The 72,089-nt window shown below is 36.6% G+C and overlaps 3 protein-coding genes across 3 annotated transcripts; all 3 read right to left on the bottom strand.

Annotated features, from left to right (window-relative positions):
* Positions 1-20,270: 20,270 nt before the first annotated feature.
* LOC127098337 (protein PHOX1) lies at positions 20,271-23,297 on the bottom strand. The gene is made up of 3 exons (XM_051036898.1): positions 21,314-23,297; positions 20,975-21,211; positions 20,271-20,576 (listed from the first exon to the last, which is right to left on the bottom strand). The coding sequence occupies exons 1-2, from the start codon at positions 23,295-23,297 to the stop codon at positions 21,075-21,077; spliced, it is 2,121 nt and encodes a 706-aa protein (XP_050892855.1). The 3' UTR covers positions 20,271-20,576; positions 20,975-21,074.
* A 600-nt stretch (positions 23,298-23,897) lies between these two features.
* LOC127098338 (calcium uptake protein, mitochondrial) lies at positions 23,898-28,547 on the bottom strand. The gene is made up of 7 exons (XM_051036900.1): positions 28,152-28,547; positions 27,972-28,039; positions 26,604-26,827; positions 26,177-26,260; positions 25,402-25,615; positions 24,468-24,764; positions 23,898-24,373 (listed from the first exon to the last, which is right to left on the bottom strand). The coding sequence occupies exons 1-7, from the start codon at positions 28,480-28,482 to the stop codon at positions 24,155-24,157; spliced, it is 1,437 nt and encodes a 478-aa protein (XP_050892857.1). The 5' UTR covers positions 28,483-28,547; the 3' UTR covers positions 23,898-24,154.
* A 9,462-nt stretch (positions 28,548-38,009) lies between these two features.
* Positions 38,010-41,349, bottom strand: LOC127097939 (probable LRR receptor-like serine/threonine-protein kinase At3g47570). The gene is made up of 2 exons (XM_051036436.1): positions 38,562-41,349; positions 38,010-38,477 (listed from the first exon to the last, which is right to left on the bottom strand). Exons 1-2 carry the CDS (start codon positions 41,203-41,205, stop codon positions 38,131-38,133), a joined length of 2,991 nt encoding a protein of 996 aa, XP_050892393.1. The 5' UTR covers positions 41,206-41,349; the 3' UTR covers positions 38,010-38,130.
* Between the last annotated feature and the right edge of the window lie 30,740 nt (positions 41,350-72,089).

The raw sequence follows: 72,089 nt of genomic DNA, 5'->3' as shown, positions 1-72,089 counted from the left end.
AAGCACACACTATAACCAATCAAGTGAGGCTCAAACAATGGGTTTGACTGCCGAAGCAAGTCATCTGTACAAGGGTATATTCGCTCTTAACCTTGCCATTACGAGGCTAAGGTGAAGCAGATGAAAGGTGAGTGAAGATCAGACTTCACAGCTCTTATCCCTAACCAGGGAGAGCTTCAGACAAAGGAGCGTGGGTCCAGAATGGAGGGACCCTTCTACGCTCAAAGACTCTGACTCGATTGTGCAACAGCACAAGATCTTGGGTTTGTGTCCCAATGCATCAACACACGGTCGTGTGAGCAGAGGGACGACTCACAGAATAGTGGGGGATAAATTGCATATCCCTTTGATCCACCAATTGCCTCATAGAGGTCTTTACCTGCTTGGCACAAATGTAAACAACCACAAACATCGCCTCTTAAGGAGGACTTCAGACATTTGCCCGGCCAAGTAACAGGCCGGGTCTCCCAGACTACATGAAGAATAGAAGTCCTACCTCAAGTGGTTTAAAAACCAAGCAGCAGCAAGCAAGTTCTTAAAGAACTGTAAGCGACTAAATGTACCTGAAATCAATCAAGTATCATCAGTACTCAGACAGACAAACAATAAACAGCAAATGTTAATCTATACAGACAATACAAGTTAATGCACACAAATGCAAGCTATAAGCTCAAGCTCAAGCATCACAACCTACAAAACAAAGACATGTTAGTAGACAACATCAAACAAACTCAATTTTCACTTTTCAATTTCCTTCTTAAGCCTTTTGCACTTTTAATCTGAAAAGTCAAACCAAATATGAGAAACTAGACCACTAGGCCAAGCCTAGGGTCCAAAAGGGAGAAAAATTTCTAAACAGCAAGGAATGTTCAACCAAAATCAAATTAAAACAAATCAAAAGCAAATGCAATTGGTCCCATGCTCATACCATTCACCAATATCATTTCATGCACAATTTGGCATCAAACATGCAATTTGCAACTTCAATTAACCAAACAGAACTATCTCACTCAAAAGCATACCAAAACAATTCCAAAAATCCTCAAATAATTCACATCTAAACAGGACACAATCAACAAGTAGCATGTCAATTTTCAGCTCAATTGGACAAAAGGAACTAGGTCAATAAAAATCAAGAAATCCAGACACAATTATTCAAGCCAATTCATAGCACCAACACATGCATTCACTTCAAAAATTCACAAAACAGTGAGAACAATTAAGAAACGAATGGGACCAAAAGCATGATGTCCTACAATGTGTCTACAATCAGCACACCAAATTTCACATTTATCCAAAACCATATGAGAATTTCACAAACAATATACAAACATGTGTCACACAATGTTGCAAAATGAGCATACAGTGAAGAAAATTATCAATTAATTGGAAAATGCCATAGAAAAATCCAGAACAATTCACATGTTATCTTGATATACCAATGATCATTCATGCAAAATTTCAATCCAATCCAACAATCATAGGTCATGCAAATAAATTCAGAAAGTTGACCTAGCTAGGTGTGACACAAATTGTCACACCTAGATTCAAAAAATCATATCTCAATCATCAAGTATCCAAAAATCACAAACTTTACATGGAAATCACCATCAACATGTCCAGAACGAGCACAAAAAATTTCAGGAATTTCTTTTAATGTATGAGCATTTCACAATGAAAATGGCAACATGTATACAATTGTGTCACATTCTACAAACCCTAGCCATTTTATTTCTCCATCCATGCAAAAAATTCCAAAAAAATGTCCATTAAATTCTACACAATTTCATGAGTGTGGCACAAAAAGTTTCACTCAAATTGGATCAAAAATGAAGGAGTTATCAATTTTTGAAGTTTATGTAATTAAATGGAAAACAAGAAAAAATGAAATAGAATAATGAAATAAATAAATGGCGCCAGTGGCATTTTTGAAAATAACTTGGACTTCCTCAAAACGACGCCGTTTTGAGCTTAGGAACGAAATGTTTCTATTGGTCCACACAGGCGGTAAACACGAATTCAAACTGGCATTGCAAACATGAAGATCAAACGCTCAAAATTTCCAGAAATCTTCATCATTTTTCCAGAAATGGCAAGAACATCAAGAACAATGAATCTCAACAAAAATCATCATGCGTATAACCAATGGAAAGGTCTAAACAAGAGGATCACGAATATGTACATGATTTATCCTAATTCTAACTACATCTCATGGATCGACCAAATTAGGTTTTAACATCAACTCTTCAAATCGAAATATCTCTCTCTACAATCAACCATTCCAAAAACTAAAGGCATCATGATCATCTATGTTGAACACACTACAAACGCATACAACAATTAAAGGAATCATGAGGTTCGATTTGGCACCTTAATTCGAAGACAGTGAGGAATCTCGATGTTACAAGGCGTGGCTGGCAAAACAGATGAAGCACGAAGCTCAGGAAGATGACTGGAGTGTTTAGCTTGATCCAATGTAGCTTCTAGTGGAAGAAAATTCAATTCACCATGGATGAGTTCTTCACGAACAGTCACGGATTTGGTGTTGTTAGCAATGAATTTGTCCAAACAGATGAAGATCCATGTTCATAGAGCACGAAGCAAGAAGAAATTCACAAAATGATGAAGAATTGGAAGAGTTTTGTTGAATTTTGTGGATGAATGTTCTTGATGAATTTGGAGAATTGGAGGGAAAAACAGTTGCAATTTCTTGTGAAATGTGATTATGATCAAGAGTTAGTTATGATTAAGTATTTATACTTCCATTTAATCACATCCTTAATCATGAATTAGCAAAATGCAATGTGATTAGCAAAATGCATTTTACTAAGCAAGGGCAAAATGGACTTTTCACATAGGCCCTGTGACAGCTGTATGACAGCTCACACACTCTCAAAATGCCATTTGTGATGAGTTGGCATAGGTCCCACATCCATTGGCATTGTAATTTTCATTTTCACTATGCTATGCCACTTTGTGCAATTTCAAATGCAATTCAAAAATGACTTGGTCAAATATTGAACCTTAACATGTTATGACAGTTGAAACAATTTCTAATTTGCATTTGTGAGGTGTTGCAAAAATCCCCATTCCAAAATTCCCATTATTTCTCAACTTGGACCATTTTGCCCTTGGATTTTTAACTGTACACTTGAAAATTGACTTTTTGCATTGACCATTTTTGATGAATTCCAATTATGCACCATGAAAGTACATGTCAAATGGAGTTTGCACATAAAAAGATCACCCAATTTGGACACTCCATGTGGAAATTATGCCCCTCTGATTATGGGTCATTTTTGAAATTGAATGGACCATAACTTGTCAACCATACATGGGAAATTCAAGTTCTTGGACTTTTTGGAAAGGTGAGACCAAGATCTACAACTTTCATGTTGAACAAATCTTCATTTGAAGCTTCCTTGGACATGTAAATTTGAGGTCAAAAACTTTCCATTTTGGGAAACTTCCATTACAAGTCACTTTCTATTTTTGGCAATTTTTGTCTTGACTTGATTTTCTCCATTCTTGAGCTTTGACATGTCAAATAACACTTGTTCCAACATGAACGAAGTATATCCCACGCATTTCCACCTCCAAATCCATTAAATCATGCACAGTTGACCACAGTTGTCTTTTTCAACTGATAGATGAATTTGGCAATGCATAGATCAAACTGAGTACCAATCCTCTGATGAAATGGCTCAAGGGTGAAACCCTAGCCTTAATAATCTCCATAAAACCAAATAATGATCCCCATATCCATCATAGACCCCATCTCCTTGTTATGCCCTGATTGGCCCAATGCAACTGATTAGGGTTGACCAGTGGTCAAAGCCCTAATCTCAAGGTATCTGATCAATCTTCTTGAGAATCAAAAACCCTAATTTGGACCTCCACATCCTCAGATGATTAATGACCAGTCCAATGAAACCCTAGGCTTGCATCATGAACTCTTCATCTTCTGATCAAGACTTATGAGGATGATTTGCACAATGTAACCACATGATATGCAATATGCAATGCCTAATGACCTAAAAATGATATGCAATATGTTATGCTAGTCCCAAGAGAGGAGGGCAAATTTTGAGGTGTTACAGCTGCCCCTATTCAATCCACTGTGAACCTGTCGATATGAATAGCCTCGGCTTTCAGATGATCAGGATGAAGAGTGATTGAATACCAAGAACAGACGAACAATTTGCACTCTGATGGGAAAATAATTAACAACGCCTGTCAGAATCGGCGAAGCAACAACCTCTGAACCAAAATCCGTCTGGTGCGGAGAAAACTCGGCTTGAACCCCAAAACGGAAACGTCGACCTGAATACCAAAATAAATGGTAACGCAAGGACAACCACAGCCTGAACGCCACATCCGCTCGGGATTATTATTCTTTTTCTTTTTATGCTTTTCTTGAACCCCGAAGTTTTCTCTTGCGCAAATGATCCTCAGATCACTGCATTTGAACCCCGTTCTCTTGTTTGCCACATAATGAACCCCATTCTCCAGTTTGAACCCCAGAATCGCGCTGATCGCGTAACGCCCTCTGATTTTATTTCCATCTCTGCTCGATAGAAAAATTTCCTCCAATATCGCACTATTGGGGAACATTGCTGATCTGACGCCATGATGCTAAACTCCTCAGAGTAACATCTTCACCATCTGGTGAAACCAAACCTTCAAGCGGTAACCACGACTTGAGTCGCGCTGATCGCGTCATGACGTTGAACTTATCCAAGTAACATCTTCACCATCCGGCGAAACCAAATATCAAGCGGTATCCACGGCTTGAATCGCGCTGAACGCGTCATGATGTTGAACTTATCCAAGTAACATCTTCACCATCCGGCGAAACCAAATATCAAGCGGTATCCACGGCTTGAATCGCGCTGAACGCGTCATGATGTTGAACTTATCCAAGTAACATCTTCACCATCCGGCGAAACCAAATATCAAGCGGTATCCACGGCTTGAATCGCGCTGAACGCGTCATGATGTTGAACTTATCCAAGTAACATCTTCACCATCCGGTGAAACCAAATATCAAGCGGTAGCCACGGCTCGAGTCGCGCTGAACGCGTCATGATGTTGAACTTATCCAAGTAACATCTTCACCATCCGGCGAAACCAAATATCAAGCGGTATCCACGGCTTGAATCGCGCTGAACGCGTCATGATGTTGAACTTATCCAAGTAACATCTTCACCATCCGGTGAAACCAAATATTAAGCGGTATCCACGGCTTGAATCGCGCTGAACGCGTCACATCTCCATCTCTGTCCGACGGAAAAAAATCTCCTCCAGTATCGCACTACTGGAGAACATCAAAGCTCAAGCGGTAATCACGGCCCGAGTAACTGATACTTGCAATACTGATGATTTTCCAACTAGTGAAACCACTCCTCAAACGGTAATCACGGCTCGAGTAGCATCTTCACCCACTGGCAGAACCATATCTCAAACGGTAACCACGGCTTGAGACTAGCCTATGCTTGCAATGATGCATGATTGATTTTTCTGCGTAATGCTCCATAATTATGGAAATGCTACGCGATTATTTATTTTTTCTATGCAATATGCTATGCTTATTTACATGATGAATGCATAAAAAATATCCCCCTCAAGGGACTCTTCTGGGAAGCACGAGACACTCTGCTGAGGAACTCGCCATTGCTCCGATTCCACCCTGCTGGGGAATAGCACTACTGCTGGGAAAATGCAACCCTTGCTGAGGAAACCTCCTTTGCACCCAATCCGCTCGGGAATTGCCGGGGATAAGAACCACCACCACTCTGTGGGGATACACCAGTCTTTGACTTGCTGAGGATATCAATCCCAACTCTGCTTTGGGAACCCTCACAGATACCTGACGACTTCACTGGGGAAATGCTCACAGATACTCTGCTGGGGAAACAGCAACCTCCAAGCCTGTCGACTGGGGAAGCATCAATCTGAAACCCGCTGGGGATAACCATCCTGACCCTGCTAGGGAAACGAATGTCACTCCGCTGGGGACAACCCATGCAATCCATGGGTAGAATCAACTCAGCTGAGGATGCAGATATCAGTCCGCTATGGAAACTCATCCAATCCACTGGTAGGATGAACACTGCTGGAGATATATTTCATTGAAACCCGCTCCACTCGGGGAATAGCAACCTTCAGGCCTGGCTGCTGAGGAAACACTGTTTAAACCTGCCGGGGATAACCATCCTGACTCGGCTAGGGAAACGATAGACCTTGGATCTGCTAGGGAGTTGGTCCTCTAATCTCTGCTTGGGGACCTCGCTGGGGCAATGAGAAAAGTTGATATAGAACACCCGTCGACCTGTCGAACCACGGTATCCACCTCCCAATCTCGTATCAGCTTTCCACTTTTGAGAATTTCCAAACTCGTCTGGACCTTTTCTGCTCCATCATCTTGTATTCCCAATCGCTCCGCGCTCGACGAAGATCGAACTCCTGGGATTTATACAGAAATTTCAATTTTCCGACTTTGAAGAGTCTTCTTGATTAATTCCAAAGGTCGTCGGACGTCTCTGGTCGCCTCTTCACCGTTCTCTAACTGGCTTGTCCCTGGTCGGACTCCGCGGGGAATTTCTACATACTTTCCAATCTTCCTATTTTGAAGAGTCTTCCTGATTATCATTCAAGGATCGGCGTACGTCTCAACGTCTCTTCGTCGTTCTTCTATTCATTCGTCCCTGATCGGACTCCCTGGGGATTTGTTTTTTGTCAGCTTCCACATCACAACCTGCAAGTGAGTGAAAAATATCTAACAGTTCCTGCAAAAGAGATCGTTAGATAAAACCGTGCCCCAGGCGTGTCAAGATTTCAACACTTGGGTCACTCAACCTTCCGAATAAGATTTCAAGCTTTCAATCTTATAAACATGCATTGGAAGGGACCTGTATGTCTTAAAATGCAGAATTCGTTATCAAAAATATCTGGATGTTTTTGCAATCAAAGCGGTAATGAAAAACAAAAACAAAATTATTTGACTGAATATGCATTTTATTGATGGAAAAAGTGTGTGGCTCAAATGGAGCAATACAAAGGAAGCAATTCCTGAAAAGAGGTAATTGCGCACAAAAGGAAAAATCTATCCTAATGGCAATGTGAAACCCGTGATCTCATCGAGTTCCAACTCGGTTACACCCCCTATGTCCTCAGACTCTCCGTGCTTTCTGCCTTCTGAACAAGACAATTCCAACTGATCCCTACCGGGTATTATCCATGATGCTTTAATCAAAGCACAAACGATCATGCTGGACGCAGTTGTTCGTTTCAATCCCTCTTTTGCCTGGACCGCCCTTTCGGGTTTTCAGTCCACCGGGATACCCTTTTTTGCCCAAGTCGCCTTTTCAGGTTCTCGACTTGCCGGGTGTACATTTTTTCATTTTATCCCTAATTTTTGCCCGAACCTTTTCTTTTTGTTTTTTTGGTTCGCCGGGATGCCCATTTTTGCCTGGACTATTTTGTTCTTTTCGTCCAGCGGGTCTCTTCATACGAAGTATTTTTTAACTGCGTCCGCATTCACAGGGGATGGAAAATCCTCGCCATCCATGGTCGTTAGCAACAAGGCTCTGTCGGAGAAAACCTTCTTGACCACGAATGGACCTTCATAATTAGGTGTCCACTTGCCCCTTCGATCGTTTTGAGGAGGAAGGATCCTTTTCAGCACCATATCACCCACGTGATATACCCGAGGTCGCACCTTTCTGTCAAAAGCACGCTTCATCCTTTGCTGGTATAACTGCCCATGACAGATGGCTGCTAGCCTCTTTTCCTCTATCAGGCTTAATTCTTCGTACCGGGTCCTTACCTATTCAGCCTCTTGCAACTCCACGTCCATCAGGACTCTCAAAGAGGGCATCTGAACCTCAACCGGCAGCACGGTCTCCATTCCATATACCAATGAGAAAGGAGTTGCCCTAGTAGATGTACGCACCGACATTCGATACCCGTGCAATGTGAACGGCAACATCTCATGCCAATCTTTATAGGTTACCACCATTTTCTGCACAATCACACCGTCAGTGCATTCAAATGTTATCCGGGCAACAAAAGCTTATTCACCTTAACCTCCCCATCAGACATCAGAATCCATTCGGATTCAGGGTCAGGCCCCTCCTCCGGGATCGGTTACTCTCAATCTTTCGATTGGAGCACCTCGAGATGTCCTCATCAGGGAACTCAAACTTCATCGGTTGATAATTCTCCACGGGTTGTTGGGCGAGGTAATCAGACAATACACTCCCCTTGATTGTTTTCTGAGCGGGGTACTGAATATCACATTCAATCAAAATCATTGGCCCTTTCGCAACCCGTCCGGTCAATGTTGGATTCTTATGCCCATACTTGATCGGATCCATCTCGGAAATCCACAAAGTGACATGAACCAGCATACACTGTCTCAGTCGGCGAGCAGCCTATGCCAAAGTACAACAAGTTTTCTCGAACAGTGAATGTATTGTTTCACAGTCGGTAAACTTTTTGCTAAGGTAAATTGCATGCTCTTTTCGACAAGACGCGTCATGCTGACCCAATACACCTCGTAGACCCCTCGAAGGCCGTCAAGCACAGATTAACAATTGCTCCTTCCACAGGAGACATCGGAATCAGAGGTTCCTGCAACTTAATCTTTCATTTTTTCAATGCCCCTTGGCAATCATTATTTCATCTGACCGTTCGATTTTTCTTTCTCAGCTTAAATGGGTTCCCACGTGGCTGTTAGGTGAGATGTGAACCATGACATGTAGTTCAATCTACCCAGGAGACCACGAACCTCTCTTTTTATTCTCGGTTCAGGCATTCCTTGTTTCTCTTATTGTTCTTTCTTTTCTTTTCTTTTTTTTTTTTTTTTTTTTTTTTTGCAGGATGAACCTCGATTCCTCCCTTACAATGAACCCCAACATCTTACCGGACCGCACTCTGATAGTGCACTTATCTGAATTCAACCTCAGTTTGAATTATCTAGACCAGTCAAACGACTTGCCCCGGTCTGCCAGATGCCCCTCTTCTGCCCGGGACTTTGCTATCATGTCATCAACATAGCAATTGATTTCATGATGAATCATATCATGAAACAAAGTCACCATGGCTCTCTGATACAGGCACTGGCGCTCTGCTTCTCCAGAGGACAGTCTTCTCTCCATGGTAGCTTGTGCGCAACGACATCGGTATCCGACCCTGGCATATCCTGACATGACCAGGCGAAGGTATCCACATGTCCCTTCAACAGGACTACCATTCTGCTCTCGACCCGCCTCTGAAGCGGCTCCAATTTCTTTCCTTCTTGACCTCGGCGGTGCTTGGAATAACAATCTCAACTCGCTCCTCAAGCGGCTGAATCACCTTCTCCTCTTGTTTCAACAACCTGGCTAATACTCTAGCAGATCACAATCTTCTTCGCCTTCTTCTTCAGCAAGATAGATCGAATTGTCGAAGTCATATGAGGTGTAACCAAATCGTTATCAACGAGATCCGGAGAATTATTTTTGAATTCGGAACGAGACAAAAATGAAAAAGGAAAAATGAAAATAAACATTGCCATTTTTATTCGTTTTTAAAACTGCAAAAATAAATGAAAAACAGGGAACACCGCTTTTTGACTGAAAAACATCCATTTATTAATGATGCAGAAAATGCAAATTTAAACATGAGGTGGCCCTTACAATGGACCATTACGTGTCGGGAAACACGTATGGCTTTCATGCAAATAAACTGAAAACAAGAAAATATTACTCTTCAGGATGAGCAACCGTGATGATCTGTTAAGCCTTCCAGCTTCCTGGTACGCACGACTTTATCCAACTATCAAACTTGCAGTCACTGTCGTTCTCTCCACCCATTGCACAGGCGTGATCCGAATCTTCAGCAATTGCACTCACCATCGCCTGACCATGCGCCGACATGGGATTAGCATTGACATTCGGTGATGGCGCAAAATTGATGGCCTTGGAGTCTACCAGATCCTGGACAATATGCTTAAAAGCTTTGCAATCCTCAATGTGATGTCCGGGTGCCCCAGCATGGAACTCACACCTGACATTCTCATCATAGCTGGCAGGCCTCTGATCAGGTTTCAATGGAGTCAACACCCTTGGCCGTACCAATCCAAGATCCATCAACTTTTTAAACAGAGAAGCGTAAGTCACGGGCAGTTTATCGAACTGACGATCTGTCGTCCTCCTTCTCACTTGGCCCACTGCTCTTTGTGTCCTCTGTTGAGGTGGTGGTTGCCGCTGTTGTGCAGATCGATTACTAGTAGGGATCATTACCGTATCAGCATATGGGTGATAACGATCCTTACCGCGTTCTCTTTTGGCCTGCACACCACCTGATTCAACTTCCTTCTCAAGATGACCATTGACAGAGGGCTTCTTTGCTACAGAGCCAGAGGGATTTGTTACTTCGGATGACAGAGTCTTTCCCTGAACTTTCTCCTCAATCATCCAGCCCTCAATCCTTTCCAATCTCTCGGCCATGGCTTTCTGCCCCAAGGTAAGCCCTTGCACAACACTGAACAAATCCCTCACCATCTCTTTCAGTTCGAGGATGTCGGCGTTGGGAGAATCCATCAGTTTGGATTTGTGTCTGGTGAAGTATCTGTGAGGACGGGTTGAGTGCAAAGGTACAGTTCTACGAGCACGAGCAATGATTCCTGCAAAACAGCAAACAGGTTAATATGCATGAATGCAACGTCTATCCATATGAGGAAGATTCTGTCCTTTGATTCTGGTTTCATCGAGACAGATAACATTTTGATATCCATATTCTGAAATTCAAGATGTCTCTCAACCAGATTCTCAATCAATAATGCTCCCCATATGGCCAGACATAGGTTTGGTGCAGATGAATGCAAAATGAGAATGATGTATGAATGCAATGCACTGTGCCATCCTCCAAGTCATCTGATCATCTGTTGCTCTGAATCACAGCCCTGATCTCTGAACCGATCACAACCATCTGAGGGAACATGTAACCACAAATCCAACTCAAGGGTTCCGAAATAAACGGAAGACAGACACATCATCATCATCATCAGTCTCTGAGCAGATACCCACAATCATCTGAATCGGCCCGGGGAATCCTGAAATAAACGGATCCCCACTGATAAATAACTCGGACAACACTCCGGCGTCTCGGCAATAAATGACCATAAATCCGACTGATAAATATGACTCTGATCCACGGAACAATTAGTCACCATCAAAGTCACCATCTGAACATGCATCTGAAAGAATCACCCTCCCCTCACAGGTAAATTCTAAACAGGTCATCCTAAGGCGGATAATAGTCTCGACAATCGGGCAGAGATACTCAATGGGTTTGCCCTTTCGGGTGTGCCATTGTAGCTCCCTTAAGATCGTCTAAACCAAAGATCCGGGAAATGATCGGTCACCAGAGTCAACAGTTCAGATGAAGTAACTCAACCAAAGTGGAATACCCACAGAGGAAAGCACTATCAAATGAACCTCGTCCGGCTTGTGGTACATCACGCCGCCAGGCACATATTGACCTAACATGAAGGAGGCGACATGAGACCACACTAATCCTAGGTGTACACTCGGGCCTGGGTTTTAGCCCCACTCAGAACACCCACCCCCAAACAGAGGAACCACCTGCACAGAGGACGACAACATGATAGTATGATGCATGCAAGTATTTATGCAAATATATACACTGTTAGAATAATAAATGCAATAAATAAAACAAAACAAGCAACCTAAACTATTCTAGAACGCTAGGAAGGACTCGCTTAGGGAAGATGGACCAGCACAGGTCAACATCTTGTGAATTCCCCAGCAGAGTCGCCAGCTGTCGCATCCGCGAAAAACAACCGGCGGGCTGAAACAAAAAAACAACACAGAGCCGCCACTGCGCGTTATTTATCCCAAGATAGGGAAAGGAAACGCTCAGAGAAACCTGGAAAAAGCATGGTCTCGCGACCAAAGAGAAAGGGTAAGGGAGTCGGTTACGCAAGGGGAAGGTATTAGCACCCCTCACGTCCGTCGTACTCGACGGGATCCACGTTCTAAGAAAAGAAAAGGTTGCTAAAACATCACACACACACGCGCCGAAGACAACACAGGTGGGGTTAGGAAGAAGAGAGCTCGATAAGACGTCGCATCCTATGCCTACGTATCTCGTTTGGAACGAGAATCAGAGCTGTCGTAGTTCGGCTCACGCACGCCAAACAAGCAAATAAAAACACAGGCAAACATGGAGCCTGAATGCCAATCACTGGACTTACATCAGCATCCGAACCAAAACACACGCCAGAAGATAACAAGAAAACACACACAAAAAGAAAAAAAGTGCCCGGAGAGACCTCGCACGGTCTCCTGCCTACATACCTCGTCTGGAACGAGGATCAGGGCGATGTAGTTCCCCCTCAAGGGAAAGAAAGAACATGCAAACTAGTAGGGAGTCGGGAACTCGAGCCTACAAGTCATCAAGCAAGCCAGAAGAGACGCTGAGACGTCAGAAGAAACGGCACACACAGACTAACAGGGAGTCAGGAACTCGAGCCTGATAGCTGCCAAACAAAACACACGCAAAAAAGAAAAGGGTGCCCGGAGAGACCTCGCGCGGTCTCCTGCCTACATACCTCGTCTGGAACGAGGATCAGGGCGATGTAGTTCCCCTGAAAGGGAAAGAAATTCTAGCCAGAAACCAAGGGAAGACACACTACCAGGGAGCTGTACTCGAGCCTAGTGTTGTCATGCATCATTGCCCTACGTTGAGGTTTCTACCTACTTGCACAACTGCAAGCTAATCCTATCCAGGAAGAAAGCAAGCATACAAGCAATCCAAACAATTCAAGCAAACATGTCAAACAAATATTCACAAAGCACACACTATAACCAATCAAGTGAGGCTCAAACAATGGGTTTGACTGCCGAAGCAAGTCATCTGTACAAGGGTATATTCGCTCTTAACCTTGCCATTACGAGGCTAAGGTGAAGCAGATGAAAGGTGAGTGAAGATCAGACTTCACAGCTCTTATCCCTAACCAGGGAGAGCTTCAGACAAAGGAGCGTAGGTCCAGAATGGAGGGACCCTTCTACGCTCAAAGACTCTGACTCGATTGTGCAACAGCACAAGATCTTGGGTTTGTGTCCCAATGCATCAACACACGGCCGTGTGAGCAGAGGGACGGCTAACAGAATAGTGGGGGATAAATTGCATATCCCTTTGATCCACCAATTGCCTCATAGAGGTCTTTACCTGCTTGGCACAAATGTAAACAACCACAAACATCGCCTCTTAAGGAGGACTTCAGACATTTGCCCGGCCAAGTAACAGGCCGGGTCTCCCAGACTACATGAAGAATAGAAGTCCTACCTCAAGTGGTTTAAAAACCAAGCAGCAGCAAGCAAGTTCTTAAAGAACTGTAAGCGACTAAATGTACCTGAAATCAATCAAGTATCATCAGTACTCAGACAGACAAACAATAAACAGCAAATGTTAATCTATACAGACAACACAAGTTAATGCACACAAATGCAAGCTATAAGCTCAAGCTCAAGCATCACAACCTACAAAACAAAGACATGTTAGTAGACAACATCAAACAAACTCAATTTTCACTTTTCAATTTCCTTCTTAAGCCTTTTGCACTTTTAATCTGAAAAGTCAAACCAAATGTGAGAAACTAGACCACTAGGCCAAGCCTAGGGTCCAAAAGGGAGAAAAATTTCTAAACAGCAAGGAATGTTCAACCAAAATCAAATTAAAACAAATCAAAAGCAAATGCAATTGGTCCCATGCTCATACCATTCACCAATATCATTTCATGCACAATTTGGCATCAAACATGCAATTTGCAACTTCAATTAACCAAACAGAACTATCTCACTCAAAAGCATACCAAAACAATTCCAAAAATCCTCAAATAATTCACATCTAAACAGGACACAATCAACAAGTAGCATGTCAATTTTCAGCTCAATTGGACAAAAGGAACTAGGTCAATAAAAATCAAGAAATCCAGACACAATTATTCAAGCCAATTCATAGCACCAACACATGCATTCACTTCAAAAATTCACAAAACAGTGAGAACAATTAAGAAACGAATGGGACCAAAAGCATGATGTCCTACAATGTGTCTACAATCAGCACACCAAATTTCACATTTATCCAAAACCATATGAGAATTTCACAAACAATATACAAACATGTGTCACACAATGTTGCAAAATGAGCATACAGTGAAGAAAATTATCAATTAATTGGAAAATGCCATAGAAAAATCCAGAACAATTCACATGTTATCTTGATATACCAATGATCATTCGTGCAAAATTTCAATCCAATCCAACAATCATAGGTCATGCAAATAAATTCAGAAAGTTGACCTAGCTAGGTGTGACACAAATTGTCACACCTAGATTCAAAAAATCATATCTCAATCATCAAGTATCCAAAAATCACAAACTTTACATGGAAATCACCATCAACATGTCCAGAACGAGCACAAAAAATTTCAGGAATTTCTTTTAATGTATGAGCATTTCACAATGAAAATGGCAACATGTATACAATTGTGTCACATTCTACAAACCCTAGCCATTTTATTTCTCCATCCATGCAAAAAATTCCAAAAAAATGTCCATTAAATTCTACACAATTTCATGAGTGTGGCACAAAAAGTTTCACTCAAATTGGATAAAAAATGAAGGAGTTATCAATTTTTGAAGTTTATGTAATTAAATGGAAAACAAGAAAAAATGAAATAGAATAATGAAATAAATAAATGGCGCCAGTGGCATTTTTGAAAATAACTTGGACTTCCTCAAAACGACGCCGTTTTGAGCTTAGGAACGAAATGTTTCTATTGGTCCACACAGGCGGTAAACACGAATTCAAACTGGCATTGCAAACATGAAGATCAAACGCTCAAAATTTCCAGAAATCTTCATCATTTTTCCAGAAATGGCAAGAACATCAAGAACAATGAATCTCAACAAAAATCATCATGCGTATAACCAATGGAAAGGTCTAAACAAGAGGATCACGAATATGTACATGATTTATCCTAATTCTAACTACATCTCATGGATCGACCAAATTAGGTTTTAACATCAACTCTTCAAATCGAAATATCTCTCTCTACAATCAACCATTCCAAAAACTAAAGGCATCATGATCATCTATGTTGAACACACTACAAAACGCATACAACAATTAAAGGAATCATGAGGTTCGATTTGGCACCTTAATTCGAAGACAGTGAGGAATCTCGATGTTACAAGGCGTGGCTGGCAAAACAGATGAAGCACGAAGCTCAGGAAGATGACTGGAGTGTTTAGCTTGATCCAATGTAGCTTCTAGTGGAAGAAAATTCAATTCACCATGGATGAGTTCTTCACGAACAGTCACGGATTTGGTGTTGTTAGCAATGAATTTGTCCAAACAGATGAAGATCCATGTTCATAGAGCACGAAGCAAGAAGAAATTCACAAAATGATGAAGAATTGGAAGAGTTTTGTTGAATTTTGTGGATGAATGTTCTTGATGAATTTGGAGAATTGGAGGGAAAAACAGTTGCAATTTCTTGTGAAATGTGATTATGATCAAGAGTTAGTTATGATTAAGTATTTATACTTCCATTTAATCACATCCTTAATCATGAATTAGCAAAATGCAATGTGATTAGCAAAATGCATTTTACTAAGCAAGGGCAAAATGGACTTTTCACATAGGCCCTGTGACAGCTGTATGACAGCTCACACACTCTCAAAATGCCATTTGTGATGAGTTGGCATAGGTCCCACATCCATTGGCATTGTAATTTTCATTTTCACTATGCTATGCCACTTTGTGCAATTTCAAATGCAATTCAAAAATGACTTGGTCAAATATTGAACCTTAACATGTTATGACAGTTGAAACAATTTCTAATTTGCATTTGTGAGGTGTTGCAAAAATCCCCATTCCAAAATTCCCATTATTTCTCAACTTGGACCATTTTGCCCTTGGATTTTTAACTGTACACTTGAAAATTGACTTTTTGCATTGACCATTTTTGATGAATTCCAATTATGCACCATGAAAGTACATGTCAAATGGAGTTTGCACATAAAAAGATCACCCAATTTGGACACTCCATGTGGAAATTATGCCCCTCTGATTATGGGTCATTTTTGAAATTGAATGGACCATAACTTGTCAACCATACATGGGAAATTCAAGTTCTTGGACTTTTTGGAAAGGTGAGACCAAGATCTACAACTTTCATGTTGAACAAATCTTCATTTGAAGCTTCCTTGGACATGTAAATTTGAGGTCAAAAACTTTCCATTTTGGGAAACTTCCATTACAAGTCACTTTCTATTTTTGGCAATTTTTGTCTTGACTTGATTTTCTCCATTCTTGAGCTTTGACATGTCAAATAACACTTGTTCCAACATGAACGAAGTATATCCCACTCATTTCCACCTCCAAATCCATTAAATCATGCATAGTTGACCACAGTTGTCTTTTTCAACTGATAGATGAATTTGGCAATGCATAGATCAAACTGAGTACCAATCCTCTGATGAAATGGCTCAAGGGTGAAACCCTAGCCTTAATAATCTCCATAAAACCAAATAATGATCCCCATATCCATCATAGACCCCATCTCCTTGTTATGCCCTGATTGGCCCAATGCAACTGATTAGGGTTGACCAGTGGTCAAAACCCTAATCTCAAGGTATCTGATCAATCTTCTTGAGAATCAAAAACCCTAATTTGGACCTCCACATCCTCAGATGATTAATGACCAGTCCAATGAAACCCTAGGCTTGCATCATGAACTCTTCATCTTCTGATCAAGACTTATGAGGATGATTTGCACAATGTAACCACATGATATGCAATATGCAATGCCTAATGACCTAAAAATGATATGCAATATGTTATGCTAGTCCCAAGAGAGGAGGGCAAATTTTGAGGTGTTACAATGCCAGACTTTCATAGGAAGATCTTTGTCGCCTCTTAAGGCAATGTGAATATGTTAAACTTTCACTGGAAGATCTTTATCGCCTCTTAAGGAAATGTGAATATGTTGGACTTACATGTGAAGATTCTTGCCGCCTTAAAAGGATATTTGTAAATGTTGAACTTCCATGCGAAGATCTTTGCCGCCTTAAAAGGTTATTTGAACATGTTAGGCTTCCACAAGAAGATTCTTGCTTCCTCTTAAGGCAATACGAATATGCTGGACTTCCACGAGAAGAGGTTTGTCGCCTTTGAAGGCAATATGATCGAACTATCCATCAGGGGCATGACCGAAGTTTAGCTTAAAAGACTTAACTTAAAGTATTGTCTGAGGGCTTAATAGAAGTCCTGTCTGGGAGGTCTAACGTATCGCCTGAGGGACTTGAAGTCTCATCAACCAGGCTCAACATATAAACTCGCCTGAGGGACTAAGAGTCTCATCGAACAGACTTATCTAAACTCCCCGCCTGAGTGGCCTAAAGTTTCCTCAGGCGGAATCCAACATAAAGTATCGTCTGCATGACTCAAAGTATAGTCTCCCTTGAGAGAGATTCAACTTAAAGTCCCACATGAGGGACTCGACATAAAGTCTCTCTTGAGACACTCACCATAAAGTCTTGCCTGAGATACTCAACTTAAAGTCCTACTTAAGGGACTCGACTATTAAGTCTTGTCTAGGGGGATTAACTTATAGTCTTGCCTGAGGGACTCGACTATTAAGTCTCGGCTAAGGGACATGACCGAAGTTTGGCCTAAGAGACTTAGCTTAAAGTCTTGTCTGATGGCTTGATAAAAGTTTTGCCCGAGAGGTCGAACTTCTAGCCTAAGGGACATGAAGTCTCCTTGGCCAGGCTCAATATATAACCTTGTTTGAATGACTTTGAGTCTATCGATCACGCTTATCTAGCTTATCTAAACGCCTTGCTGAAGGGACTTGGAATTTCCTCGGGCGGGATCCAGCTTAAAGTCTCGCCTAATGGACATGACCGGAGGCTGTCCCGAGAGACTTAACTTAAAGTCTGTCTAAGGGCTTGCTAAAAGTCTCATCTGAGAGACTCAATGCCTCGCATGAGGGACTTAGTGTCCCACCAAGTAGGCCGATTTAAATGCCTCGCTTAAGGGACTTAAAGTATCCTCATATAGAGACCTAACTTAAAGTTCCGCCCGAGGGACTAGTCATAAAGTTTCTCCTGTGAGACTCAACTTAAAGTCCCAACTGAGAGACTTGACATAAAATCTCGCCTCAGAGGCTTAACTAAAAGTATTGTATGAGAGACACAACTTAAAATTCCACCTGAGGGACTCGACATAAAATCTCGTCCGAGGGATTTGGAGTCTCATTAGACAAGATCAACATTTAATCTCGCTTGAGGGATTGTGAGTCCCTTCAAACAGGCTCATCTAAACACTTCACCTGGAAGACTTGGAGTTTCCTCGAGCGGGATCAAGCTTAAAGTCTCACCTGAGAGACTCAACCTAAAGTCCTGGCTGAGGGACTCGACATAAAGTCTCTATTGAGAGACTCAATTTAAAGTCTCACCTGAGAGACTCAACTTAAAGTTCCGCCTGAGAGACTCGACATAATTAAAGTCTCGCTTGAGAGACTCAACTTAAAGTCTCGCCTAAGAGACTTAACTTAAAGTTTTGCTTGAGGTACTCGGAATAAAATCCCATCTGAGAGACTCAACTTAAAGTCTCACTTGAGAGACTTAGCTTAAAACCCCACCTGAGTGACTTGACATAAAGTATAGCTTGAGAAACTCAACACATTGTCTCGTTTGAGAGTCTCGGCTTAAAATCTTACCTGAGAGACTCAATTTAAACTCTCTCCTAAAGGAGTCCACCTAGAAGCTCCCATAACGCAAAGTCAAATAAACATGTCGCCCTTTACCAAACCCCCATACTTGAATGACTATGTAGTGATATATTTTTCTTGGGCCACAAGAAGAGACCGTTTACGTAAAGGTGAGGAAGGCCAACACATGGCGAGGTACGAGTTATCCAGCAAAACCACTGCCTGCCCAAAATGGGCTATGAAACCGCACGAAATGGGCCATAACGTCTGGAAATGGGCCATGAAGTCGCCCGAAATGGGCCATGAAGCCGTATGGAAATGGGTCATAAAGTCTCCTGAATCTTAGTAACAACTCACTCGATTGTTCTTAGTCCATCCAGACTCATTACATATGTCTAGTGGACGTGGAAGATGATGTGTCATATTACAGTAGACTAGAAGAATGGGTCAAAGAAAAAATAACTCATTCATCAATATGATATAGCAGTGGGGGAGTAACTTCCCGTAGGGTTAAGAGCCTTTATAAATACCTCATCCCGAGATGAGGAACGACATATCACAATTGACACATAATACCCACGACACTATGCTGATACATAAAGCCTGTCCCCTAATGTGAGCAGGTCCTCTAAAACCACCATAAAACTACCATACCTTCTCATCACTGTAAACAAGTCCTAACTCCTCTCAATTGTTATATATATACTAAGGTCTTTGCATATCCATATCTTTATAAAGACACCATGCACATATGTACTTTTTAACAAATACAACCCCAAATTGAAATTTCTTTAACATTCGAATTCACCATTCCTTATTCACCTTACAACTTAAGGCTAGGTATTTATATTTAAGAGAAATATTCTAGTTTCAAGAATTCATTCTCAAAGAACCATTTCTAATACACGGCGTGGTGTTGAGTGATTGTGGTGCATCCCAATAATATCATTCAGACGAGCTGAAATAAACAATTTAAATTTTTTTATAGAATTTAGAATAAACCAAGGATGACTTAGGCAACACAATGCTTCATTCATTGAAATATCTCTTGCATGTGCTTAAAGAGTGTCCATTCTTTTTTGTAATTGATATACGGTGTCCTCATATGAAATATCAAAATCAAGATAGTGTGAGATTCCTATTTCTATGATCCAACAAACATCTTCAAAGAATGCTATCAACATACTCTTCTCAACACACATTCCCTTCAATTGAAGGAAACTCAATGGATTTCATCCACTATTTCAAAAATAGTGTCAGAACATAAATGGCAATTGAGTTATTAAACGAGGAGTGTGCTCCAAGACACACTTGTGGTTTGTAGGAAGAGTCGCAGGCACACAGATGTTGAATTGAGAAAGAAGTCATAAGTTCAAGTCCTCCACTAACAAAACAAAACCAAATTTTCTGAAACAAACAAAAATCAAGAGATTCAAAGAGACAAATATGATGACAAAATGTAGTGTGCTATACAATATAACAGAAATAGAATGCTATAGATAACAATTTCACAACTTAAATAATCATCAAACCCCACCAAGCTGAAATTTGTTTTATTGTGTTTGCAAACTGAACAAATCCAATCACTCATTACCTCAATCAAACCAACAAATGGAATCATACAGATTTTACAACTGCAAAAACCCTCAGAACATATACCCCCTTTAATGGTAAAACAAATACTCTAACCCTAACATCCCAACATCTACAAAACTGCTATACGAAAAATAATTCAATCATAGCACCCTGCCACGGAGTTTTGACAAAAATGAAGAAAAAATACCTGCAATCAAAAGGAAAATAAATCCATTCAGACCAACCGCATAGATGTCATCATTGATAAAAATGTTTGACTGAATCAAAGAAACTAGAACGGGAAAATTATATAAAATGGAAAACTCAAATAAGATTCTCAACTTTGAGAGCCAAACAACAGAAAGACAACACCTGTTGTAAACTTGTAATTATGAGAAAGCCCAGAAATAAGCACTTAACTTTTTAACTAACAGAAAACACTTGGTATAGCATTCTATAAAACTACAGCTTCAATTAAAGATATAAGCTCAAAAAAATTTCAGAGGCTGAAAAACCTCCCTAAAACTTTCTAGCACAATTTAGAAGATCTACTGCCATATGAACATGCAGACAAAACTGTAGGATAAGTATCATAATTTTACTTACCTGTCTCGGAATGGAATGTAGAAACCTTCAAAAATATTACGGAAGAAAACAGAAGCACTAATTTTGCCTCTATAAAGAATGACAAACTCAAGAAGAAAACTTAAAATTGCTCCAGGATGTATTGGAGTCTTGGAACACGCCGACGAAACAATGGTTCAAGTCGGAAAGTTGGAAAGTCAAATTGCCACCCATCATACATCTCATTCCATGCTTGCACGATGTCGTCAATTTTAAACCCTGTAATCATGGAAATTTGTTTGTCAGTTCCCTAGAAAATTTGAAACAAGAAAAGCATCTGATAAATACACACATGATGGATAATTTTTCTCCAACCCATACCTTCCATCGCTGTCTCATTAGAACAATGGTTCTTTATCATGACACCAATGTTAGTTGTAGAAGCTCCAGCTAGTTCAAACTTTTCAACTGCAACCTCCAAACATTCCTCCCATGTTGGTAGTTCGAGCTTAAATTCCACAACAGAACGCTCGTACAATAAGGTGCCCCATAAAAGATATATCTGTATCCTCATCTTTGATGCGTGCTCGTCGGCTTCATTAGAAGAAACATCCCTGAAAAGACCAAGCAACCCCATTTTCTCTAACTGTGCATTATACTTATCTAATTTAGATAGTCCATTCAAACGCTGTTCCTCAATCTCCTCCCACATCAACATCCCTTTCTCCATACTGTCCTCTGCCTTGTTGTAGAGCTGTAGAACCTCCTCAAAAGGGTCAACTTCAAATTTCTTATCAATTGCAATTAAATAACACCAGCATAGCTTTGCTTGCTCAAACTGCTGATACCCAAGAGCAAGTAGTCCATCGTAAAAGTCCGGTTTGATTTTCACAGATTCTTCGTATCTCATTTCCGCTTCCTTGTATTCCTTCTTAGCCCACTCATATGCAGCTTTAACATGCTCAAAAGACGCTTCTCTCATCCCATCCTCCTGAAAAGGCACCTGCCTCCTCGCTTTAGACAAGTGAACATTCCCCCAATTAAACAAAGCCAAAGCAGCCATCTCTTGAAACTTATCCGCAGCAATATCAAACAACTCTTGAGCACTATCATTGGTCACTGCATCCTCCATCGCCTCTGAATACAGCTTCATCCCAACCTCATGAATATCCAAATACGAATCCGAATCAAACCCAACATGGTTCTTAAACAGCCTCGCAAACTGAACAAGCCAATCCTCCACAGTAATCATCCTATTAGCCCTGACACCCCTGTCACCTTCTCCAACCCCATTCCCCACTCTTACCTCACCACTACTCGTCTTTTCATCGTAACGTGGCTCCTGATCAAAATCCACCTGCGTAATATATAGCCGAATCGAGCCAAGCACATGACAATCCTCAGCTAACCTTAATTCAGCAGTAGTAGTAATAGTAACCAAATCACCTTCCCTATCCTTATACTTAACAAGAACACCCTTTAACCCCGGAAATCTATCCCTTATCACATCCCTCACCAACTTCATACTACAATTCATAGGCAATTGCGCCCACCTTATATCCTCTCCATATATCAACTTCACAGTCCTAGTAACCCCTTTATCTTTCTTAACAGTTTCCCTACTATCCTTATCCTTCATAGCCTTATCCTTAGGATCTTTACCCTTCACCTTAACATTCACAACATTGGCTTTCTTCTCAACAACATCCTTACTTTTACGCTCTTCCTCACCTTCCCCTTTGTGTCCCTTTTTTTTCTTAATCTTCTCATTAACAACTTTCCTAAACCGAGCAGCGGGAGACTCTTGCTGCTGTATAGCAGCCAAGGCAATCTCGGTCTCATCAACAGTAATTCCTTTCTCATCCATAGTATTTCTCAAGCTATCAAGAACCTCCAATGCCGAAAGATTATTCGGCTCAGCATTCAAAACAACCCTAACATCTCTCATAGCCAAATCCAACCGATTCAAAGCTTCATAACACTTAGCTCTCCTCAAAAGAGCTTTGCTATACCGAGGAGAAACCTGCAAAGCAAGGTTGCACTCATTGATTGCTCGAGGATACTCACCAAGACCCATTTGCATATAACACATAGCCATATTTGTATGAAGATGAGCAACATCTATGTGATTTTTGGGAAGGAGTTTGAGGGCTTTTTCGTACTTTAACATAGCACCTTCATTGTCTTTTTTCTGGTAAAAAAGTTTGTTACCTTCTTCTCTCAGCTCTTGTGACATGTTGATGAACATAGCTGTGTCATCATCTAATGCTTTTGAGGATGATGAACGCTCGTAACCCTTCTTGTTATTGTGATTGTTTGCTTTTGGTGATTCATGATCCTTCCTTTTCCCAGCCGGTTTCCCCATAGATCTCTGAATCAATCAATTTCAAATATTAACAATAGTAATAATAATAATCAATTGAAGATGAAAAAAAATGAAACAGAAAATTTTCAATCTGAAATGAATGAATTTGGAGGGAGAGAAATAGAAATATTACAATTTAGGGTTTGTTTCGATGTTTCTTTTGTTTTGAAGTCAACGTGGATGGAAGGGTGTGGAATAATAATAATGATAATAATGGAGAATAAAAGGGTGGGTGCTTTCGTTCTCGAGGAAAATTGGGGGGAAAGTACTAAACGACACACAAAAATGGGTTAATATTAATGTTAATTAATTGCGTATCATCCTTTGTTTGAACACGTGGAATTTTTCAACTATAGTTGTTTTTTTTACATTTGACATGTTCATGTTCACATTCATAGTGAGACAAACATGAATTTGTTCTTGTCCTTTTCACTGTTGTCTGCCTGAGAATATTCCTTTATTTCGGTCGTTAAAAAAATTAATCCATGGCTTCAGGATTTTTTTATTTTTTATTTTTTATTTTCATGTGATTTATTTGCTTATTATCCATGTGATAAAAATGATTGATAAATAAATAGAGTAAATCTGCTAGAATTGAAATATTCTAAAAACAAATTTCATTTAACATAAAAAAAAGCTTTATATTGGTTACAAAGCTGGAAAGGCTCCCTATCTAGTTACAACTGTCAGACATGACCACATCATTAGCATAGATTTTTTTTACAACAATACATATTTTGCTATTTCTAAGCTGTCAACAATGATTTATTTTTGTGCCCACCTTTTCTCTATTCCAAACGAGGGCTCATATTCACTGTATCATTTCTGGTTTAAAATGTCTGTGGAAGTAATTTTACCTATCCGGAAAACAACTGTGAAGGTGATATGTTTTGTTTACGGTTCCAGCAAGAAGACAACAAACCCAACATTCCTGTTTCTACAGGCTGTCCAATGTCTCTTTCTCGCTTGTGTAGCACTCTGATAAATTCGTCTGCACTTAGGTTTCCATCTTGATTTGTATCAAACAAATGAAAAACAATCTCAACCACATTGTCGGAGAGAGATATGCCACAAACCTGAAATTGAAACAAACAAAATATGAACTTGCCATCTTGGCCATATAATCTAAATCAAATTTTTTTAAACATAAAACAAGGATAAATGTCATACATGTGACGCTGCTCGCTGAAAATCATCTTTCGTCAACAGGCCGTTTACTTCTCCAAAACTGAAAAGGGCTAATGAAAATGGAAATAACTTTTTCCTTAGATTGGCAAAGTTTTTGAAGTCCTCAAATGTGATACGCATCTCCTTAAAGCATGGATTATCATTCAAATCATCAACCCGTTCAAGCAACTTGCCTAGATGACTCATGTCGGCGGAAGCAACCATGGAGAGTGCAAAGTCCTTGGCTGAAATTGTTTTTCGAGATTTGTAGTCATAGTGAGCAAACTCCAGCTTCAGCATCTACATAAATATTGTAGATTAACTGTCATAGTCTCATAGATAATCACTTGAGGCCAATATAGAAAATGATATTTATCCATATAAATTTTTTAGTAGGAATTCTAATTCATACAAGAGAAATACTATCCACAACGTTTTGAAACACAATCTTTATTATCTGTTTAGGTTATAAAAAGACAATTGAATTGCCTCTGTAAATAGATCAGTTTCTTAAGAGTATGATTACTTTTTAAAGTATGGGCCAATATTAACATATATTAGGACGGTCTTTAATAATGACTAAAATTTAAAATAGAAAACAGTGAGAGTTCTTATAACTACAGATTATATCTAGAAGCGATTACTGGTTTTCTCGGTTTGAATGCTACTATCACAAGTCACAACTACCACAACATTAATAAATATCTCAAACATATAAGTAAGGATTTTCGATATGCACAATTATCGAATTTGTGAAATTGTTGCATACAGTGCATTTCAAAGATAAGAACTCCCCCTAACATGAGAGTGAAACACTAGAAAGGGTGCAAACTTCAGTAAAGCAAAACTTCCTACTCCCTCAACAAATCCACTATCCATAATACAAAAACAATCAAACCCATAATGACATGGTGAGAATGGAACAACTAGAACTTACTTCATCATGCAAGTCTCGTAAAAATTGCACAAATTTATCAAGTTTGAGGCAACCCTTTCCGTCTTCACCAAAAAAGTATTCCAACAGCCCTCCATTTTCCACAGAATCGTTCACCTTCAGACCAGTTCGCAGTCCATCCCTGTGGTGAACACCTTGTCGATGATGAGTTCGCATCAATGCCATCACTTTCTTGAATTCTTCCTTGGTTATCTCTCTATAAATGGGGAGAAGTAATCAACCTCGTCAGATGAAGGGAACTATAGGGAATGATCAAGCTCCCACAGTACTAAAAAAAATCAATTCATAATGTAGCTACAGAGCAACAACTTATGCAGCCTTGAAGTTGATGCTACTGACAACAAACAAGTAGCAATGTCCTTGATCTATAAACATTATGAATTAATACCGTTAAGGATCCTATATTTAGTAGAAATACGAACGAGATAGTGGTTACAAGTGGGAGACGACCCTCGCCCCATGAGATAGCTTTTCGGATTGAGAAATCCATAGTTAAAATACGTAAAAAAAACAGATTATACCACACTGAGAACTAGAGTTCAGGGGCCTGAAAGCAAGATCATATGAAGCAACTAATCATAAGAACAAATTTTCCATCACAACTTTATACAAAACTTCAAGTGAATAAGTATGTAGGTCAGTTTTCTTAAAACATTTTCATTTAACTCATTCTTAAGTAAAGTGAGACTTAATCACTCAAACTTGAATTTCCAACGGTTAGTGATTACAATTTCAAAGAAGTACCATGAGCACTCACCCATTGTTGTTCACATCAAACATTTTAAATGCCACGGAAAAGCTTGATTCTGGGATGCTGAGTAGCGTTACAAAAAAGATATACCTGCTTCAGAGAAAAATAAGGGTATTATGGACACAAACAGACAAGTTATGAAGATCTAAAGGTTGAAGAGAAAGCGGAAAGGAGAACAAAATTAGCCAAGAGCCCTGGATAAAGTATCAGCAGGTCCATATATGAACTGCTCGGTCCTCAGACCAGATCCTACTTAGGCTGCTTTGCGTCCACTCTACCTTAGCCCATTTCCCACACCAGGAATAATTAACAAAAGTTGCAAGAGTAAAAAATTAAACTTCTTGGAATAAATAGATCATACCCACTACACAACAAACATGGAAAAAGTTGTTAACGGAGAACATGATAATAAGAGAGAATATAATCGACTCACTCTTTAAATGATATAAGTCCGTCATTGTTTACATCGAAAAGCATAAAAAAATCTGAAGGAGAGCAGCATAAATGGCCAGGGCTTCTTTCTCCTATCAAGTATCCATCTCTAACAAGGTGAGATTCAGATGGAGGGAAAACAGGAACTACAGCCCTCATTAGGTCTGCTGGCGTCATGAGTACTTCTCTTTGTGGTGATCGATAAGATGCAAAGTATTCAAAAACCTTAATGAAAAAGAGTAAAGATTGTCACTGTACAATTCACACTTCAAAAGGAACTAAGAAACCATTGTATTCATTCAATGTAATGAAAACGTCAGATTGCTATGGTATCGAAAACGGGGAAGAATTACATAGTTCCCTACTAGGCCAAAACATTCCCTTCATCTAAAAACATACTCGTATATAAAAAAGAGAGAATTGTCTTAGTTTCAGGAAAAATTAGTTACATCTTGTGTCCCATGTAGCCGACCCCATTTAGTGGGGTAAGGCTTGATTGTTGTTGTGTCCCATGCCTAATTAATCAACAATGTCATAACTAGCAATCGTTCCAAGTACACGGTTTTAACTAGTTACATATTCGAATGGTAGGGAAACCCTTGAGTGAGGATAGATGCTCTCCTAATCTATCCTATTTCTTAATAAAAGTGTTATTCTTTGGAATTTTATTCTTGGATTCCTAATGTTGAGAAAAACAAGTGTGAGTTTGAAGTGTTGAGAAACAAAAGTGTGGGGAAGTCCCACGTTGATTAGAAAAGTGGAGATTGAGCATTTTGGATGAATATGTGTGTGTCTCTCACTTAATGTGTGTTGCTCTTAAAGAAATACCCCAATGTCATTCTCACTTTTCAATGTAAAAATGATTGTTATTTTTCCAATTATGTCTTTTAATTATTATTACTCAGTACACTAATATGAACTTATTAATAAGGTTAATTTAGTAAAAGTGTAATATATTATGACAATATTATTGCATTCCTTAATCTAATCTATGTGCAAAAACCTTAAACAAAAGTCATTTTTAAACGCAGAGAGTACATAAATAGGGTCTCATTAAATATTTATCATTGATAAAACGTAGTTAAATAAGGCCTCTAATTGTTTTATAACCTACACGGCCTCCAAAAACAAAAACTTATGACGGCTCTAGCGCAGAGATTGTACTTACTCCATCCAAACTCAATTATAAGCAACCAAAACAATAGCGTCTAAATTTTTGTCTTAAATATAGGCAAATCCCAGCTAATCAATTCACATTTATGTTATTTATAAAGATAGATATCTATTGAAATTAGATACACAAACTTTGTAAAATCTAGTCATTATCTTAGAACTAGGTGATAATATTTGTTCACGCGTGAAAAAATACCTTTTCCGGAGGACTTCGCAACCGCATGCGCTTCTCATAGTTGAAAAAAACCTTTCTCCTGTACGCCTCTGCAATGCTTCAACCAAAAAACAAAATCACCGTTCAGCATTCTTAATTAACCAAAAAATTATTACTCGATTTTTCAAAATTTAAACAAAAATTAGCGGGAGATAAACTTGCCTCCAAAAATGAAGGTACCAGAAGTTTCAGGAAGGGAGAATTTCGTAAGGAATGAAGAAGGTGAAAAACGAGATCGGTTTTGGTCTTCGGAATTCGGTGTTGACAAGTCAACAAAGGAAGAGAGTGAAGGTTGAAAGAGAGTTGAATTAAAGTCGGTGGTGTAGAGAAGAAACCCTAAACTGGTGCCGGCGAGAATGACGGCGAAAACAGCGTTCCGAGCGTTGAAAAGCGATGGGGAAGATGAGGTTGGGTGGAGGATTTGGAAGCGTTGGATTGAAAAGTGTGGGATGAAGGGTGAGATGGATCTTCTGAGAGTGGAAATGAAAGACATGATTGAAGTGAAGTCGTGGTTGTTCAGGTGGGATTAGATGTAGGAATAGAGTTTCCTTTTTTTTTAGGCACAACGTGTTCACTTTGTACTTAGTTAGTAGTAACTTTAATTTTTTATTTAAAATATAAGAAAAAAAAGGAGTGTAAAATGCTGTCAATAACATTTGTGTATTTTTTTATATCATATTTTTATTTTATTTTTATTTTAAAAATACTATTATAATTTGATAATATAAAATATTATGATTGGATTTAATATAATATAATATATTATTTTTTATTTTTTAAAATATTAAAATTTGTTTAATTTATTTTTACATAAATATTTTTAAATGAATTTAATTGAAATATATTGACGGTGTAAAAGAATTTTACACAATCAATTAATTATAACAGTTGGATATTGAAAAAAGTTTGACTTTTATTTTTAAAATCTATAAAGTAATACAAACGGACGATGGTGATGAATTGAAACTGTAAAATTTTGTATAGTAATAAGATATATTAATTAATCTCTTTTTAAATATAAATCAATTCTACTAAAATTTAAATTTAAATTAATTCTATCAAATTTAATTCTATTAAAATCAAAATTATACTGTCAATCCAAACACATTCAATTATTATTATTCTTAGCAATTATGGGTCCGTTTGTTTTGACTTTTTTTTAAAATGATTTTTATAGTGTTATAAATTTTAGTGTAAAAAAATTTACAAAGAAACTTTTCATAAAAACATCAAATGAAAATTTGGTTTGAATAGTTATTCTTAAAATGTTATTTTAGATATTTCATCATTTTATCGAAAAAAAATTTGGATATCAAATTTTCAAAAAATCACTTAATTTTGAAGCTATTTCAAATAACTTTTCATAAAAATCATTTTTAAGATACAACTTTTTGAAAAAATTGTGATTTTGACTATGTTTTGATCTTCAATAATGTATATTTATATTATAGAATAAACAATTCAATCTTTTAATTTATAGAAAACAAATTTAGAAAAACTTATAATATTTTGAAAAACATTTTTGTAGAATTCATTTTCAAAAATACAAAAAAAAATCTATTTTTTTAAAGCTAAAACAAACTGACCCTATATCATTTTTATTTTAACTATTTCTTTGGTTGAAATTGTTTTATGTTTCGTTATTAAGATTAGTAACGTTAAAGATAACCAAAAGTAAACAACTATGGTATAACTTTTTTATAATTAAATAATTGTCACCCACTTTATTTTACTATCATTATTATTTCATTTTTTAGAACATGATTCTTTTTAAAAGACAAAAGAAAATTAACATATTATTAAAGTCAAAGCATAAGATATGGCATAAACGTTAGTACTAACCTAAACAAATCATCTCAATCAAACAACAAATAAATTTGTAACACATTTTTGCAGTTGCAGCGACTAATTAATCATATATGTTTTAGTGTTCAAAAGGTTTATAATAAAAGGTTCAAAAGCAAATTCTTAATAAAAGGTAAATAAAATATGTAGACTTTCACTTTTATGAAAAGCACATAATTTTGTTTTATGATGTATTAATCACTTTCCAACTCAATTAGACGATTGTTTATGCAGCACGCCACATTATTCGTGAATGGTTTCAATCTCTCTTAGTATATATATATAAAAGAAAACTGTGTTATTTCAAGTATTCAAATTTATTCTCACTGATACATTACTTCTGATTCTCTCATTAATTTGGACATTAGAATCCTTATAGATCCACCCCACTCTGTCTATTGCTCAAACCATAGTGAGACACAACTTCACCACTCCGTCTTCTATTTCTAGTTCCTAACCAAACAGTGGCATCATCTGAGAATCGACTTCCGACTCTTGCTAATTTTCACGAAAAGTCATCGTTTATCCATCAAAGATCCAGTTCACTGATCTCTTTTCTTGAAGTTTTCATCTCCTCCTCAAACAAGTTTATTATCAAATTCATTGAGCATAATGATATTCAAAATCACTTGATCTGCTGCCCAACAATAAATTATTGTTGCGGCTGCTGAAGCTACCAAAACTCTACCTCTTCCTTCTCCCTTTCTAGTGGAAAGTGATCCTATTCTGGTGGCATCTCCATCTGGACCTACACAATAAGATCTTGTTCCTCCAAGAGTTGGTCAAGGAGTGCTTCAAGCTCTCTCGTTCTTCATACATATACAACAACCTTGTCATAGGGAACCATCACATCGACCTCTTTCACAACCTATTAGACCTGGACAATAAATGCCCAAGCAAATTTTGGAGTATAGAGAGTCACTGACTTACTAAACAATGTATACAACCTAGTACACCAACCGACCTTAAAATTCATGGTCGATAGGATACTCAGGAATGAAGAGATATTTCAATACGCCCCACCAATGGACAACATTATAAAAAACGGTAGCCTTCTGGGGAAACTAAGCTGCAACACTAGAGCCAACCCTCGTTAGCACAACTACACCACATGGAAAGGCCTCGAGATCACTAACTTGCAATCGACATCGAGGACATAAGACTCTTCCGCCTGATCCTGAAGGAAGAAGTGGTAGCCATAACCTATCATTGGGGATACATTCAGTTGAGGGTCATCTTAGAAGAAGGGAGAGACACCGGAAAGATTGACTTACAATTTTTGGTAGTTCCCAACAGAAATGTCTTTATTTTGGATAGGCCTTTGGTAGTAATCCTATACACGGTAGTTTCCTCACTCTATCTCAAATTGGAGTATTACAATTTCCACAACAAGGTGATGACAATATCCATTGATCTCTATGGGGAATGAAGGACACACAAAGTTACAATGCGATTAAAAAGAGGATAGAGAAAAGGCAATGGAGATCAATGTGGTCTCCTTCATCCATTACTAGGAAAACTATATTTCGCCACGGTTGGAAGAAATATTTCATCATGGTTATTCGTCCATAGTAACGAAGAGTGTGATAGAAAGTGTCATACTGTCCACCATATAATTATTGTGGTAAACAACTTGATAACACATCATATTTCACCATGGTTGGAATGTCTAATCGTAGTGAAAAATAGCATGGTCATGGGTTCGATACCAACAACAACATTTTTCCATTTTATAATGGTGTGTACCAATAGATCATTGAACATATAACCTTTCAAATTGATTGAGAAAATAATAATCTGAAAAATTAAGTTATATTTGAAGAACAACTTACATTAATCAATGCTTTTTGGGCATCCTACAACTCATTATTCATCTTTCACTCTTTAACAGTTAGAATTTGGTTCGATGCTTCTAATTCTTTAATCAAAACTTCTTTCTCTACTAGTTAATTATGAAAAGCATCGAATTTGTGGAGAAATTCATCATCATCATGAATAAGAATTTCTAACAATTAAAGAGCGAGAGATGAATAATGAGTCGATGAAAGCTCGAAAAGTATTGATTATTATAAGTTGTTCATCAAATATAACTTTATTTTACAAATTATTATTTTCTAAAAAAATTGAAAGGTTATATGTTCAGTGAGGGGTTGGTGAAACAAGCAATCCACGTATGACATAATAAACTCAATTATATCTTTATCACTTTACTATGCTCTAGACATGTTGGGTTGAACGAAATGAAAATTGCATAAGGAGTCAATCAGGGGAATATATTTTGAATCGTCTAGATATCAACAAAACAACAACAACAACAACATATATAACATTCTCAACAATAACAAAAACATATAAGACTCAAAACACTGCTAAGTCACATTATAAAAACAAAATATTGCTAAGTCACAACAATAAAACATTGCTAAGCTTTGTTCATTGTTAGATTGTTTGTGGGCTAATTATGTGTAAAAACTTCAAGTGTTGTTGCAAGTTGTTTAGACCGGTCTTGTAAAAGTTCAAGGTTGATTTTATCGAAACTCTTAAGAGAAAACTCTTGAGGACAAGAGTAGGCTAAGTGGTTAGACTAGACATATATAAGTATTTGGTACAATCTCTTTATCCCTTCTCTTTTTATTTTCCATTGTTTATTTTCTTTCCACTACATATTTATCTTCTTCTTCAACTTATTTCTATCTTTATGTTGCTATCTCTCTGTTTGTTTACCTATACTAATATGAGCGTTTTCAAAAATCAAAGTTTTTTAAAATTATTTTTGAACTTCGAATATCACAATTCACTACCCTTTTGTATTTGAAGTCATTTGGCCAACACTTAGACCATTATGAAGAAGGTCTAAAACGACCTCTAAAGGTCAAGAGATATTAGACGAAGGCTAGATATCAATAAATATTATCACCGGAACACAAATGTCATCAAAATAGAATGTTTTAGAGACCCAATACCCTATATCTCGACTATAAATCCTAAAGTAGGCCTCAAAATTTAGGTACAAATTTTTAACCATAAAAATACATCCCACTTATGATAGTCACTGACTTGACCATCATAGTGTTTGCAGGTACAACCCCCCGACTTTGGACTGACACTTCAAACATTAACATTAAACCAGAGTACATAATCAAATCTGAGTTCATCTCTCCAATAATGAACACCTTAAGTCTAAATGAGATCAGAAGTCATTGTCTCTTTCGGGAATCTATACAAGTAACGCAAGAGTGTTTCCTCTATTTTGGGATACATGACGCCTCATGTTTGACTTGTTATATTCTCTTTTTGTGTGTGTTATGTTTACTTGATTTTATATGTGCAACTTTCCCAACTTGTGGTTCCATAATCTTCACATTATTTGGTTAGTGGTGTTATTAATACAAAATATAACCATAATGTTCATATTATTCAATCTTGTTATACTTTGAGAGAGTCTAGAATTTCAGTGACCACAATAGACCCAATGGACTTGAGAGAGATTCAACTAACTTATGTTTAGTTGTGACCACTCAAAATAATTTCTCAAACAAAAAGAAATTCAAATAGTTCTTCAAAGAGGATAAAAAAATTAATACTTGATAATTTCTCAACTCAAACGAGGAGAAATTAAAATAATTCTCTAGAGAGAATTCAAAAAAATACTCGAAAAAATCAACGAGTAGATTAAAAGGGGAGAAGTTAGTGTTTCAATAATTTGAATGACACCGAGTTATGAGAGTGAGGAAAGAAAAACTCAATAGAACTTTTTTGGTGTATTCTGGAATGAAACAAGTGTTTTTCTTATATATTGAAGTAAGTTGGCCAAGATATCTAATCTAAGCAATGTGAAACTAAAGATGTTTTCAACTAAAACACAAACATACGTATTTTTTATAACAATGTGGGACTTAAGGAACTTTTTCAAATTCATCTCCCTATTAAAATATTGACATGTTCCAACAATCCCACACTTGAATTTAAAAGTGTTTTATAAGTAACATCAAATGATTCTAAGATCGTGCATAAACATAAGTGCCTACGACTTGGACCTTTGCTTGGCAAGTAAGATTTTGATTCAACAAGAGTGACACAATTGTCTTGAACTCTATCTCAGACATCAAACAGACACATAACATTTTCTTTAGGTTTATTCTGATAATCATGTGCTTTAATGGCCCTGTACATCTATTCTAGTTTAGTGAAGGCTCTAGGAAATTTTGCCTCAAAATTTCATAAGAACCGACCTAAGTTCTACAATCACACAGGTGGATTTACAAATAGTACTCCTATAGTTAGGTACTCCTTCATACAAAGTATAAATTTAATTAAGAGTTTCTATCATCTCATCCTCTTTTTGCTTCAAGATTCATGTTTCTCTTATTTATACTAGCATGATCACCTCATATTACTGACAGCTTGTTATTACCCATTGAACTTATTTCTTGGGATATCCAGTCTATTAGGTCGGGTTACCATCATGAGTATTCATTTCTCTATATGCATTAGTCTAATCTTCTTGGATGTATTATGGACTTTCTCTCTAGCTAACCCTTTCATCAAAGGATCTGCTAAAATTTCACCAGTGTGTACATGATCCATTCTTACAGCTCCTTTAGAGATACATTCTCTAACAATGTCATGCTTCCTTCTTATTGATGTCTCTTACCATTATAATAAATGTTCTAAATTTTTGAAATAGTCATGGTACTATTGCAGTGGATCAACACAGTTGACATAGGTTTTTCCGTAAAGGGATCTCAGCTAGAAAGAATCTCAACCAACTTGTTTTTTCACTAGTGATCACTAATACTATCATTTCAGACTCCATTGTGAAGTTAGCCAAGATAGCCAATTTATTTGATTTCCAGGATACAACATATCCAACGTTACTGAATATATAGCCACTAGTTACTTTGGAATCATCTGATAAGGTGTTCTAATCCGCATTGTTGTATCCTTCAAGTATAGTAGGAAGTCTCTGATAATGTAAACTGAGATTCATGGTCCTCTTAAGGTATCACTTTACTCTCTCAATGTATTTCTAATGCTCATTTCTCTATCTACTTATAAACCTACACAACAATCCTATGACATATGCAATGTCGGGTCTAATAAAATCAGTGGCATGCATATGACTATCAATTATGCTTTCATACTCAGATTGTCTAACGTTATCAACAATGTTCTTAAATAGTATAAAACTAAGATCGTGTGCAACCAGGTTTACAATCAAAATAAATATATTTATCTAAGATCTTCTTCACATAGTGAGATTGATCCACAAATATTTCCTTTTCAGATCTAGAGATATAGGTTCCAAGAATCACTATGGCTACTCAGAGGTCTTTTATATCAAAATTGTTATACAACAGTGATTTCACATCATTATGAAGGTTTTGATCAAAATATAAGTAAGTCATCTACATAGAGACATATTATATTGCAAATTCTATTTTCAGATTTGTAATAAACACATTTGTCACTTTCGTTCACTCTGTACTCATTTGATATCATTAAGTTATCAAACTTTTTATGACCTTACTTGGGAGCTTGTTTTAGACCATACAAACACTTATCTAACTTGCAAGCCTTGTTTTCTTACCCATCACAAACCATTCTGGTTGGTCCGTATAGTTTTCTTCTTCTAAGTCACCATTAAAATAAACTGTTTTAAAATCCATTTGGTGTACTACTAAGTTATAATTAGAAGCAATTGAAATTAGTAACCTAATAGATGTAATTCTAGTAACCAGAGAAAAAGTATCGAATAAAAATATATTTTATCTCTTCCTAAAACCTTTGGATACAAGGAGAGTCTTTTATTTATCAACAGTGCCATCAGATTTTAGTTTCTTTTTGAAAATCCATTTACAACTGATTAGTTTGCAACTAGGGGGAAAGTCTACTAAGTATCATCATTAATAGCTTCTTGCCACAAATATGCATCTAGAGATGACACAATTTCTTGAAGATTTGTTGGATCTTCTTCTAATGTATAGGCCGCATAGTCAGACACATAGTCATTAGAAACTCTGACTCTTTTACTACGTTGAAGTTTTATTTCTACTTCTTCGTTGTTTTCGGTGCTTCTTATCACAAGAACGTGATTAGATTAAGTGTCCCCACTATTTCTCAATTTAAAAGGAAATTTATCTCCATATAATTCAACACCATTTGATTCTATGATCACTTTAGCATTTATGTCAAAAACTTATATGTCTTACTTTTGCTACATACACAATGAAACACATTCATAGGCTCTAATAAGATGTATAACTTGCCTCGGGTCCAGAATTCTGACATAAGCAACCCCAAGTTCTAAAATAAGATAAGTTTGGTTGTTTTTTCTTTGTTATCTAATAAGAGAACTTATTTTTAGACTTAAGAACTATATTCAAGACATATCAAACAAACAATGAAATTCCCCTCACCAGTGAGATGCAACACAAAAATTCAACATAATATCAACAACTAATTCAGTATGAGCTATATTGTTTCTGTATGCTTTACTATTCATTTTAGGAGAATATGGTGCAGTGGTTTCATATAAAATTCCACATTGCTTAAAAACTCTTTTGTTTTGTGGTGAAACAAAAATTTTAAAAGCTTATAAGTTGGGGGGGGGGGGGGGGGGGGAGTTTGTCAATAATAAAAATAATTGACGTTGTTTATCAAAAGACATACCTACAATGATGATCTCATGAACAATCTTTTGAAGTTTGTGACATTGAGCCTCCATATACCTTTCACATCCCATATGATACTTCAAGTAGCGACTAACAACATACTTGTTCTAGCCTCTTCGGTGTCATACTTCTTTTTCAGAGCTTCCCAAATCTGTTTTACAGTGTCACAACTAGTGTAATAATCATACGTATCATCTGCGAGTCCATTCAAAATATGATTTTGTAAAGATAATCATTCTCTTTCCACAAGAAGATTTCTTTCTTGAGTTGTAAATCGTTTGCTTTAATTTTTGCAACAGATTCAAGTTCAATATTATTAAGTGTTCTATTTGAATATACATATTTCTTACCATTAGTAAGTTTGGTTAATTCTAAAGGAGCAACATGAATGTTCTCGATCAGAATATTGACAACCTTTTTCAACGTTAAGAGAAACTTTATCTTTTATTGCCTACGTTTGAAGTGACTTCTCTCAAACTTGAATGGTTTGTCATAGACAACAGACACAAAAGTACCAGTAATCTCTTTGGTAGCCATGGTAGTTTGAAACGTCTTGAAATTGTTGTTTTACGGTTTTGAAAAATTGTCATGAAGAAATTATCGGGTAGTTTGAAATTGTTGTTTTAAGACGTTTCGCGACACTACTCAAAGTTGTGCAAAGCAGTTATTCAACTACGACACCTTCAGGATAAAAGAACACGGTTCGATATTGTTCGATTACTACTTACACGATAGATAATCGGTCTAAAAATATATCCTATGATGATACAAAGACCAATAAATATGTTAGGTATAAATATTACTCGTAGTATTTATATAAAGATCCATCGTCATAATTTCTCAAACAATGAGAAATTTAAATAATTCTTCAAAGATAACTAAGTAAGTTGTTAAAGCTATGAGAATAAAGAATGGAAAATTCAATAGAAACTTTTGGTGTGTTTGTAATGAAACAAATGATTTATTTATATGAGGAAGTAAGTTAGCCAAAACATTTAATGTGAACAACATAAGACTATTTTTTTTTAACTAAAATATAAACACACTTATTTTTTCTAACGGTATGAAATTTAACAAACTTCTTCAAATTAATTTCCCTATTAAAATATTGACATGTTCCAAAAATTTACATTCACCTAACATTGTCTATAGAATTGTTTGTGTGGCATTTCTGACTAAGAAAATTTCGGCCTACCATAAAATTGTTTGTGTGGCATTTCTGACTAACACTTGAATCAAAATCTCTTAATATATGTAACTAAGTATTTTCATGAAATTATGTTTATTAAATTATTCCTCTTTTTGAAGGTTTCTACTCTTGAGAAAATAACATTAAATCTTTGCAGATGAATACTGTGTGGTTCGAGGTGAAAAAAACAGAAGCAACGTTAATCCTTACTTTTAATCCAAAAACAGTTTCCAGCTATTTCTTTTTGTCATGCCACGCAACCTTAATGAAAAACTTAATCCATAAAGGCAAGTTAATGCGATAAAACAACACTGGTTTGCAGAACTTAATGATTTTGTATAGTATGATAATATATGTTACATGAATGATGCATATTGGTGCAGTTTAGAGTTTCTGAAACCAATCTTGTAAGTGTTACAAAAACATATAAATCTTAGTTTATCTCACCATCAAGAAAGACCTTTTTGATTATATCTAACTCTTTAGTAACATCTACTATGTTCATTCTATCTTTGGGTGATTCCATTGAACAAACAAGTCCAATCCTTAGAACTGAAACTAAGCACTTCTCTACTGTTGCCTCTTCATCTCTTGGTACAAGATTTGGATCCAAAATCTGCATAATACTACCATGAAATGAATTCTCAACAAATGTATGTAGATTCAGACCATCTTCAAACATTTCATCCGTAGGTCGTCTTCCAGTAATCATTTCCAACACGAGTATTCCAAAGCTATACATGTCACCGCAGCTCGATACTTCAGAACTCATTCCATACTCTAAAATATGCGTAAAACATTGTTACGGTTCAATATATAGGAGATTTTAATGATCAATAAATGGCTAAAGAGTTTTGGACATACCTGGAGGAGCATAACCAATGGTCCCTTTTATTCTGACAGTACTAGTTTCCTTATAAGATGCATTATCAATGGTCGAGACAAGTTTTGTTATACCAAAATCGCTCACATGAGCAACCATGTCTTCGTCGAGAAGGATGTTGCTCGGCTTTATATCACAGTGAAGGACTAATTGCTCACATTCGCGATGAAGATAATGTAATGCATAACCAATATCAATCATGATATTTAATCTTTGAACAAGGCTCAACATTCTTGGATGTTCTGAATTCGCTGTCGTTGGATGATGAAGCCAGTCTTCTAAGCTTCCATTTTTCATATAATCAAAAACTAAAGCCTTAAATTCTTCACCTCTATAATCAGTACTAGAACAACATGTTAAAATCTTGACCAAGTTTCGATGTCTGATATTTTTTAGTGCATTACATTCCGCGATAAAACTCTTATGCGCTCCTTTCTTTTTAAGGTTCAGAACCTTTATAGCAACAACTTTACCTTGTGATGCAAGATTTCCTTTGTATACAGAACCAAAACTTCCCGATCCAATCAAGTTTCTCTCTGAGAACCCGTCCGTTCCTTGATGTAGTTCTTGGTATGAAACCTTATCTAGTTGGTGAATTGTCGGTGTATCAAAAGATGGTTTTCTGTTTCTTTTCCTCATCATGTACATGGTTAGAGCAAACAATAATATAAGAAGGAAAACAATCACACTGATGATCACAGCTATCCGGTTGACATGGCATGGTGATAGATGCAACTCTGAAATTCCTCCACAAAGCTTATTATTTCCTGTCACTCCTAACCGACTTGCATTTTGAAAGACACCTTTGATTGGAACCTCTCCTTCCAACTTGTTGAAAGATACATTCAAGTATTCTAGAAGAGGAATATTCTGCAAGTCTATAGGAATCGATCCCGACAATTGATTTCTCGACAAGTCTAAATATTTAAGACTTTTGAGAGATGACAATTTGGAAGGTAAGGTTCCGCGAAAAGAGTTGCCCTGTAAACGAAGGTACTCTAAGCTTACGCATTCGCAAATGGTTATCGGTATGTCACCTGACAGACGATTTTCAGACACATCTAGCTTACCAATATTTTTCAAGAAACCGACTTCGTCAGGTAAACTACCACTCAATGAATTGCGTGATAAGTCCAATCCTTTTGTTAAAGACGAAATTCGAAAAAGTTCTAAAGGTATGGTTCCTCGAAGATTGTTTTGTGAAAGGTTTAGAAATTGCAACTTTTGACACTTCCCTATACTCAAAGGAATATTTCCTTCTAACATGTTTTCTTCCATCCACAGATCAGACAACTGACTGAGATTGCCTATGAAAAACGGTATTTCTCCCGACAACTTGTTTTCGCGCAAATCTAACAGTTGCATGTTCTTGAACTGTCCAAAACTTGTTGGAATAGTTCCTTCAAAGTGGTTATGTCCCAAGCTCAAGAGGATTAAGTTTACTAGATTTCCTAACTCTTTAGGAACTTTTCCTGATATCTCATTACCCCCAAGGTATAGTTCACTAAGGTTGTAGGATAAATTGCCTATAGAATTTGGGAGAAAACCTCCTAAATTATTAGCAGCTATACTAAGAGCTTGTAACTTACTACAATTTGTCAATGTTTTCAAAAAATCTAAATTATTACTTGAATTGTCACCTAGAATGTTGAACTCGAGGTTTAACAAATGAAGATCTCGTAGCTTCCCTAGACTTGGAACTTGTCCAACAAAATGGTTTGCACCAATGTCAAATGATGTCAAATTAGAAGCATTTGCAATGGAAGTTGGGATCGTGCCTGAGAATCGATTCACTCCAATTTTAAAAACTTGAAGATTAGGTAGTGTTTGGAACATATTCGACGGAAGAGAACCGCGGAAGTGATTCTGAGTAGCTGAGATCGATTCAAGAGATGACATATTATAAAAACAAGGCGGAAACATACCCGATAATTTGTTCGCGACAACTTCTATAGTTCTCAAGTTTCTTAGCAGACATATTTCTTGTGGAACATCTCTCTCTAAGTTGTTGAAAGCAAGACCAAGACTTATCAAGGAAGAAAGGTTACCTATGAAAGAAGGAACCTCTCCGGTTAAATGGTTTTTTCCGATGTTTACTACGAGAAGCTTTCGAAGAAAGGCAATTTCGGTTGGTATTTTACCGGTGAGATTGTTGTTAAGCAAACGCAAGACTTTAAGATTGGAGCAATTGGACAAGCTCTCAGGAATGTCTCCTGAAAACATGTTATTGCTCAAAGAGAGTTGATGTAGTCTTACCAACCGACCGAGCTCGCGTGGTATTTTTTCGATGAAACTATTGTTTTCGAGGTTGATGTTTCTTAAACGAGAGAGGTTTCCAATGTGAGGTGAAAGTGTTCCATGTAAACTGTTTCCTTGTAAGTTCAAGTTTGTGACTCTTTGATGCATGGCGTTGCATGTGACTCCATGCCAGTTGCAGAAGTGCGTGGAAGAATTCCAAGAGTCAAGGACTCCATTTGGGTCATTGTTTATTGAGTGTTTGAATTGGAGCAATGCTTGATAATCAGTTTGGTTTTGTAATGTTAAGGTTGCTGCAGAAGTTGTGTTTGGAGCATGAGAAAAGTATACATAGAGAAATATAGAAAGAAAGAAAGAAAAGTGCTTCATATGGTTAAAGAAAATGAGGGTTGTAGAATATTTGGTTTTGTTATATTGTAGAGGTAGGAACTGAAATGAGGCATGTTTGTTTTCTTGAGATTTAGTGGATTTAAATATTGGTGGCAAGGTAGTGCTAATAAAAAGTGGAGTGTAATTGATTGCACAAACACAAAGAAAGTGGGAGAAATTGTGGAAAAGATTGGAACGTGTTAATAAAATCTTAATGATTAAACTATTACTAAACTAGTATCATAAAAATATATATATATATATTGGAAGCTACTGTACATTCAGATTAAAAGCATTATAGCTATTGGAATATTGAGTGGTTGATTTTTCTATGATTTTTCTATGCTTTGATACTTCATCATTAAACACAGTATCAAAACAAATTTTAGATTGATCAAATAAAATGTAATAGGATCCAATTAAATAAGTTTACGTTCATTAATTAAATTAATATAAATATATATATAATTGAATGATGGAGAATATGATGCAATGCACTTGTCCCATTTCATTAAACTATATGTATTGGTCTAAAAAATCAAAAGTGTCAAAGATAAATAGTACGAAAGTACGTTGATTATTGGATTTTTTTTTTTTTTTATGTTTGGTGATTTTAATTCAAACGGCTTTGATGGTTCTGTCCCACGGTAAAACCTCAAGTCATTAGTCCCATGGAGAAATCCATGTCAAGTCCACACATGCATGTTTTTCTCAAATCTATTTGTACACTAGAGTATTTGTTTGCCTAAATGTCGATCTTCCCTCATCTGGATCAGTCAAGAAATTCACATGTCTCTTTCTTCATAAATACTCTAGACCGTCAAAATATATCAAATAGGACATCACTAACAAGGTCATGCCGGTATCTGAAGTCTGGAAGTTTCCTATAATAAATCGTGTGTTCCTAAATGTATCCAAAGACGCCTTGCAACAAACATGACAAACCTAATCAATAGGAAATAAGGGAATCATAAGACGATATCTTAGGATAGTATGGTACTCCACTAGTGACATACGTTGACCTAACCTATCAATAGGAATAATAAGGAGAAATTCTTAAGCATGTGCGGCTTGCAAAAATAACAAAAAAATATTTTTTGTCTTGTGGTCATATCAAACTTAATATCCATATTCTAAACACCTTTACTAAAAAGGACATTTTTGAAAACATATTGTTCTTTAGGAGGGAGGGACAGTGTGGTGTCGTTGTTAATAAACTACTAAGGTCAAAATCTGGAATCGCAACACTAAGACCAACAAAAGCGGTCAAAATCTGAAATCGCAACACTAAGACCAACAAAAGCTTTGTCGAAATTAGAGTCCATCCCATATACCCTACTGTCTCTCAATATATGATCATGTAACAATCAAGATTGGGCCATAGAAGACATCAAAGCGTATGAGACAGACTCTATTGTCGAGTACAAACCCAATCCCCAACTCTAATGAGTAATGAAGTCACCATCCATTGAAGGTTCTCGGAGAAAGGACCTCCACCAACCACGACGTCTTCAATCGCCCTTCAAACTCTTTATCAAACCAAATATTTGTTTCTTCTATATGATTAGGTTGATATGTTCTTAGGCCAAAAAATAATTTGAGAATACCCATGAATGATCGAAGTAGAAGAAACTCACTCTGAAGATCTCTTAGTTATGATAGAAGATTCATTAACTCAACAATCCTATAAACTCTTTTAATAAACAATCTCTTGATAAAGTTTTCATCTCGACTAACATCCCCTCTAAACAACTCCATCCCCCAACATCGGTCTCCCAATGTCTGAAGGAAACAAATCCTCACTAAATTTACTAATATCACACAAAAGTCAAAAAATCTCATTCTTACGAATATTCAATTCAAAATTTAAACATGAACTTATCTTTCAAATAATGTCAAGGGTTTTAACAACCACCTATAAAATACTAGTAATGTATTCTATTATAAAATATTTAAGTAATACAATAAAAAATTTATATCACACTACCTCATCAATTTCATTCTACTCCAAATATTAGTAATATTTTAAGATATCATCACATGATTTTCCGAAAAAAAATATACTTACTTCTAAACCTGAAACTTGGATGGGTGTTTTCACATTTGATGATTGGAGAAGTCTTAGCTTTAATGGAACTACAATTCCAAATCCACTTACTCAATTTCCAAGGACTTTCCATTAAAATACTAGTACTAGTCTAAATTGGTAACCCGAAAAATAAAATTCTGGTCAAAATTGAATTTTGTTTCCACGTTGGTAACTTTTTCGACCACAAATCAAAATATCTAGTCTCAAGCTACTCAGACTTTTTGTTCTTCTGATTGAATAAAGGCTTGAATATGTTTTTATTTTCTGTTAATATATTGTGTTTTGACTTTACTCTTGAATGTATACAATTTTTTTTATATTTTTGTTCATTTGTATTTTATTTAATCTGTATAAAATATATTTATATTAAAGTTAGTTTATGTAATATTTATTTGTCTTTATATTTTAAAAAAATATAATTTTAATATAAATAAATCTTGTAAGAACTAAAATAATAATTATATTCATTCTAATAAAAATCTAATAACAGTATTGGTGAATCCTCCTTTAAACTACAATAGTTTCTATTATTGCTATCAATAAAGAAGATTTTGATTTGAGTGAGCCTTTAATTTTATTTGAATCAAATTTGTTTGTGATCTGAGTTAGAGAATCTTAATTTGAATCACACTTTTAAAATTTGAGTTTTTGAAAAAATTGAAATAAAATTTAAATCTAAGGACAGAAGACACTCATTTATATATTTTTTTATTCAAATAATCAATTAATTTGATTTGAACCATTTGCAATAACTATTTATGTCATAAATTAATTTAATGCATGCAAAACACCATGAATGTATTGCACTCAATTTAAAAGATACGCACAAAACTTACATAAAGAAACTGAGAAATAATAAAATCAAAAATAATATTTTTACACTATCGACTACACCTACACCGTAAATAATATTTTTTAAATTTTTTATAATTAACTCTCCTGCCACACCTACATGTGTTTTTGTTTTTAATTTACATACTACTTTATATATATATATATATATATATATATATATATATATATATATATATATATATATATATATATATATATATATATATATATGCTACAGTTACATAAGTGTATTTGAAATATTATAGTAATAAATATTTTATTTATAAAAATATAAAAAAAATATTATTATTATTTTTAAAATTAATATGATTAATAATTTTATATTTTTATTAATCAATATTTTATATTTTATTAACCAATTTTATTTTATTATAAAAAAATATTTTTAATATCTGAATATTTATTAACCACTTTCATCACTTCATTAACCAATTTTTTACATTTCATTAACCAATTTTATTTTAGAACTAAAAATTATTTTAAACAATTGTGTTTGTTAATCAGCTTCATCACTTCATTAATAATTTTTTTATATTTTATTAATCAATTTTATTTCCTCCTTTAAAATTATTGTTCACGAATACTACTCACAAGATATTATTCATGGGGCAAATTTACCGAGATAACCCACTTTTTCGAAGAAATTCCCAAAATAACCCAGTTTTCAAAAAATTTCCCAATCTACCCCACTTTTAGGAGGAGGCGCCAATTGGATTGGCGACCCCTCTTAAAAATTACAAGGAGGCGCCAATTGGATTGGCTAGGGCACCTGCCCTAGCCAATCCAATTGGCGCCTATGTGTATTTTTTAAGAGGAGGCGCCAATCCAATTGGCGCCTCCCTTAAAAAAGCCTCAAATGAAAAAACTTCCAACATGAAAGTTGTAGATCTTTTCAAGAAAATGAATTTGGATATAAATTTTGCATCATTTGGATTTTTTATGAGAAAGTTATGGGCAGTTGAAGTTGGACTTCTGAGTTTTTCAACTGTAATCTGACCTATAATGTCTTGCATTATTTCATGTGTTTCTTTTAGAGTTATGAAATTTTGTCCAACATAACATTTGAAGTAGACATCTTAAATTTTCCAATGCACTTGATCCCACCTCAAAATAATTAAAAATGAGTGAGTTAGGTCCCTGCGAAGTTGACCTAAAATTAGGGTTTCTGTCAAAATGATCTATAATGTTTTGAAATGAATGATGAGCTTCCAAGTTTCAAATGGATTTTTGATGAACATGAAAGTTGTTCATATGGCGACTGTTGTTAAAACTTGAATGGAGGCGCCAATTGGATTGGCTAGGGCAGGTGCCCTAGGCTAGGGCAGGTGCCCTAGGCTAGGGTAGGTGCCCTAGCCAATCCAATTGGCGCCTATGTGTATGTTTTAAAAGGAGGCGCCAACTCAAATGGCGAGTCCCTCATAAAATGCCTTTTTTGTCTTATAAATAGATGCGTTGTGTGACCTATTGTTCCACAAGTCATATAATCATTTGGCTATCATGTTTGGTGTTCGTCGCCGATACAGTAAGGTGATTTATGCGAGAGACAAACCTCAATTGCTGATGCTGTTTTGGAACATCACCACGTTAGATCAACTGAAGAGGGAGCTGGTTCGATGGTTAGACGGGAAAATACCAGAAGGGGAAAAAATCAGAAGTATTGAGAGACTTGACAGTATCTTTGGTTGGGTGCGAATGAAGACGGATAAGGATGCTAGGGAAATGATGTTTGGTCGAGACGACATTAATTTGATTGTTGTAATCAGTTAGAATTATTTATGTTTTCAGATGTTTTTGTACTGATGTTGGTTATGAAACTCGTTGTAACAAGAACTTAATGATATATATTGATTGATTGTTACAGAAATACAATGTTACAAAAAGCATAAGATCAAGATAAAATGTTACAAAAAGCTTAAGGTCTAGATAAAATGTTACAAAAATCTTATAATCTAGATGATGCTCCTTGATTGGGACAGTTGTTTTTGTTGTGTCCTGGTTGACGACAGATACTACATAATCTTATCATTTTATCTGTGGAATCCATCTCTGTTCTGATACGTGTGCTGTTTGGCCTTCCTTTCTTCTTTCTACGCATCTCTTCATTGTGCCAAACAATATCTCCTTCATATGGAGGCCAGTAATCCTCCATTGGTAGTACTGAAAAGCTTTGACTATATACATTCATGATGGTGTTTGCCTTGTACACATCAGATAAATGGGTGTAAGCGTCTTGACGAGTATAAGCGCATGCTGCAATGACACGGGAGCAAGGTATGCGGAAGGCTTGAAATTTTCCACAATCGCACCAACTTCTGTGTAGTTTAACCGCGTAGGCTAAATTTGGTCTCCCCTCGCTGTTGCCCATTGTTTCCTGGACGCTGAAATTTTGTCTTTGACGGTCAAACACTGTTACAGCGTGTGTCGTAGCTTTGATGCTCTCCTCTTTCATGACCTTCATGCAACACTCACTGAATACTTGTCCAGACATTAACACTGCACTCCATCTTTCACCTCTGGTTGCGAACATAGAAGCCAACCTATAATAGGTTGATCTTACCAAGGCGGTTATCGGCAGGTTTCGAATTCCTTTGAAAACCCCGTTCATGCATTCCACAATGTTTGTTGTCATGTGGCCCCATCGACGACCACCGTCAAATGCTCTTGTCCACTGCTCTACTGGGATGTTATTTATCCATCTCCCCGCGTCTTCATTAGACAGACGAATCTCATCACGATAATATTGAAAAGACGGTTGAGTTAAAGCATACCCAGCATTCACCACCTTCTTGCGAAGATTCTTATCTTTTATAGCACGCATGAAGTTTTGTGCAATGTGTCTGATACAGTAGACATGTGTAGAAGGAGGATCATGCCATCCGTTGTCATGGTTGTTGTAGGCACTTTCGATGGCAGCATGTCTATCAGAAATCAAACATAGATTGGCTTGTGGAGCGACATGCGTTCTGAGATGTCGAAGAAAGAAACCCCATCCACCAGCCGTTTCACCTTCAACAAGAGCAAAGGCAATGGGAAATACATTGTTGTTACCGTCTTGTGCAACTGCCATGAGCAACGTACCCTTGTATTTTCCGTATAACCAAGTGCCATCAATTTGTAGGAGAGGTTTGCAGAAAGCGAAACCTTTGATGCACGGGTCAAATGCCCAAAAGAGACGGTGAAATATTCTATTACCTGTAGCACAGGTTCCGTCTGGCATCATTGCTGGCACTGTCTCCAGAATTGCCACAGTTCCTGGGACATAAGTTTTTAGTGCCCATAAAAACTGTGGTAATTCCTTGAATGAGTCCTCCCAGTTGCCGAAAACCTGCTCAACAGCCTTTGTCCTCGTAATCCATGCTTTCTTGTAAGATGGAGTATAATTATATGTTGTTCGGATATGGGATATAATTATACTCACCTTCACTGATGGGTCTTTATTTACCAATGGCAGAATGTCTCGACATATCAAAGTTGTGCTCAGTTTACGGTGATCTTGTTCAACGGTTGTTGCGACGCAACTGTGTGGTGGGTCTATTGAAGCGATCTCCCAAGAGTCATTTTTCTTGTAAAATGCAGCCAAACGAAACTTACAAAGCATGTTACGACATTCGATAACATACCTTCTAGAATCAGTGCGTTTCACCGTAAAGTCAGCAAAGTTGTTCATGTGGTATTTTTTAATTGCCAAGACACATTCCTCTTTGGTACGAAACATGTCTCCCACCTTTAATTCGCCTACTGGTCTCGGATACGGATTATAGAAGACACTGTCGGACATTTCATCGTCGTTAAGAGCCATATTTGTCATATGTTGAGGAGGAATATAGGCATGAGTAGGAGGTATTGGTGGTGGTTGAGCCTCATCTTCATCGTCGTTATTCAGGATGTGATCAACCTGTATCTCAGTCTCCTCTTCTTCTTCATCAACAACGTCGACCTCTACTTCTGCTTCTGGGTTGAGTTCATCTGACCATTGTGCATCATCTGCAGCATCTCCACCAGCTGGATCCTGATCTGTTAGTTGAGACTGTTGAGACGGTATACATGGCTGTAGAGTAATGTACAACTTGATACAATCCATGCCTGAATGTTCATGACTAAGAAACATGCTTTCAACATCTTCATCGTCTCGTATCTTTAGGGGGAAAAACTTGCATTGACCATTCTCAAAAAATATAGGATTCTGATATGTCATCTTTGACACATTACCTGATGCTATGAAGGATTGTATTCTTTTTTTGAAATGCAAAAAGGTTGCATTTCTCTTCATCGTGACTCTAATGGTATCAGTGTTTTTAAAACAAAAACCATGAAGCTCAGACTCAAAAGTTTCACCGTTGCAGTGAACGTTGATACTGTATAATGATGAAGATGACATTTTGGAGATGAAAACTATTTTGCAAGTGCAGATGAATGTGAGTGAAGATGATAAGTATTTTGCAGATGATAAGTATTAATGTGAGTGAAGATGAATGTGAGTGAAGATGAATGTGAGTGAAGATGAATGTGAGGGAAGATGCAAGTGCAGATGAATGTGATAGTAAGACACTTAAATAGATGGTATCAGTGTCTCACATTGAAGCTAGTCTGTGATACCGTGTCAAGCATGCAAGTAATTTCAGAGATGAGGTGTCTGTCATGCAAGACACGTGTCGGACACCTAAGCTGGTCAGAGATGATGTGTCAATCATGCAAGCCATCCATAAGTGTTTTGTTCAGCATGCAGGAGACAACAATGCCACGTGTCAGACATGCAGAAGGTGGCGCCAATTGGTTTGGCGCCTACCTTTAAGGCTTGTACATGGTCGCCAATTTGAATGGCGCCCCCATGGAGTCAGTCCTCGAAACCAAGCATTCAGAACTAGCCTTGCATGCATGTACCCTATGGTGTCGCCAATTTGAATGGCGCCCCCTCCTTAATATTGTACATGGTCGCCAAATGAGGTGGAGACACCATGCAAACACAATTTTTCATGCACTCCTCCATTTGCCTATAAATTGATCCACTCCTTCAACAATTCTTCCACACCAACATTCTCACTACTTCATCTACATTTCTCACTACTTCATCTACATTACTTCTTTTACAATTTCATCTTCAACAAAATCTTCCATTTTCATCTACACCAACTCCCCAACAATATGTCTTTACTCACAATGGGCGAAGCACACAGAGGAACAAATGCAAACATCGCGACATACGTAAGTTTTTTCTTATACTTCTTTTTTATGTTTCATCTCCACCAACCCCATTTTATTTTGAAATACCGACTTAGTCAAGTGTTACATTATTTCTATTATAGGATGTCTCAAGGTTTCGCACTCGAGTCCACGAATTTGTCCCAATGGACCCGATGATTCAACCTTATGTTGAACTCGTCGGTTTTGGTCACCTTAGCAAAATTATGTCTTGGTCTATAGATAACAAGTTCATTCTAGCCTTATGCGAAAGATGGAGGCCAGAGACACACACATTTTGGTTTCCAACCGGTGAGTGTACCGTGACGTTAGAAGACGTCTACATGCTTTTAGGACTACAAATTGAAGGCAAAGCTGTTAATGGTAAGACCAACTTTCCAAATTCAATTTGCATGGAGCTTTTAAACACTGATTTGTTAGATGATAATGCTAGGGGACAAGGTATACTACTTTCACGCCTAAAGTCATATTATAATAGTTTTTATTTAGATGAGCATTCTACCGAAGATGCTCGAATCATCAAAACTAGGTGTTACATTATGTTGTTACTAGGATCCTTTTTATTTCCCGAAGGTAGTGGTTCTAGCATGCATATTATGTACTTACCTTTACTTAGACATATAGATAGAATAGGTAGTTATAGTTGGGGATCCGCATGTCTAGCCTATCTCTATAGTTCTTTGTGCAAAAACTCCCACAAAGATACTTCTACATTTTTTGGATGTGCTGTTTTGCTTCAAGCATGGGGATGGTCAAGACTACCGTCTCTAGCACCGGTCAATAGCAACCCCTTCACTTTTCCATATGCAAAAAAGTAAGTTGTTTAAATTGCTATATCTTTACTTCCTTCCTTACAGTTTATTACCCATAACTAATTTATTTTAACTTTTTGGTGTAGATGGTCGGCACGCGGTATGAATTACAACAGATGTCCGAGACACTGTATTACTCAATATCGCAACCTGTTGGATCACCTTCGACCGGCAGACGTAAGCAAAATAATTACATTATTTCTTCATATTATGTTAACTTTTTCTACATTCATTTAAATCCTATTGTCTTTAACATTTCAGTTCATTTGGCGTCCATACCTTAATATGGATCATGAGCATCAGATCAACCCTGAAGACGCAGCCGTATGGACAACATGCACACCGATAATACGGTTCACAACAGTGGAGCTGCACAACACCGATCGTGTGAAGCTGCAGTTTGGTATGGTCCAGAATATCCCAGATCCCCCAGCTAGCCTAGGAGAATGGCATATGCGTAAAGTGAACGACCAATGGAACTACAACCCTTGGCAAACCTTCGCAAGATCAGAGTGTCGCAAGTGGAAGCACCGTCATGACCATGTCTTAACTGACGCAGTCATGCCAAATGAGGTAAAACCAAGTCGTACTTATATGGCTTGGTATAGATCAGTTGGATTTCAATTCATCGCCGATGATATGTACCTCTACGACCCTCGCCAGACAAGTTACACACAAGAAGGCTCAACATCTAACCCCCAACAACATTCTCAGCCCGGTTACTCACAACCACCTATCCGACAAACTTTCCGTTCCACAAACACACAAACATACAACCAAAACATGCCATTCACCCAACCCCAAAACCAAGAACATCCCCCATACCACCACCAACAAATGGACCATCAACCTTCGACCGAACATCGCTTCGCACCCACACCATCACCCTACCAAAGTCGCCTTACCCAAAACACTAACCGCCCCATCACCTACCGTAGCCAAGAACCCCAAACATCACAATACCAAAACATCCCACAACCATATCTCTTCCAAACACCCCAACAACCTTTCCAACCTTTCCTAGACCCATCATTGTCACCCATGTCCCCCTTCAACCGTCCTGGTCGCCCATCCATGAGTCAACCACACCCCAACTTCTCTGGCATGGGTCATGAGCTCAGCTACGCCGGTACACCATCATTGAATACTGAAGACTATGCTGAGTTGGCTGAATACCTCAACGGATCTTCTCCTGTAGGAGGTAATGACGCTCCTGGACCATCAGATGAACAAACACCGGTGCAGAATCGTCAACGTGGGTTAGGGTTAGGGTAGCTAGGGGATGTGGGACCGGAGGTTGGTTAGGTGATCCCGGTCATCACCATTAGGATTCATTGTGTAAAATCCAAATTTTATTAATATCAATTCGTATTATGTCAAATTTATCTTTGTGTAAACTCCAAACATTAGGTTTCTTTCATAATTCTAAAATAAACACATATCATAATACAAAAATTTATAGGTTAGAAACCCTAATTCAAGGACTTGTTATTGTTATGTTGAAGGGCTTGGATTTGGTCCCTTTTGGCAAAATTCACATACACATATTTTGACAGAAACCCTAATTTTGGGTCAAGTTCGCAAGTACCTACCTCATTCATTTTTAATTATTTTGAGGTGGGACCAAGTGCATTGGAAAATTTAAGATGTCTACTTCACTTGTTATGTTGGACAAAAATTCATAACTCTAACACAAACACATGCAATAATACAAAACATTATAGGTCAGATAACAGATAAAATGTCAAAGAGTCCAAGTTCAGGTGCCCATACCTTTCTCATAAAAATTGCAAATGATGCAAAACTTTAGTCCAAATTCATTATCTTGAAAAGATCTACAACTTTTATGTTGAAGGTTTTGTCATTTGAGGCTTTTATCATTCAAACTAAAGGGCTTGAAGTTGGTCCCTTTTGGCAAAATTCACATACACTTGTTTTGACAGAAACCCTAATTTTGGGTCAAGTTCGCAGGGACATAACTCACTCATTTTTAATTATCTTGAGGTGGGACCAAGTGCAATGGAAAATTTAAGATGTCTACTTCAAATGTTATGTTGGACAAAAATTCATATTCCTAAAAGAAACACATGCAATAATACAAAACATTATGACTCAGATAACAGTTAAAAAACTCAGAAGTCCAACTTCAACTGCCCATAACTTTCTCATAAAAATTCCAAATTATGCAAAATTTATATCCAAATTCATTGTCTTGAAAAGATATACAACTTTCATGTTGGAAGTTTTTTCATTTGAGGCTTTTTTGAGGGAGGTGCCAATTGGATTGGCGCCCCCTCTTAAAAATTACACACAGGCGCCAATTGGATTGGCTAGGGCAGGTGCCCTAGCCAATCCAATTGGCGCCTCCTTGCAATTTTTAAGAGGGGGCGCCAATCCAATTGGCGCCTCCCTCTAAAAGTGGGGTATATTGGGAATTTTTTTGAAAACTGGGTTATTTTGGGAATTTATTCGAAAAAGTGGGGTATATTGGTAAAAAATCCTATTCATGGTACTATTTATAATACTGTTTATTAAATATATTTTTTATTAAAAAATATTGTTCACCATATAAATACGATAAATAGTATATACAAATATTGATGTACAAAATCAAGGTAAAAATAACATTGCTCAAATAAAAAACTATAAATGGTAGTAATATAGAACCAGCATAAAAGAACTAAACCCTTAAAGGAATGAGCAGCCAACTTAATGACCGTCCTTAAAATTATGCTTGGTTAAAGTAGACCAACCACTTAATGACAAAAGTTATGACCCCACACATAATTGCTAATAATATCAATATTATTTCACATGAATTAAGAAATCAAAGATTTTTTATACCGGAGTAAATGTTATAATTAATTTATTTTTAGAAATTTGAAGATAAAGTTTCTTAGAAGATAATTTAGTATTTTTTTTAAATCCCACTTATATTTAAGCAAGTGAATAGTGTGAATAAATTATTTATTTTTACAGTAAATATGAAATCATTTTAAGAATAGTGAAAGTTTGTTATTATTCACTCTTCTCTCTCTTATTTCATTATTCATCTTTATCACCTTATTCACCAACTATAAATAGGCATATGTGTTGAGTCACACGATAAGCCCTACATACCAAGTTGCTTTTTCAATCAGCAAGACGACAATTAAGTACTAGTATATGTGAAAATCAATATACTTACCAAAAAATTGTATGTATATTGGAACTCTACCACGATTTCAAAATTCAAAATATTGAATTTAGAAACATTAGAAGAATGATAAAAGCTACTGTCACGACTGAAAAAATGATATAGTGGCACCATCATTTATTCGTTCCTAAGGAATAGAGAAATAATGATAAAACCTAATAGTTAACGGCGAGAAATTAGGTTCGAGAGTCGGTTAAGTAAGGGAAGGGTGTTAGACACTCCTTACCTCCGTTGTACTCAATGAGATCCTCCTCTAATTTTAGGGTTAGTGTGTCCTTGAGATGTTTGCTTTATTAATTATTATTGGTTAATTATTTACCTATTTATTGAAAATTATTTTATTATTTAAAAGAAAATTAATTAATTGAGAAAGAAAAACTTAAAAATGTTTTTGATTATTGTACTCGCTAGAGTCTTATAACTTTATGCATACGTATCTTCAAATTTATTTAAGGATCAGAGTTCCGTAGTTCCTCTTAAAAATTGGTTGGTTGATTATTTTTATCCCTTGAAAATTCTTACGCATCGGGGACAGAGAAGTAATTGATTTTGAAAAATGTCTCAAAGTACTAAGGAGTTATAGTTTGAGGTGATTTATTTTGATTTTATCCCAATTGATTATTCGTAAAAATATAATTATTAATTTATTTAAGAAAAATGATATTATATATTTATTTAATGAAAATATTAAAAGGTTAATTATATAAACTCAAATATTATATCCCTTATCCCTTATTTTTTTATCCCATAAATCCTCACATTTCCTTAGAGATTTATCTCATGATTATCCTCATTATTGATTAAAAAATAAATAAATAAAATATAATACTTAATTTATTTATGAAAATTAATATTATATATTTGAAAAAAAAATCTAACTATTTTGATTTAAGAAAGTAAACTCATAGTTATATTAAATATATATAATTATTTTAACAAACATATTAAAAATTTAATTATAAGTTTAATCTCAAAGACGATATCCTTTATCCATGATATTTGTCCTTTGATTTATCCCTTATTTTTGTCCTTTGATTTATCCCTAAAAATGTTATAGAATTTTATCCCATTTAATTATTTGCAAAAATATGATTATTAGTTTATTTAAGAAAATAAATTAAAAAGATAATTATATAAATCTAAGTATTATATCCATTTCCCCCAATTTTTTATCCTATAAATTATTGCATAAATTAGCCTTAAATCCCAAAAAACAAAATATCAAAACAATTATATAATTGAGGGAGGAGGATTTCCCTAGTTTTGCGCAAAAGAGTAGTTCTTTTATCTTTCTCTTTTCTTTGATTGTAGGGATTGTTGGATAGAAATTGGATTATAGGGAGGGTTAAGGCTTAGATGAAGGTTTTAGTGTTGTTCATCAAAGCGAAGATCAACAACTTTTGGATATGTGATTTTTGTAAACTGTGGATGATAAAAAGTGTAGAACGTATGTGTTATTTATAGATAAAATTAAGTTTAAAAAATTAAATAAAATTGAACTGTTTAGGAAAGATTTTATTTAACCTAATTCTATCTATTTTTTTAGAGTCCAAACTAATGAATTTGGATTGCTTCATGCCTTTGTGAATTAAAATAAATAAAAAATATTATTTTAAAGAAGTGAAAATAATTTAATAATTTAATAATAATAAAAGATTTTGATTTTTTTTTTGAGATTAATTACTATACACTGTCAGTGTAAAAAGTTTTACACCGTCGGTTCATCACCATCACCCGTTTGCATTACTTTATAGATTTTTAAAATAAAAGTCAAACTTCTTTTAATATCCAACGTCTATAATTAACTGATGGTGTAAAACACTTTTACACTGACAGTGTATTTCAATTAATCTTTTTTTTTGTTGATATTTTATGCATAAAATAATGATTTTAATAAAAATATAATATTTTAAAAATACATTAATAATAAATACATAACTTTTCTCTCTGTAACTCCTTGTACCTTTTTGGAACCATATAGGTCATTCCATTGACTTGAAATAAAATAGCATTAACGAGTATATAAAAATAATCTTAATAATAATTTCATGATAATATTAATATTAGTAGTAATATTAATATTAATATTATGCTATAATTAGATAATATATCAATTAATTATAATTTGATTAAAAAAATTAATTTAACCCTAATTAATCTCAATATTGATCTATTCATAAATAACAATAATATAACTTAATATTAATATGTAAAAAAATAAAAAAAATATTAATATTAATCTATCCCCATTTAACTAATAACACTATTATAATCTATTCTAGCCCTCTTATTAAAATAAATAATTTCCCTAATACTTATTATTATTTTTTATTAATATGCTTTAATAAGACAAAATGTCCTAGTTACTAATGAGAATATCCCTCTAGCATAACTCCCCAAATTATTATGTTCCAAACACCATCCCTGAATTAAAACAAATCCCTAAGAGGGACTAAAAAATCAAAATGGTCCCCTTTTGACTTTTTAAATCATTGGGATTGACCAAATGCCTTATAAAGGGTCATCAGCATATCAATGACCTAGATTATAAGTCAATAACAAGAAAGAAATAGTGGTCAAAATTTGGGGTACGACAACTACATTTTTGAATATTTATCTTTAAAACTAAAATCATACAAAAAATTGTTAATAATACTTTGAACTAACCTGAGAGGCTTTAGCCTCCGTAAACAACAAGCAATCATCAACAAATAAAAGGTGGGAGAAAGGATGACCTTATTAGATATGTGTATAGGTAACCATTTCATGGAGTTAAATTTTTTGTCTATTCAACTTTAAACAAAGAGAAGAAGAGGTCAACTCAACCAACATTAAAAAATGGTTAAGTTATGATTTGTCTTATGTTAGAAAATTAATTAGAAATTAAATGAATCAAAGCTAGAATCGTGAACGAAATCACTTTTCTTATAAGTATTTCAAGTACTCTTAAATGTTTTAGAGTTAGAACGCAGGAATACCAAGGATAATTCAGCCTATACTCGAGTTTGCACAAGACCGATGAAAACTCGAACGTATGGAAGATGAAATCCAAAATTTTGTGCGAAGAAGATAGATTTTTATAATGCATTTTTCTGAATCCGAAATGCTCAATTTATTGGTCAAACTAATGTTGTTTCATAAGGTTGTGATACTTGATGAAACACACACTTTCAGCAACACTTTTGCTAAGTGTTACATTGTTTTGCCTACAACAACACTTTTCAAGCGTTGCAATGTTTTGCCTACAACAACATTTTTATCAAATGTTACACTAGTTCGTCTACAACAACAATTTTCAAAGGTTGTATTATTTCGCATTCTGCAACACTTCACGAAGTGTTGCCTATTTTGGAATTCAAATGTACTACAACACTTTGCAAATGTTACCTATTTCTAAATTCAAAAATTAATATTCATTTCAATATTTTCTTTTTATTTTGGAACACGCTCAAGATTATTAATTGTTAATAATTTACAACAATCCCATACTTGTTCTAATAATGACAAGACCAACTCCAGGAAAAAAAAGAGGAAAAGAATGTTAATATACTTAAGTATCTTTCGATTTGAACTTAACCTTAGTAAGGATACCGCAAAGTTCAATCGGAATGTTAGGTAGCTATGCTTTGAACCATTATCCCTTGTGATTATACTGACATTACCTTACACACATTCTTTAATGGTTCTTCGCCTACATATCTCGCCTAACACTATTTATGGTCATGTACTTTTCTTGTTTTCGTTAATTTTTCATGAGAGAAACTCCAAGTCTCACTTTGAAACGACACCGTCTCAAAATTCATATAGGTGAAGTTCATTTTGTATCTATTTCTTGAGAGACATATCCTCGACATGGAACTTCATTAAGAGTTTGAAAAACTCAACCCTCAATATGTAATAGTCAAAATTGTCACATAATGTTGCACAAGCATCAAAATCAACAACTTGTTGTTACTCATTGAATCTTAGGTTAAGGTTCGTTAACTTCATATTGGATTGCTACCGTTGTCGGAACCCTTATTCAAGGAGTTTCAATCCTATACCTCTCGAGGTAGTCTTTACTAAATCTCTGGCCAATGGTTTAGTAAATGTATCAAGAAAATTATAGTTCGATCGTATATGAATGAAATGATTACATCTTTAATCAATCTTCTCACGAAAGAATGTCTAAGTCCTACTTGCCTAGACTTTTTATTATACATTTTTTGTATGCTCCAGATAAAGTGGCTTGACTAACGCAATGTATCAACACCTTTGAAACATTGCCTTTAGCCAATGGAACTTTCAACAAAAGGTCTCTCAACCATTCAGCTTCTTCACCAGCGGAAGCGAGAGCCTCGAACTTTGATTCTATGGTTGAGAGAGTGATCCACATTTATTTCTTGATCTTCCAAGAAATTGCACCCCGGCTAGTGTAAATATCCATATAAATGCAAATTTATGATATTCAACACTTGATATCAAACTCACATCATTATATCCTTATAATATGGCAAGAAATCTACCATAATAGAGACCAAGATTTTTTGTTTTCATAAGATAGCCAAAAATCCTAATGATGGCCTTCTAGTGCTCACCATTTGGGTTGCTAGTAAAATTTACTCATTTTACTAATTGCAAATGATATGTAGGGTCTAGTACATTCCATGCACTTGCATATTTCAATTGAGCCATAACTCTTCCATCATTCTTTTGAAGTTTAACACTAAGATCAAATAAAGTACTCACTTTCTTGAAATGTAACTGTTTGAACTTATCAAGTACTTTCTTAACATAATTTGTATGACTAAGTTCATAACCCCCACTATTTCTTTTTACTTTGATCCCCAAAAATGTGTCAACTAGTCCAAGATTATTCATCTTGAATGTGGAAGTTAGAAACCTCTTTGTTTCTAAAATTCCATTCATCTCGTTGCTAATGATTAATCATATAATCAACGTGGAGATAAATGAATATCACAATATTCTCACACGATTTTGTGTACAAACACTTGTAACAAGAATTAGATGAATAAGGTTTTTAGATAATCATGCATGATAATGCAAGAAGATTTTTAGATGAAATGAGAGATGAAATTATGAGCAATTTAAAGTAGTATAGTATAAATTGCAATGAGCACCTTATTTTTGTTCACCTGTCTCAAATCTTCACTTGAATTTCTATGCTTAACCTTCTTGATCAACTTCATCATTGATGTGCATGTCACTTTTGAACCTTTTCTTCTTTGGTAATCTTTGTCTTCATCAATATTGAACTAGATATAGGATGTATTTCTCACAATCTTCCCTTTTTTATGATGACAAACTCTTTGAATTCGTGTTTTGATAAGATTGAAAATTCTCCCCTTAAGTTGTGTGTCTCCCCTTTAATTGTTGAAACTTGCAATGAAAAATTCAACTTTCTAATGTCATCGTTTTAGTGCTTGTTTTTTTTTAATCCATACAAGGATTTGACAAACTTGCACGCTTTTTGTTCATTTTCACATAACCTTCTAACTGCTCCATGTAAATCTCCTCATCGAGATCTCTATTTAGGAATGTTATTTTGACATCCATTACAGGAACTATAAGGTTATGCAAATAAGCTAATGCAAATGATACTTTAATTTTCGTTGTGCTTGCTACTAGTGCATATATGTGTCAAATGATAAACACATTTTTGTTTAGAACATCCTTGGTCATAAATCCAGACTTGTGGGTGTTTAGTGTACCATCACACTATGATACTTCATTCTAAACAAGAGGAGTCTCTTGAAGCTATTAATTCCTTATAAGTCTTAGGATCATCTTCCACCCGAAGAATACAGGAATCTTACGAACAAAATTCTTATTATTTCTTTCCATTAGAAAAGAAAAACAATTTGGCTATCAATTTTGCTCAGTCCTAGATCCTTAGCCTTTCAGATTCTCTTACTTATTCTAAGTTTGAGTTGTTTTTTAATAATCCATGAAGAATCTTTATCACGAGATTCTTCATTAGTGACGAACTTTCGGTTTGTGTTTTAACAATCCGTGGAGAACCTTTCTCACGAGGTTCTTCATTTTTGAAATATCGAATTTCTTATCTTCTGTGATAAGAATCTCAAAACTCCAGATCTCGATATTCAAGAGTTATATTAGACTCCAAATTCAAAAATCTATATAAATCATAATACATTTTCAGATGATCTATATCATAATTCAATACATAATTTAAAATCACAAACTTTAATAAATTTGATAACTTTTGTGATTAACAAATTCTACTTTAATAAATAATTTCAATTTTTAAGTATAACATTTTATTTCAAATTTATTATGTAAACTAAAATATATAAACAGATTTAACTACAAATCTCTTGTTATTTATGTAGAAAATAAATCCACCATTCCATATTGTTGTAGGATCTTTGTTACAGTAATAGTATTTATTTATGATGATTCCATTAATGTGCAAAAGTATTAAAGTTTAAAATCTACATCACTGTTCATGAACCATTTCAATTATACAATCTATAAAATTAAATTTGAACAGTACTGCAATGTTTATGTATATCGTACAGTATCAATTTATATTATAATATTTACCATTCGAATCAAACAATTTAATTTCAAAATTTTCAAGCCATTTTCAAATAAACTATTATTCCAAAAAAAACTAACTTTCAAACATATATTTTCATGATTCATTATCAAAAACAATGATTATGAACAGTATGGAAAATTATGAACAGGACGGAAACATAAATCATGCATTATTTTTATTATTTATAATTATCATTACACATCCATAGCACATGCATATATATACTTAATGAATGGATTACTTCTAACAACAAAAAGGAATTAATTTTCTGAAACCGAACATGGTTATAATTGATATATTAGTTTCGTTTCTTACTAGCATTACCCAAGAAGAAAATTTTATCAATTCAATTAACACTTCTTTTGAAAACTGATGGGAGTATTATATGGCATTTTAGCATTACCGTAATAATACATAATAACAACAAATTATATTATTAAGTTAATTATTATTGAAAAATCATAATTTCAATAATCTATTCTAATACCAATTATTAGAAAAAATCTATATTTAGATCTTTGATATTATGATATTCAATGTCCTAATTTCTATGAAAAATATTAAGAACGTATCCAGATTCATTATATAAATTCTTCTTGTGTTTAGGACGTGTATGCGACAACAATATATCCTTTGATGTTTGAAACGGAAGTCTCGATTGTCATTATTTGATATACTTATAAGATTGTTAGAAAATTAATTATAAATTAAATTAATCGAGACTATGTGAACGAAATCACTTTCCTTATAAGTATTTCAAGCATTCTCAAATATCTTAGAGTTGGAACGCATAAATACCTAGGATAATTTAACATATACTCGAGTTTGCACAAGACCGATGAAAACTCGAATGTAGGGAAGATGAAATCCAAAATTTTGTGTGAAGAAGATAGATTTTTCTAATGTGTTTTTCTGAATTCGGAATGCTCAATTATAGGCAAAACTGGTGTTATTTCATAAGGTTGCAACCCTTAATGAAACACACACTTTCAGCAACACTTTTGCTAAGTGTTGCATTATTTCGCATACAACAACATTTTTCAAACGTTACATTGTTTCGCCTACAACAACACTTTTACCAAATGTTGCATTATTTCGCCTACAACAACAATTTTCAAAGGTTGTATTGTTTTGCATTCTGCAACACTTCAGTAAGTGTTGTCGATTTTCGAATTCAAACCTACTGCAACACCTTGCAAGTGTTTCCTATTTCTAAATTCAAAAATTAATCTTGACTTCAATATTTTCTTGTCATTTTGTAATACACTCAAGATTATTAATTATTACTCCCTCCATTCATTTATAAGTGTCACTTTTTAGAGAGAAAAAAAAATATTTCTTTTTAAGTGTCATTTCAAAGTTCAATGTAGAGTTAATTGTAGTATTGTCAAAATTACCCCTAATAATTTATTATATATAGAGAAAAAGATTAAATAAATTACTAAAAAGTTAAGGGTGTTGTAGGAAAAAACATAATCATTGTTTAAAAAGTAACAATAATTATTAGTTATCTTGGTATATGTAAAAAGTCAAAAAACTACACATAAAAAGGAACGGAGGGAGTAATAATTTACAACATCTTCTACCCTCAAAGGGTCAGATATTTATAGAGGGTCTTGGGACTAGGGTTTAGGGAACTCTAAGAAGTTGTAACTACTCTTCATTGACTGGGAGAGACTGTAACACCCGAGGCCGAAGAGGGCGGAGAGTGGATATAACACTTGAGGCTGAAGAGGACGGAAAAGTGGTTGTTGAATTCACATCGGAATGAGAGGGATCACGAGGTTGTGCATAGAAGGAACTGTATGGTTGAATGAATGCTTATAAGGATTGATTGGTACTACCTATACTAACAAGTTGCATCTTCTTTTCAGTATCCTAACAAATAAGAACTTCATAGTTAATGAGGCTTGACTTGGAGTAGTATTTGGATGGGTGGCCTTCTGGGAACCCAAAACACGTGTGAGTGAGGATAAATCATGCTGAAAAGACTCGTGTTAATTTGTGGGGTCAGTCGGTAATCTTTAAAGCAGTATGTGGCGTTAGAAATGGTATCAGAGTCAGACCTATCATAGTACAATGTGGTTTAGGGACGAACTAACCGAAAGTTGGTGCTCATTGTAATATCCCAAAATTTACCCTTCATTTTTCCTGAAAAAAAAACGAAAAAAAAAAACGAAAAAAAAAAAGTTAAAAATAAATAAATAAATAAAATTAATTAAATAAATAAATAAAATATAACAAATTTTTTTTTGGACTTGGGTCTCCCTCATTTGAGCCCACAAAGCCATGGAATTCAGTCTATAAATACCAAGGCTTCACTTGAGAAAAGGGGGGAAGCAAAATACTCTGAGGTTTCCTTGGAACAAAACCCTGAGGAAAAAGATAGTGAGAGAAGAACTAACAGAGTTCAGAGCAGCCTCCAAACCCTGAAGGGAACTCAACTGCACAGAATCACCTCTGCCTCACATAAACCCTAAAGATTGTTTTGTAAACCTCACGGGTGCAACTCAATTTCAATCAAGCTCTCCAATCAGGTTTGCCCTATATCCATCATCTTTATGCCTTTAATTTGAATGCTCTAAATGTATGAGGTATTATGGGTGAATTTGATACCCTTTTGATGCATGTGTTTGACAAGAGGTTTATGCCTCCTACCCTTGGTTGCTTTTTGTGAGCTTTTTGTGAATTTTGATGGAATTATTCATGTGGTTACATTTTGATTTGGGGGCAACTCTTGGTTACCCTATCTTGTTTCACTAACCCTTTTGTTGAGTTTTTGTGAAGGCACATGACTTTTGCAGGGATAACTTGCGTGGTTTCCCACTTTATTTGTGGGATAACCCCTGGAGGTTCATTCCGATTACCTGTACTGACCCACTTTCTTTGATGATGTTAGCTTGGAAGGATCTCAGGGTTTATCGTTCCTTTAATTGCTGTTACTTCGGATCTTTATCCGTGTGGTACTTTTACATTTTTCCCGCATTTTACTGCTTTCTTAGCTGGAAGACCTCGATAGGAGGCAATGTTTGAGCCCCTTGGTGGCATTTTACTCTAAGATACATGTTTTGTGTGGTGTGATTGTTCCCCCGTGGGACACGAGGCTTCGGATAGTCTCCCGTCTGCTTGCCAATTAAGGTAGCACTGTTCCTTCGCCTAGGACTTCCTTTTTGCATGTGCGTTCCTACAACGCAAACAAACCCTAATACCCAAAGCAACACGTTATCTCCTTCTACTACAGGCGAGTAAGTCTCCAAAGGTCGAGCATCCGGGAGATTGCGTAGTAACGTTGTTCGTCCAAAACCCAATCCATAACCCCGTAGTTAGCCGAACTACGGATTGCTCTGATTCTCATTCCAGATGAGATACGTAGGCATAAGACGCGATGTCTTAGCGAGCACATACCCCCCAACCCATAGGTCAGCCGAGCTACGAAGACTCTGATTCTCATATTCAGATGAGATACGTATGCAGTGGATGTGACATCCGCGCGAGTCATTTCTCTTAACCTTTTTAGTAAATAAACACATTAGGTAAACCCACACCCTTTAGACAAAAACCACAAAAATGGATCCCGTAGAGTACTATGGATGCGTAGGGGTGCTAATACCTTCCCTTCGCATAACCGACTCCCGAACCCAAGATTTGGTTGCGAGACCCCGTCTTATCCTTTCCTTTTTCAGGTTTACTTCGAGCGTTTCCTTTCCCTCCTTTGGGATGAATAACGCACGGTGGCGACTCTTCTGTCTTTTTCTTTCGCCGGTTGTTTTTTTCGCGCACCGTATTTTTCAGGCTGCGACAGCTGGCGACTCTGCTGGGGATATGAGAAGTTGACCTCTTGCTGGTCCATCTTCCCTAAGCGAGTCCCTCCTAGCTCGTGTGATTTCTTGTTTATTGGGTGTTCATGCTTTTGTACATTTATTTACTTACTTGCTTGCATGCATCTGTTGTATCTGTTGGATCTGTTTGTTTGTTTGTTGGGATGGGGTGTTCTACGAGAGATAAGCCCATTACCCAGGCTTGAGTGTATACACAGGTTTAGAGTGGATGATCATGAGGCTTGCGTGGCATGTTGCTACGTTAAGTCGTTCGTGAAGAACCACACCCATCACATCATTCTGCATTCATATCATTTAACACATGTTTATCTATTCCCGGGGGTTTATATCTTCTTCTTGATTCCAATCGGGGTTTTCTTCTTACACTATTTATCAAATGTGAGACTGGAATCAAGAGGGTAGAATGCCCTTTGGAATTGATAAACATGTCATTGCATTTGCATATCCATTAGCATGTCATGCATAACAGGTACCGCCGTGGTGTTCTCATTTTGTTTGGACAGATCTCTACAACTTCAACACTTCAGACTCATCAGGGGCCGATTACTTTCTCCAGTGCTGGCATCATTCAGTATGGCCAGGTCTCTGCGGTCAACGAAGAAGATGGGGATAGTAATTGTGACATTGACAACTGGGTGCGTCCGAGGATCCCGGGTGAAGTCATCAACAATTGGTCTTCTGAAGAGATTATCCAAGTCACTCTTCTTGAAGAGTAATTTTCTTTGTTTATTCATGCATATCCAAGTCTTAAGTTCCGCCCAGGGCGTAATGACTCATTGTAGGGCCCGTCTATGTGACACTTGCATTTTTATCATAAATAAAGGACGTATTTTTGCATTCAAATATTTCGTTCCCTGTCTTTCTATTTTTGCAGTTTTTCAAAATAAAAAAAATGGCAATGTTTTGTTTAGTTTCCACTTTTTTTTCACACTCATAAGCACATACCATCACTCATGCAGATGCACATCACCGGATCCTATTGATAACGGTTCTGCTATGGCTCGCTTCGACTTTGAAAATCCAATCTTTCAAGTTGAAGAAGAGGGTGATGAAGACCGTGAACTCCCTGAAGAGCTTACCAGGTTATTAAAACAAGAGGAAAGGGTTATTCAACCGCATCAAGAGTCTGTTGAAGTGATTAATCTCGGCACCGAGGACGCCAAGAGAGAAATCAAGATAGGGGCTGCTTTAGAAGACAATGTGAAGAAAGGGCTGATTGAATTGCTGCAAGAATACGTTGACATCTTCGCCTGGTCTTATCAGGACATGCCTGGGCTGGACACAAACATCGTGGTACACCGCTTGCCTCTCAAAGAAGGTTGTCCTCCGGTCAAGCAGAAGCTCAGAAGAACAAGACCAGAGATGGCTGTCAAGATAAAGGAAGAAGTGCAAAAGCAGTTGGATGCAGGGTTTCTAGCAGTCACCAATTATTCGCCATGGGTTGCAAACATCGTCCTAGTACCTAAGAAGGATGGAAAGGTACGGATGTGTGTCGACTACCGGGATTTGAACAGAGCTAGCCCTAAAGATGATTTCCCATTACCTCACATCGACATTTTGGTGGATAATACAGCTCAGTTCTCGGTATTCTCCTTCATGGATGGCTTTTCTAGCTATGACCAAATCAAGATGGCACCAGAAGACATGGAAAAGACAACTTTCATAACCCCATGGGGCACCTTCTGCTACAAGGTGATGCCGTTTGGTCTGAAAAATGCTGGAGCAACATATCAACGAGCTATGGTGACTCTGTTCCATGATATGATTCATCATGAAATCGAGGTTTATGTGGACGATATGATTGCCAAATCTCAGACAGAAGAAGAACATTTGGTGAATTTGCAGAAACTGTTTGAGCGTTTGAGGAAATTCAAACTGAGACTTAACCCGAACAAGTGCACTTTCGGGGTGAGATCGGGAAAATTGTTGGGTTTTATCGTTAGCAGAAAAGGGATTGAGGTGGATCCCGACAAAGTAAAAGCGATACAGGAAATGCCAGAGCCAAGAACAGAGAAGCAAGTCCGTAGTTTCTTAGGGAGGTTGAACTACATTGCAAGGTTCATCTCTCACCTAACAACCACGTGTGAGCCAATTTTCAAATTGTTGAGAAAAGATCAGGCTATCAGGTGGAATGAAGATTGTCAAAGGGCTTTCGAGAAGATAAAAGAGTATCTACAGAAACCTCCGATCCTTATACCTCCAGTTCCTGGGAGACCTCTGATAATGTACCTATCAGTGACTGAGAACTCGATGGGGTGTGTATTGGGACAGCATGACGAGTCTGGTCGAAAAGAGCATGCCATATACTACCTTAGCAAAAAGTTTACCGACTGTGAAGTCAAATATTCGCAGCTTGAGAAAACTTGTTGTGCTTTGGCCTGGGTTGCTCGCCGACTGAGGCAGTATATGTTGAACCATACTACCTTGTTGATTTCTAAGATGGATCCAGTGAAATACATATTCGAGAAGCCAGCTCTCACCGGAAGGGTCGCTCGTTGGCAAATGATTTTAACAGAGTATGATATTCAGTACACGTCACAGAAGGCCATCAAAGGTAGTATTCTGTCAGACTACCTTGCCGAGCAGCCGATTGATGATTATGAGCCGATGAAGTTTGAATTCCCTGATGAAGACATCATGTTCCTCAAGATGAAAGACTGTGAAGAGCTAGTTGTTGAGGAGGGACCTAATCCAAACGAAAAGTGGACTTTGTTGTTTGATGGGGCTGTCAATGCTAGAGGAAGTGGAATTGGCGCTGTCATTACTACTCCGAAAGGTGCCCACATGCCTTTCACCGCTCGTTTGACTTTTGAGTGTGTCATACGGTGAACTGGACTTTTTTGTGGTTTTAATCGCAATGTCGCGGTTAGCAAGAGTCGCCACCGACTTTTCTTTTATCCAATAAGGAAAGGTGGAAAAGAACAGGAAAAACCTTAATTTAGATTTTGGGTTCGGGAGGTATATTATACAAAGGGAAGGTGTTAGCACCCTTTGTATCCATGGTTATCCATGGGCTCTTAATTGCTCGATCACTTATATTATTTTTGTCTGAAAAAAAAGTGTTTGTGAATTGTTTAGAAAAATTATTTTGAAAAGAGAATTTAACTTTGTAATGATTCTTGTATGAATGTATACAAAGTGATTATCTCGTTTAGTTTTGAAAATTGTTTAGAAAAATATAACTCGGTAATGATTCTAGTATGAATGTATACCAAGTGGTGATTTTCTGAAGGTATTTTGAAAGGTGTGAGGTGTGAAAAAATGTTTTAGGTTGTGAGCCAGCAATTAAGAGTTATACCGACCCAAGGTCTTTATGAGTATTTCCTATCCTTATGAGGGTAAAACTGTCCTTATTATTGAGAAATAAGTAGTTTTATCCTTTGGATGTAAAAGGGTCATCGATTGGTCATTGAAGGCAACAGTTATGAGGATACCTTAGCATTCGAAGGGACTATCATCATTTAACCGTAGGCAACATCGGAGGGTCATCGAGGGACAAAGTTGTATATTCGAAGGCAACATCCGAGGGACTATAATTTATTTTATGATGATTTAACCGAAGGGTCTTTGCTAAGGGTATCCCCACGTTCGCGGGACATGACCGTAATATCGTAATCGTAAGGCAACAAAGAGAGGTCCAAGATCACTTATTCAAAGGCAAAGTTTTACAATTAATTATATAATTAGGATGAAACTCCACATTAAAATTATTAAAAATAATATATTAAAAAATTAATACATTAGAAATTAATACATTAAAAAATTAATTTAGGGTGAAACTCCACAAGGGTATCCCACAAATAAAGTGGAATACCTAGCCAATAACCTTTTCCTGGGATATGTGAACCTTTACGAAACTCAAAAAAAGAAACATGTTAGAACACCAAATCAGGGTGCAATCGAAGATTACACCGGAGAAATATCACAACAATAAATAGGATAGGATGAATAATGCATGGCTATGATAAAAACATAAAAAAAACAGACTAGAAGAATCAGGTACTGTCTCGTTCGCCTCTGCCTCGCCTAGCGAAGGCCACGGATTTTGAATTTGAAAACAGCCCCATGTTAGGAACTTTGAATTTTATGGCATTTTATCACAGGAATAACATGGTCAAACATTCAGGGTATTCAGGCATATTTAAATTCCCATACGAAAGCAAATTATATATCAACATTTAATCATGATGCATTATATATGTAGATATGGCCAATTGAAAGTATAAACAATAGAGATACGCAAACCTGTTTGCCAATTCAAGTTGAAGGGATTGACCACTTGTAGTATCGGAATAAGTTAGGCAGCGGGAATTGGACGGCGATGGCTTCGGTGCAGATGGGCTGCCTTCAGGGTTTCTTTACTCTGAATTCTCCGGGTAGGCAGGGTTCCTATGCCAAAGTTTCTATCCGTCCTTCTCTGTTCTCTCTCTTTCTTTTTCCTCAAGGTTTTGTTCCAAGGAAACCTCAGAGTGTTTTGCTTCTCTTCCTTCTTTCTCCAGTGAATCTCCCAGTGTAAACTCCAAGTCTAAACTCCCCCTACTGAAACTTCAGTATTTATAGACTAATTTCGTGGGTAATGGGCTTGGAATGAGGGAGACCCAAGTCCAAAATAATTTGTTATATTTTATTTATTTATTTATTTTAATTATTTAATTAATTAATTAATTAAAAAAAAAAATCTCTTTTTTTTTTTTTTTTTTTTTTTTTTTTTTTTTTTTTTTTTTTTTTTTAGGAAAAATGATGGGTAATTTTTGGGGTATGACAGCTGCCCCTGTTCAATATTCTTGAACCGAGAGAGTTAGGATGGCGTGTATGCCATTCGTGGTCTGGAGGTGGAAGATTATTGAACACTAGAATGCCCCAAAAATTTGCACTTGAGAATCGACAGTTGGTCTTGATGGAGATGGGCTTAAAGATGCCATCCGGGAGGTTTGATGACGAAAGCTTCAGATCGCGCCGTATATTAGGCCAATTTGAAGACATGGGTGCCACACCGGGTCGTACGTTAGACCGTATAATGAGTCATCCATTAGGCTGCCGACTTCGCTGGGGAGTCGGAGTGTGTCATATGCTGTTGGGGATAAAGGATCAGAATTGACCATACGCTAGATCGTATCTGAGTTGCAGAATGAGCCGTACGTTAGGCTGAATCTGATGACGAAAGGGGTAGTCGTACGTTAGACTACACTTCAGAAATGTACCGTATGTTAGGTAGGATCTGATGATGAAAGCGGTAGTCGTACGTCAGACTACACTTCAGAAATGTACCGTACGTTAGGTAGCATCTGAGGGTTGTAAGATCCAAACGGGTCGTACGTTAGACCGCGTTGGGGTTGTTGAAGTTCAGAATGGATCGTACGTTAGATCGTATCCGAGTTGTAGAATGAGCCGTCCGTTAGGCTGCATCTGAAAAAGAAAGTAGTCGTACGCTAGACTACACCCCTGAATGTACCGTACGCTAGGCAGCATCTGAGGATTTGAAGGTCCAAATGGGTCGTACGTTAGACCGCATTGGAGTTGCTGAAGAAGTCATATGTTGGGCTGAATCAGAATGAACCGTACGTTAGGCTGTATCTGATAACCTGTATATGTTGTACTTGCAATAAATGTCTGGGATGGGCTTAGAGATGCCATCGTTAGGAGGATATCGAAGTGTTGTCAGAATGAATGTTCCCATGAACTGTATTTGAAATATGTATCTGAATCTTGAATGTGATTGATAAAGGTGTCTGTCTGAATGAACCTTCTACTTTGACTATATCAGGAGGATAATTAACCTGCAAAGAAAAAGTTAGCTTCATGCTATGTCATGATGCATGAGATGTTTCGTGTTATGCTAAAATAAATGTGAATGTTGTATGCATGCGTATGCTGTGAAAGGATGTAATGAATGAGTTATGCGTATGAGAAGTTCTGCTTGGGGACTCTACTGGGGAAAATAAATCCCCATCTACTGATTTGAGACGTTTGTGTCGATGACCCTTTCTCGGCTGGGGATGCTTGATTTCTGTCTGATGGTGGAAATATTCAACAGAGCCTGGTTGGGGATGGATGAGATGATCAATCTGTCTGGTGACGCCGACCTCTGTTGGGGAGTAACTGGCTGTGCCTGGGGATACTGCCATTTTCTGAGGAAAAAAAACAGGCTTGCTGGGGAAGAGAATTGGTAGCGGATTCATTGGAAGCATGATTAGACCTTTTCCTTGATCCTGAAGTCGGGTAGTAATTGCTATTGCTATTCTATGCATGTATTTTTGGTAAACATCAGTCATATTCAAATGCACATATTAATTCAAATTAAATCAATGGACATTTACGCAACCAAAACAGAAAAGTAAAAACAAAAGCATCTTTTTTTTGAAAGAGGGTTGTATTGATTTTGAAAGGAGGCCTATAAACAGGCAATTTGTGTACAAGGAGACAGAAATCCTAGTAAGAGGAAATTGTCGAAAACAAAGAGAAAGCTATGTGGAAGAAGTCCTATTGATTTTAAGCCTACTACTGTCATTATGTCTTCGAGCATCTCATCCCTTGCTGTCGGATAGAAGTGATTGGCTTGGTCAGTCCCTCGAACTTGGATGAAAGTTGACTGAGAACGGGACATAGTCATACGCTTTAATCCCTAATTTTTGCCTGGACCGCCTTTTCAGGTTTTCAGTCCACCAGGATACCCTTTTTTGCCCAAGCCGCCTTTTCAGGTTTTCGACTTGCCGGGTGTACATTTTTTTTTATATATCCCTAATTTTTACCCGAACCCTTTTGGTTTGCCGGGATGCCCTTACTTTTGCCTAGATACGTCGATCTAGCGGGTCTCTTTTATGCGTAGTATTTTTTAACTATGTCCGCGTTCACGGGATGTGGGAAGTCTTCACCATCCATTGTAGCGAGTATCATGGCTCCACCTGAGAATACCTTCTTAACTACAAATGGCCCTTCGTATGTGGGAGTCCATTTGCCTCTGGGGTCAGTTTGTGGTAGGATGATGCGTTTGATTACCAAGTCGCCAATTTGATACACTTGTCTCTTGACCTTTTTGTTGAATGCCCTGGTCATGCGCTTCTGATATATCTGCCCGTGACATACAGCCGCAAGTCTCTTCTCATCCATCAAATTTATCTGATCGAGTCGAGTCTGAATCCATTCGTCCTCGTCTAAGCCCGCCTCTTTCATGATCCTTAGAGAGGGAATCTGAACTTCCACTGGTAAAACGGCTTCCATTCCGTAGACTAAAGAGAAAGGAGTTGCCCCTGTCGAAGTTCGCACGGAAGTACGATAACCATGAAGAGCAAATGGTAACATCTCATGCCAGTCTTTGTATGTTACCGTCATCTTTTGTATAATCTTCTTAATATTCTTATTAGCCGCTTCTACAGCGCCGTTCATCTTTGGCCGGTACGGAGAAGAGTTATGGTGTTTTATTTTGAACTGCGTGCAGAGTTCAGTAATCATCTTGTTGTTCAAATTAGTGCCATTGTCAGTGATAATCCTCTCAGGGACGCCGTATCGGCAGATGAGGCTGTTCTTGATGAATCGTGCCACCACATTCTTAGTAACAGAAGCAAATGAGGCTGCCTCCACCCACTTTGTGAAGTAATCAATAGCAACAAGGATGAAACGATGTCCATTAGAGGCGGTAGGTTTAATTTCGCCAATCACATCAATGCCCCACATTGCAAAGGGCCACGGCGCGGTCAACACGTTTAATGGAGCAGGAGGCACATGTACTTTATCCGCATAGATCTGGCACTTATGACAAGTTCTGGAGTGATGGTGGCAATCAGTTTCCATGGTAGACCAATAATACCCTGACCTCAGAATCTTCTTGGCCATTGTATGTCCACTAGAATGAGTCCCAAAGATACCGTCGTGCATGTCTTCCATAATCTTCTCTGATTCCTTTCTATCCACACAGCGAAGCAAAGTCGAATCATGGTTACGTTTGTACAATATTCCATTACTCAAAAAGAATTTAGCGGAGAACTTCCTCAGAAATTTCCTGTCATTGATGGATGTCCCTTCAGGGTATTCTTGAGCTTCTAAATATCTTTTTATCTCGTGGTACCAAGGCTTCTCTTCTACTTCATCAGCGTTAAGTTCATAACAATATGCTGGTTCGTCTAGTCGTTCAATGGTAATCCGGGGAGCTTCATTGTCCCATCTGACTCTGAACATAGATGACATGGTAGCTAATGCGTCTGCCAACTGGTTCTCCTCTCGTGGAATATATTCGAATGTGATCTCTTCAAAGTATGGGATTAATGTCAACACCCGTTCTCGATAAGGGATGAGATTCGGATGTTTAGTGTCCCATTCTCCTTTGACCTGACTG

This window comes from Lathyrus oleraceus, chromosome 6, assembly GCF_024323335.1.
Source record: "Lathyrus oleraceus cultivar Zhongwan6 chromosome 6, CAAS_Psat_ZW6_1.0, whole genome shotgun sequence".
Lineage (NCBI taxonomy): Eukaryota > Viridiplantae > Streptophyta > Magnoliopsida > Fabales > Fabaceae > Lathyrus > Lathyrus oleraceus.
The sequence above is the reverse complement of the archived record's forward strand: the minus strand, read 5'-3'. Positions and strand labels throughout refer to the sequence as shown.

What these genes read in the sequence shown, in the direction of transcription:
- LOC127098337 (XM_051036898.1), bottom strand. Translation starts at nt 23,297, where the DNA reads ATGGGGAAACCGGCTGGGAAAAGGAAGGATCATGAATCACCAAAAGCA. An exon ending in TAATGAGACAGCGATGGAAG is followed by an intron (nt 21,212 to 21,313) that starts GTATGGGTTGGA and finishes CCATGATTACAG; the next exon opens with GGTTTAAAATTGACGACATC.
- LOC127098338 (XM_051036900.1), bottom strand. Translation starts at nt 28,482, where the DNA reads ATGTCTTTCATTTCCACTCTCAGAAGATCCATCTCACCCTTCATCCCA. An exon ending in GGACTTATATCATTTAAAGA is followed by an intron (nt 26,261 to 26,603) that starts GTGAGTCGATTA and finishes TCTCTGAAGCAG; the next exon opens with GTATATCTTTTTTGTAACGC. An exon ending in TTTGATGTGAACAACAATGG is followed by an intron (nt 25,616 to 26,176) that starts GTGAGTGCTCAT and finishes CCCCATTTATAG; the next exon opens with AGAGATAACCAAGGAAGAAT.
- LOC127097939 (XM_051036436.1), bottom strand. Translation starts at nt 41,205, where the DNA reads ATGAAGCACTTTTCTTTCTTTCTTTCTATATTTCTCTATGTATACTTT. An exon ending in CATTGGTTATGCTCCTCCAG is followed by an intron (nt 38,478 to 38,561) that starts GTATGTCCAAAA and finishes CGCATATTTTAG; the next exon opens with AGTATGGAATGAGTTCTGAA.